The 65971-nt window shown below is 52.6% G+C and overlaps 21 protein-coding genes across 21 annotated transcripts in view; 11 read left to right on the forward strand and 10 right to left on the reverse strand.

The window, feature by feature from the left end:
- Window positions 1–1254: 1254 nt before the first annotated feature.
- KVR01_013834 (uncharacterized protein) lies at window positions 1255–2923 on the forward strand (the record flags this gene model as incomplete). Its single annotated transcript, XM_044794994.1, has 4 exons — window positions 1255–1546; window positions 1613–2149; window positions 2252–2489; window positions 2545–2923. The coding sequence occupies 4 exons, from the start codon at window positions 1255–1257 to the stop codon at window positions 2921–2923; spliced, it is 1446 nt and encodes a 481-aa protein (XP_044637178.1).
- A 2531-nt stretch (window positions 2924–5454) lies between these two features.
- KVR01_013821 (uncharacterized protein) lies at window positions 5455–7102 on the forward strand (the record flags this gene model as incomplete). The annotated part of the gene is made up of 3 exons (XM_044791898.1): window positions 5455–5685; window positions 5766–6483; window positions 6540–7102. 3 exons carry the CDS (start codon window positions 5455–5457, stop codon window positions 7100–7102), a joined length of 1512 nt encoding a protein of 503 aa, XP_044637165.1.
- Window positions 7103–7250: 148 nt separating this feature from the next.
- Window positions 7251–8174, reverse strand: KVR01_013824 (uncharacterized protein; the record flags this gene model as incomplete). The annotated part of the gene is made up of 2 exons (XM_044782166.1): window positions 7251–7317; window positions 7393–8174. The coding sequence occupies 2 exons, from the start codon at window positions 8172–8174 to the stop codon at window positions 7251–7253; spliced, it is 849 nt and encodes a 282-aa protein (XP_044637168.1).
- Window positions 8175–9769: 1595 nt separating this feature from the next.
- KVR01_013832 (uncharacterized protein) lies at window positions 9770–10817 on the reverse strand (the record flags this gene model as incomplete). Its single annotated transcript, XM_044791908.1, has 2 exons — window positions 9770–10395; window positions 10460–10817. The coding sequence occupies 2 exons, from the start codon at window positions 10815–10817 to the stop codon at window positions 9770–9772; spliced, it is 984 nt and encodes a 327-aa protein (XP_044637176.1).
- Window positions 10818–11201: 384 nt separating this feature from the next.
- KVR01_013840 (uncharacterized protein) lies at window positions 11202–13411 on the reverse strand. The gene has a single exon (XM_044783416.1). The coding sequence runs from the start codon at window positions 13157–13159 to the stop codon at window positions 11396–11398; it is 1764 nt and encodes a 587-aa protein (XP_044637184.1). The 5' UTR covers window positions 13160–13411; the 3' UTR covers window positions 11202–11395.
- A 2305-nt stretch (window positions 13412–15716) lies between these two features.
- Window positions 15717–17051, forward strand: KVR01_013833 (uncharacterized protein; the record flags this gene model as incomplete). The annotated part of the gene is made up of 4 exons (XM_044793300.1): window positions 15717–15807; window positions 15867–15950; window positions 16007–16536; window positions 16797–17051. The coding sequence occupies 4 exons, from the start codon at window positions 15717–15719 to the stop codon at window positions 17049–17051; spliced, it is 960 nt and encodes a 319-aa protein (XP_044637177.1).
- Window positions 17052–20435: 3384 nt separating this feature from the next.
- KVR01_013829 (uncharacterized protein) lies at window positions 20436–21757 on the forward strand (the record flags this gene model as incomplete). Its single annotated transcript, XM_044787134.1, has 3 exons — window positions 20436–20688; window positions 20769–21008; window positions 21111–21757. Exons 1-3 carry the CDS (start codon window positions 20631–20633, stop codon window positions 21755–21757), a joined length of 945 nt encoding a protein of 314 aa, XP_044637173.1. The 5' UTR covers window positions 20436–20630.
- A 1651-nt stretch (window positions 21758–23408) lies between these two features.
- KVR01_013847 (uncharacterized protein) lies at window positions 23409–24458 on the forward strand (the record flags this gene model as incomplete). Its single annotated transcript, XM_044793649.1, has 3 exons — window positions 23409–23434; window positions 23485–23931; window positions 24026–24458. 3 exons carry the CDS (start codon window positions 23409–23411, stop codon window positions 24456–24458), a joined length of 906 nt encoding a protein of 301 aa, XP_044637191.1.
- Window positions 24459–25765: 1307 nt separating this feature from the next.
- On the forward strand, window positions 25766–26893 carry KVR01_013842 (uncharacterized protein; the record flags this gene model as incomplete). Its single annotated transcript, XM_044789074.1, has 4 exons — window positions 25766–25905; window positions 25964–26215; window positions 26267–26489; window positions 26537–26893. 4 exons carry the CDS (start codon window positions 25766–25768, stop codon window positions 26891–26893), a joined length of 972 nt encoding a protein of 323 aa, XP_044637186.1.
- Window positions 26894–27175: 282 nt separating this feature from the next.
- KVR01_013845 (uncharacterized protein) lies at window positions 27176–28073 on the forward strand (the record flags this gene model as incomplete). The annotated part of the gene is made up of 1 exon (XM_044786289.1): window positions 27176–28073. The coding sequence occupies exon 1, from the start codon at window positions 27294–27296 to the stop codon at window positions 28071–28073; it is 780 nt and encodes a 259-aa protein (XP_044637189.1). The 5' UTR covers window positions 27176–27293.
- Window positions 28074–28258: 185 nt separating this feature from the next.
- KVR01_013846 (uncharacterized protein) lies at window positions 28259–29618 on the reverse strand (the record flags this gene model as incomplete). The annotated part of the gene is made up of 2 exons (XM_044785267.1): window positions 28259–29150; window positions 29203–29618. The coding sequence occupies 2 exons, from the start codon at window positions 29616–29618 to the stop codon at window positions 28259–28261; spliced, it is 1308 nt and encodes a 435-aa protein (XP_044637190.1).
- Window positions 29619–31552: 1934 nt separating this feature from the next.
- On the forward strand, window positions 31553–33924 carry KVR01_013825 (uncharacterized protein; the record flags this gene model as incomplete). Its single annotated transcript, XM_044783146.1, has 4 exons — window positions 31553–31652; window positions 32161–33239; window positions 33307–33377; window positions 33438–33924. The coding sequence occupies 4 exons, from the start codon at window positions 31553–31555 to the stop codon at window positions 33922–33924; spliced, it is 1737 nt and encodes a 578-aa protein (XP_044637169.1).
- A 660-nt stretch (window positions 33925–34584) lies between these two features.
- On the reverse strand, window positions 34585–36263 carry KVR01_013838 (uncharacterized protein). The gene has a single exon (XM_044789916.1). It carries the CDS (start codon window positions 35900–35902, stop codon window positions 35117–35119), a length of 786 nt encoding a protein of 261 aa, XP_044637182.1. The 5' UTR covers window positions 35903–36263; the 3' UTR covers window positions 34585–35116.
- A 624-nt stretch (window positions 36264–36887) lies between these two features.
- On the reverse strand, window positions 36888–37778 carry KVR01_013839 (uncharacterized protein; the record flags this gene model as incomplete). The annotated part of the gene is made up of 2 exons (XM_044782706.1): window positions 36888–36961; window positions 37019–37778. 2 exons carry the CDS (start codon window positions 37776–37778, stop codon window positions 36888–36890), a joined length of 834 nt encoding a protein of 277 aa, XP_044637183.1.
- A 3664-nt stretch (window positions 37779–41442) lies between these two features.
- Window positions 41443–43085, forward strand: KVR01_013850 (Rag GTPase GTR1; the record flags this gene model as incomplete). The annotated part of the gene is made up of 2 exons (XM_044783035.1): window positions 41443–41801; window positions 42044–43085. 2 exons carry the CDS (start codon window positions 41443–41445, stop codon window positions 43083–43085), a joined length of 1401 nt encoding a protein of 466 aa, XP_044637194.1.
- A 1183-nt stretch (window positions 43086–44268) lies between these two features.
- Window positions 44269–45685, reverse strand: KVR01_013823 (protein phosphatase regulator SHP1; the record flags this gene model as incomplete). Its single annotated transcript, XM_044781278.1, has 3 exons — window positions 44269–45037; window positions 45116–45549; window positions 45623–45685. The coding sequence occupies 3 exons, from the start codon at window positions 45683–45685 to the stop codon at window positions 44269–44271; spliced, it is 1266 nt and encodes a 421-aa protein (XP_044637167.1).
- A 444-nt stretch (window positions 45686–46129) lies between these two features.
- KVR01_013851 (uncharacterized protein) lies at window positions 46130–47795 on the forward strand. Its single transcript, XM_044781709.1, has 3 exons — window positions 46130–46475; window positions 46624–47102; window positions 47175–47795. Exons 2-3 carry the CDS (start codon window positions 46830–46832, stop codon window positions 47280–47282), a joined length of 381 nt encoding a protein of 126 aa, XP_044637195.1. The 5' UTR covers window positions 46130–46475; window positions 46624–46829; the 3' UTR covers window positions 47283–47795.
- Window positions 47796–48162: 367 nt separating this feature from the next.
- On the forward strand, window positions 48163–50019 carry KVR01_013828 (membrane insertase OXA1). The gene is made up of 3 exons (XM_044790931.1): window positions 48163–48277; window positions 48343–49212; window positions 49284–50019. Exons 1-3 carry the CDS (start codon window positions 48221–48223, stop codon window positions 49806–49808), a joined length of 1452 nt encoding a protein of 483 aa, XP_044637172.1. The 5' UTR covers window positions 48163–48220; the 3' UTR covers window positions 49809–50019.
- A 3765-nt stretch (window positions 50020–53784) lies between these two features.
- On the reverse strand, window positions 53785–57460 carry KVR01_013841 (uncharacterized protein). The gene is made up of 5 exons (XM_044793658.1): window positions 55725–57460; window positions 55383–55655; window positions 55105–55321; window positions 54365–55038; window positions 53785–54268 (listed from the first exon to the last, which is right to left on the reverse strand). The coding sequence occupies exons 1-5, from the start codon at window positions 56127–56129 to the stop codon at window positions 54185–54187; spliced, it is 1653 nt and encodes a 550-aa protein (XP_044637185.1). The 5' UTR covers window positions 56130–57460; the 3' UTR covers window positions 53785–54184.
- A 4155-nt stretch (window positions 57461–61615) lies between these two features.
- On the reverse strand, window positions 61616–63708 carry KVR01_013827 (uncharacterized protein; the record flags this gene model as incomplete). Its single annotated transcript, XM_044792560.1, has 5 exons — window positions 61616–61825; window positions 61962–62499; window positions 62553–62908; window positions 63104–63208; window positions 63274–63708. 5 exons carry the CDS (start codon window positions 63706–63708, stop codon window positions 61616–61618), a joined length of 1644 nt encoding a protein of 547 aa, XP_044637171.1.
- Window positions 63709–64971: 1263 nt separating this feature from the next.
- Window positions 64972–65971, reverse strand: part of KVR01_013844 (uncharacterized protein) — a gene marked incomplete at both ends in the record, with an annotated part of 1358 nt that continues 358 nt past the window's right edge. The window contains 2 exons of the mRNA XM_044783659.1: window positions 64972–65533; window positions 65659–65969. Of these exons, the coding sequence (XP_044637188.1) occupies window positions 64972–65533; window positions 65659–65969 (873 nt within the window). The remainder of the gene's footprint in view (window positions 65534–65658; window positions 65970–65971) is intronic.

The following is a 65971-nucleotide window of genomic DNA, read 5'->3' on the forward strand; positions in this document are numbered from 1 at the left end:
TGACCTGCTTACAGTGTCTGACTACCTTGACCCCTTGTTCATGCACGTGCTTCTCTTGAGGGGGACCTTGGTTGTGTCGCCCGATAATTACTTAAATATTTACCATTGCAGACAAAGGCAATCAAGTTGAGAGAGAGACCAGTCAGTGCTGCACAATGTTTCTTTAAGCAGCTTTCCTCCGTGAAGCTTGATGGGCATGAAAGTAGGTGCGGCGGTTCGTTTCTAATCCCTAAGTACAGCGCACAAGCATCCCGAAGTTTTCCTTGCAAGTACATGGAGTTAGTTAGCAGTACCTCTCCTCCTCATTTGGCCGCCGTCTACAGATCTACAAGAATCCTGGAAAGTACCCACTGTTTGCTCGAAAGTACTTTTAGCAGAGAGGCTGGGTGGCAACTACCTCACAGCTAACCCTGGCCAATCAAGTTCTCAAGGACAGGGAAAACTCTGGGATGCTTGCGCGCTGTATATAAAACATATTATGTGGCACCTTCCCATAGTGGCAAACGCTCAATACCCAGCATTTTCAAAAGAAAAAGCATAATGCCAGTAACATTATAGAGAGAATACAATAGATGGCCAAGAAAATTCATTTAAGGTATGTTATTTAGAGTTCGGGGAGTCCAAGCCTTGGCCGCCTTGTTGGTGTCAGGTAGCCCATACCTAAGCGTCGTTATCAGCCTGGGCAATTGTCTTGGAAGTGGAGAAGTCGTTCATCCCGAGTGTGGCCTTGGCAAACAGACAAGAAAAGGAAAAATCGAGAACATCACGCCCAGAGAAAGCAAGGTGGTGGTCATTACCAGTTATCTGGCAGGATCCCCAGGACCGCACTGTTGGGAACAAGGCCAAGAACGCGATTGAAGGGCACGAGGTCTGGAAGCTACTTGGCGGTGTGCTCAGGGAGAACTCGTTTCGGAAGCTGAAATAGGTGGCGATATCTCGCCCAGCCTTGGAAGACATGCTCAAGCTTGACGAGGGCCATTGGCTTCACTTGGCTGCCTATCGTCCACTCGATCTCAAGCGATGCATCTTATCAACCTCTTAGACAGTTGGCGCCCAGCTTCCTACCGGGATTTTGACTGTGGAGGGGGGGATATCGGTCAACACCGGTGAAGGTGCGCCACCTTAATTCAGATAATAAGACAAGAACCGGAACAGATCACAAGTTCATGGATGAGACGTTTACTCTTGTCCGCACTGATCACTTCCGAATTGATTTCATTGTTTCGTTCAATTCTACAGCTTTGCAGCCGAGAAATGGGCAAGGAAATTGAGACTGGGGAGACTCGTGAGACCTGGCGGACAGACTCGTCACGCTCAGTCGACGTCCAAGATGTCCCAACAACCCCAATAGTCGAGCCCAAGAATGCTTGGTGGCACCCAGTCAAGGAGCCTGGGTCGGCCGCTCAGATTGTCATCGCTGCAATAGTAGCCATCGGCATTGGCCTTGCTGTTTCCAGCACCGTCGACGTCGACACCATTCCAAGGGCTTGTCCTGAGATCCTTGAGATTCCAGGGACAACTTGGCTCAGAGCATTGAGGGCTACTGGTAAGTATATACCTCCGCCCAGAAACAAGACCGTTTCCATCAATCATACTGATAGCCGCTGCGTAGTGCTGCCTCTGATTATCACCTCTCTCATCCTAGCGATCCAGTCGCTCCGTGATCTGGGAAGCGGAAATGGCGCACTCATTGCGAAATGGACTCTGGGTTATTACCTTATCACCACGATTATTGCTATTGTGTTCTCGATCTTGACTGTTGCCCTTGGCTGGCGCCGTCTAATGGTTAACGTGGGAGGCGAAGCAAGCGGAGAAGCCGATTCTGGTCTCGATACCGACGATGCCCCCAGCGAGCCTCATGAAGCTGTAGTCCTACTATTCGAGACACTGATACCTCAAAACATCTTCAAGGCCTTGGCTGACGACGTCTTGCTGAGTGTGATGGTGATCAGTATCATCGTGGGCTGCCTCCTGAAGCGCGACAGTCCCATCCTGAGGGTTGTCAAAGAGATCGAGGAGATGGTTATCAAGATCATAACCTTCCTTATCAAGCTCGCCCCGATCGGTGTCTTCTTCCTCATCCTACCCAACATGTTCCGTCTGGATATTTCAGAGATTGGCCAGAACCTTGGCGTGTTGATCGGAGCCGGTTAGTATTATACCTTTCCACGTTTCATGTGACCGACCGAGTCTTGAAATAGTTCAAGAAACATGCCCCTATGATCATCAGCAGCTGACTTACATATGACAGCACTGTCGGGAATGTTCATTCACATGTTCATTACCTTATCAATCATCTATGCTGTTCTAGTAAAGGAGAACCCTTATACCTTTTTCCTGCGCATTTCGCCAGCCTGGATGACTGCTTGGGGTTCTGCGAGCTCGGCTGCTACACTGCCAGTAACCATGAAGACGACGATTGCGCAAGGTGTTCCGATGATTGTGACCAAGTTCACAGTACCAGTTGGATGTCTCGTCAACATGGATGGGTGAGTGAGGCCCCGTGGGTTATTTTCAAGTCATTCCTGAACTAATCTCGCACAGAACTGCCATTTATTTCCCTGTTGTGGTAACATTTATGGCTGCTACCCAAGGGAAGACCCTCGACGGAGCACAGTATGTGATCGTCATGTTGCTCTCGACGCTGGCAACCATCGGGGCTGCGCCAATTCCCAGCTCCTCACTCGTTCTCACGGTTATGATCTGCGAGGCCATAAATATTGAGATCTCAGAGATGTTTGCCGTCGTGATAGCCATCGACTGGTTTTTGGATCGTTTCAGGACGGCAGTCAACGTTTGTGGGGATTGTTATGCGGCCAAAGTGGTCGCAAAGATGACTGGTATAAAAGACAGCGATGACGACTATGACGGGGAGGTGGTTGAAGGTGTTGCAGTGAGAGGGGATGGGGACCAGCAAGCATGAGAAATCTTGGGTGACCAATATTCCGGATCCGACTCGAGAGCCTCCACGATTTGGTACTTCAGCGGTATCACACGTATACAAATACGCGGTTCCGGTTTTATTTAATCCATATATATGCTCCAGAATATGGAGTCACTTCATAATAGCTCAAAGACCCAGCAATAAACCCTGGAATGAAACCACACTGCCAATAGTACCTAAGTAGTAGCCTCGCACAATACAGCTCCTTTCGACACTAATCTAGACTATAGTAACTCGAGCTGCCCTTACCCATCCAGCTTAAAACGAGGCTGGAGGTAGTGGTTTCGTTTCCAATCCGCATACATATAAAACTACTATGTAGCGCCTTCATACAGTAGTAAACGCTTAAGACCCAGCATTTTTGCTTTAGAAATACATAATGCTAAGAAAAGTGCAGACAGAACTACCGTATGAAAGAACTGTACAACATTAGAATATAAATAGATTAAGAATTAAACCACGTAATCAGTCTGATTCCTCTTCATTGAACATTTGCGGTTCCCGGACAAATCCCCAAGGAAACCCGCCTGTTCCACTTGAAGTAGCAGGCCAAAGTTCCCTCCTCACACTGTTGCCAATCTGAACTCCACCAAATTTGCGCTCCCTCGCTAGGAAGAGAGAGCAACTGGCGAGTCAATTTCTTAGTTACATAAGTCAGTGGACCGGTCTGCGCACATCCCCACCAACGCACACACATTTCCCACCAAAACGGTTGATTTTCACCATACTTTATTTAATTCTATAAAAGTACTATATAAATAAATTTAATACTATTAAAAACTAGATTTTTCATTTATATTAGAAAAAAATTTAGATTATTAATAAGTGTTATTATAAATTAGAAATAAATTATTAAAGTTTAATATTTTTTATATTAACTTAATAACTAATAATTAATATAGAAATTAGTTAAAATATTAAACTTTAATTTTTAACTTAATTAAATTAAATAATAATATAAGTTTTATTATAAAAATATATATTATTATAATATTTATATATATTTTTAAAGTTTTTATTTATAGAAATTTATTAGAATTAATTATTAAAGATTTTAAAAACGTGGAGTAAAATAAGTGAAATTCACTCCACTTTTTAAATCTTTAATAATTAATTCTATTAATTTTCTATAAATAGAAACTCTTTAATTTTAATTTTAATATTTTTAATAGATATTATTTATATAATAAATAATAAATATTTTTAAAACTTACTTTTTATAATAATTTAAAGTTTTTAAAAATACTTTTATATTAAGTAAGGAAACTTTAAAAAAGGAATTTCTAACTTTAAATAATTCTTTTAAAAATATTTACTTATTCTTTCTTTTAAAAAAGTATTTATATATATAAATAATAAATAAAGATTTTAATAAAGTAATTTATTTATTTTAAATATTTAAATAGATTGATTTATTAATAAAAATATAAATTCTATATATTTTAATTTATTATTATAAAGAATATTATTTATATTAAAAAAAACTATATTACTATATAGATTTTAAATATATTTATAATATATATTTAATTTAAAATTATAAAACTTACATAGAATTAATAATAATATATTATATAGTTAAAGAAAAATGTGCGTTAGTGGGGATGTGCGCAGACCGGTCCACTGACTTATACTACAGTGTGTTCAATGTGGTACAACTATTCAACCAATCCTTGTCACCCAAAACGAACTAGATTGTTGCATGGAACGACTGGCTCAACGCTGGGCCGGGGCCCTGGGTCCAGCATGCTGAAAATATGGATGGAACGATCCCAATTACCAGTGGGCAGTCGATCAGGATCCTTTGTATAAGTGTTAGTGTGGTTTCGGTTCCAATCCCCAAACATAAAACGTATGTGGCGTGAGTCTTAGCATTTAGGTCATTTCGGATGCTTCCGAGCCAGACTGTCGGGTTTTCCGTAGCGCTGTACCAGTTGACACCAGTGCAGTCTAGGGGCATCAGGTGCTGCATCCTCCTACCACACCGTTGCAACATGGCACCAGGAAGGAATCCACTCAAGAGGAGCTTGTGTTCTAATGCGGCGAAAGGAAGGGACAATATGAGGATCATTAAGCGGGGTCGTCCTCTTTGGCCATAGCAAACAGAAATCGATCTCCTCATATTAGAAGTTAAAGCCCCAAGTCCAAATATCTATGTATCTATCTATTTATCGCTTCAAACACACACGTGGTGATCAGCACATCCTACCTTGCCATGGCGAAGACACACTCGGAGACGTCTCATTTGGAGACAGCGATACCGCAGGAGCACAATGGAGTCCATGTGCCGGAGGATGAACCAACAGGTGGTTATCAAGTCGGCTGGCGGACTCTGATGGCCATTATGGCCTTGTCCATGGCAAACGCGTGTGCCGCAATTTCGAATACCGTCAGTACACTTCATTTTCAACAGACTATGCTAAACCTTATGAGCACGTAAGACTGCTAAATTTGGATATTCTCTGACTGAGCTCGGTGGCCAGACTAATACAATTATACGCTTCCAAGTCATGAGCCTCGGCGATGCGAAAGATGCCTCCTGGATAGCCAACGCCAACTTCCTGGTAACTCTGGCATTTGGACCAGTGCTTGGGTCTCTGGGAGACCGATTTGGAAAGAGATGGATCATCATCGTCGCCGCCATATTTGGTGTTGTGGGGTCATGTATCTCGGGATCAGCCCAGAAGACTACGACTATCATCGGCGGCAATGTTCTGACGGGTCTTGCGAATGCTGGATGTGTACGTTGAATGCTTATGACGATGAAGTTCCGCGGGTCTGAATACAAGACGACAGAGCTAACGATGGCATCCATCCATAGATCATGGGGACCCCCTCCGCCCAAGAAGTCACGCCGAACAGACTCCGCCCGTGGACTATGGGCTTCGGGCAGTTTCTTGCCAGCGTGGCTGTCATCGGAGGAACAGTAGGCGCTGGCGCCTTCGTCAAGTTCCATACTTGGCGATGGTCATACTACCTCAACGCGATATTCTATGGGATCACTTTTCTGCTTGTCACTCTCTTCTACCACCCGCCACCTCCCGGTTTGCGTCGCCAAGGGGCCCGGCTGCAAGAACTCCTTGCGAAAGTCGACTATATTGGCATACTCGTCTTCACTGCCTCCCTTGCATCCATTATAATTGGTGTGACCTGGGGAGGAACGACGTATGCCTGGGACTCGCCTCAGGTCCTCGCAACCCTGATCGCAGGTTGTGGTGGGCTATGCTTGTTTGGTGCCTACGAATGGCTGGTCGTAACCGAGGGTATCCTGGACCACCGGCTCTTCCAGTCCCGCAACTTTGCTATTTTGATCTTCGTTTGTGTCATTGACGGCATGCTTCTCCTCGGTGTGAACGTTTTGTTCGCACAAGAAATTCCGACTCTTTTCACGACTGATCCAGTACGTATCAGCCTGGTACTAACGCCTTATCTGGCGACATCGGCTTTTGGTTGCATTCCTGCTGGGGCCGTGATGGCCCGTACCAAGTCATACAGAACCATGCTTGTAGCTGCCCTGCTATGGTGTGCCTTGTTCACTGGTAAGCCCCCAAGGCACGTATAGGAGCAGTCGCAACAGCTGACACAATATTATTAGGCCTCATGGCAATGCTTAACCCTTCACGGCTGAGCTGGGCCTACGCCTTCTCGGCAATGTTTGGAATCGGCACCGCTGTAACTACAGTCATCCCCATCGTAGCGCTTGCCCTTTCAGTGCCCTCCTTTCTCCTAGGAACCGCAGGCACCTTCAGTGTCTCATGTCGTGCACTGGGAGGAATCATCGGCATCACCATCTTCACGGCGATTTATAACAACAAGATGGCAGACCGTCTACCGGGAGACGTGGGTGCGGTCTTGGGACGCGCCGGAAAAATTGACCTTTTGCCGGACACATTGTCGGCTCTGCAAGCTGGAGATCCCAGCGCCTTGGAACATGTACCGGGGCTGTCAGCGTCGCTCATTCCCAGCATTCTTGGCGCTCTGACAGACGCAAACGTTTACAGCTGGAAATACGTGTGGATCGCCATTGCTGTGATCGTCGCTGCGAACGCTGTAGCTGCTTGTTTTCTGGAAAGTGTGTCCGTGAGAATGAACAACCATATCGAGTCAGCTTTGGAGGAGTCGGAGGCCAGAGAAAAGCAGAAGGGAGCGGTCCACTGAATAATTTGACAGTTGTGTCTTCGACTTGAGACAAACGTTCAGTTCCGACGCAGCCTGCAAACACCGAGGCATCATGTTCAGTTTGTTGGAATTTATCTTAATTTTATCTGCTAGTGCAACGGAAACAATTAATTCGCAAAACTAATTCTCATATTTTCTTTCCCACTGCTTGGGATTGCTCTTGAACATCCCTTGTACAATCAACGAATCTCCCCCTTAGAGGAGCCGCCTCATCTGTACATAGCCATACACACGTCCATGCCGGTAGCTCGCCTTCGAAATGAGGTCGCCGCTTGCTGATCTCTGCCATATGTTCGATCACATATGGTGCCTCCACCTTCGTCTTCTCGGGATATGCTGTCTGGTGCAAGTCCGTCTCGATCTCGCCAGGGTGTATGCTGAAAATTGAAATTCCGCTTTTCCGACCCTCCATTGCAGATAGCTGGTCCAGTTCAACCTGCAGGGTCCCGGCAAATTTCGTGACGCCTGTCTTCGCACAATTGTATGCAGTCGTCCACGGAAGATTCAGGTCAGGTGCTGCAGCCCGACTGCTCGTGTAGATAATCGTGCCTGAGTTCCGCTCCCTCATTTCCGGTAACGCGAGTCTCGTAAGCTCTACCGGTGCGCGTAAGTTCAGCTCCAGAATATCCCACCATTCGCCCGGGTCCGTGAGGTGGAAAGGCTGGAAGGCGTTGGATCCGGCGTTACAGATTAGAATGTCAACGGGGCCTAGCTTTAACCGAAATTCATTGAGCAGGCGTTGTTGGTCTTTGCGGTCGAGTATGTCTGCGACGATGCCAACTACTTTCCCAGTAGCTTCTGACTCCTTGTCTCCCCGTCCCCTAATCGACTGTATTTCTGCAACAGTGGCCTCAACCTGGCTTGTAGTGCGCCCGGTCACGCAAACGTTGGCCCCAGCCTGTGCCAATGCAATGGCAATGTAGCGACCGATGCCACGACCAGACCCAGTTACGAGTGCATTCTGGCCCTTCAGGGACCCGCCAAGAACCATGGGATCGATTGCTCTGTAGATGCCGGTTCGGAGCGTGAACGGTGAGGGTGGTGGCGCCATGATGGGTGCTGTCAGCGTTGCCAGTATCAAAATCCGAACGTTCCTTTTTAAAAATTTGAAAGTGAGTCTGCTAGCACGACCTGATGAGAGTCAGATGCTGAACAGCGAACTCAAGGGTCTGGACAGCTGGGCATCTGCCGCTGTCCGGAGCCGATATTCACCTGGCTCATAGGCTAACCATCCGAGCGCTATGGCGCCGCCATGCCGTTCCATGTGTGGTCTACTTCGGACAATCCGCGCGGGGGCGGAGTTCCGGCCGGAATACCCGCCAAGAAATGTGCTACTTGGCTTTACCGGACTCCTTCTCCTCGAGCTGGACATCACCTCATGCGATGTGGCTTAAATCTCGCGTTATTAGTACCGTATTGACGTGTTTACCACTTTTTTGAGTCCCATCTGCAGAAGCTGAGAATCAAATATGGAGTTCGAGATCTACATCCCTGAGAACCTGAAGTTTTCGGACTACATTGCAGTACTTCAAACAGCTAGGACGTGGGCAGACGGGTACGATAAAAAAGTAAGCAATGTCCTGTCCCTCTCACACACGCTCTCCGCTAACAAAAGAGTCAGGACATTAAAAGGTTAACTGCCGCACTGGCAGACTCTGTCATTATTGACTACTCTCTCATAGTCCCAAGCTGGGGGGAGAAAAGATACTCGGGGCCCGAATTTGCCAATGAATGGCTGTCACCCGAGCACCTCGGGCTGAAGCCTTTGGTAACCCAGCACATGCTTGGACTTCCTTACTTCAAAAATGTGTCAGAAGAGGAGATTGTGGTCGAGTGGCAACAGCTGGTTTCTCATGGTCGCCGGGATAGTGACGTGAACCACGCTGCTCAAGAAGGCGTCTCGGAGACAAGTGACCACCGCAGCTATGTGGAGCATCGTTTCATCAAGGTTGGTGGAAAATGGAAGATCGCAAGAATTACTCCAAAGCTAATTTACAACACTGGAAACTTCATGAAAATACGTCGACCGGAAGGGGCGCCGTAAAAGCCAAGACCTGTTAGCTATCATCTACCGGTTGTCAACATACGATTGAGGACTACTAGTACAAAACTCAATTCAGATTCTACAATTCGAGCATGAAGTTCCAGACCAGCCTGGGTGGTGCTGTCGTGGTCGGGTGTTCCGGTACCTGTCTGCTCTACAGTCCCGACGAGTTGCCCGTCATATATCTTGTGCTCTACCACATATCCCTCCAGTACCCTAACAGTAAACGTTGATAGAGGCCATATTTTAAACCCCGGTTTTGTAAAGAAATACGCGTTTGGTAGCGTCTGGTGTTATATTCCAACGACTTTACCTGCTAGCCTACCGGAACTCGGCAAGACGACTACTTTCATGTCTGATGGTTTAAAAAATTTCAAGCTGTAGTAAACAACCTACGCAACGCTGAAGCCAAGTAAGCGTATTTACAAAGGTGTGTCAACAATCTAACTAAGGTACCGGGGCCGCAAAGGGAGCTCAAGGGTGTGAATAATATCAGTGGAATGGAAGTTTGAAATGGATTGATATCTACGGACTGAACTGTAGCCATTTGGATGTCCAGAAAGCACCATGCGCGCAACCCATTCGCGTTGCGAAGACCACATTTACGCAGAAGGTTCGTTGTAAGACTGCGAGAACGGGGCCGGGATCCCAAAGTTCGGACCCCCATTACTGTTCGCAGTCAAAGGCTGCACCATCGTATACCTCGAATCATCACACGCGCCAGCCGAATTGCTAGTTGCATGATACACGAGCCACGTCTGCTTGGTGTCCGGGCTCTGGAAGAACCCATTACTCGCGGGGCCGTAGTTTCCATTGGCACTCGAGAAGACACACCCACTGTTCTTGCTCCAAGCGCTGGCGAGGTACGGCGCGGTGGTCCCATCCCACGTGAGCAGTCCTATGCAGTAGTTGGCCGTCCAGCAGTAGGACGCGGCATAAGCGATGTGGGTCTTGCCGTTGAAGTACAGTGCGGCGGGGGCCTCGTTGACGGGCGTGCCGTTGCGCTCAAAGGCGAGAGTCGGCTGGGAAATGACATAGATCGAGCCCGTGAGCGACGTGTAGCTGTCCGAGAGCTTCTGGATGCATATGGACTGATACTGAACCCCGTGGAAGCACGAGAACATGAGCCAGTTGCCATAGTTGTTGAAGCGAAGGACAGAGCCGTCGATAGACCACTCGTTTGTCAGCTGACCAGCGTAGCTGTATGTGTCCCAAGGTGTAGCACCACCTTCTCCTGTGTCAGCATCGGCCGGGGAGATGCAAGATATAGGTTAAGAGCTAGGCAAGCTTACCCTTGAGAACATGAAGTCTCTGTCCGTCGAGGTTCGCACTGGTACCTGCAGTGTAGTAGATATACCAAGCTCCACCTAGGTAGTGAACCTCAGGAGCCCACACATTGCAGCAACGCGATGTCGTGGACGTTGAATATACGACCTTCTTGGTGGCCGACTTGAGACCATCTATACTGGTTGCTCGGGAGATCTGAACATCGTTCCAAGACGTGGTGAGTAAATAGTAGTAACCGCCGGTGTAGACTAGGAAGGGGTCAGAGCCGCCTGGGTTACGGATTGGGTTGGTATAGGCATCAGAAAAGCTGAACAGGCAGACAAAGAGACTCAAGAGAGCTGTAATCTTTTCAAAGAAATGCATCTTGTCCCGGTCCCTTGACAATCGAGCCCAATAAACCAGCTGCTACACAAGTGTTTGTCGGTTCGTCACACGCGTTGTATTTATACGCCCGAAGCGGAACTTGTCAACATCGCCAAGACGGCAATGCAGAAAAGCATACCCAGCAGCGGGTTGAGCACCTCATGGAAGGCTGCAAGCTTATTCGAGCGCATCAATGGCGATTCATTCATGAGGGGCCTGGCCCTGTTCGCAAAGACCCCACAGCTGCTTCCTAGCGCGACCATCACACCGGCTTCTGGGGTATATTCCGGGGAGAGGACCAGGGCTTTAAAGACGTGATTTGTGGAATTCACCTGTCATTTCCAGAAGGAGAAATACGGGACATCATAGGCCTCGTGTCTTGGCTAGCAGGTGACAGCATCTTGTTTCTTCAATTGTTAACAAAATAGCACAGGGGTGGTCAGAAGGTTCACATTTATATTGTAACTCTGAAAACCAATTAGGAAAAGCAGTAGAAGCCAACTCTGAAGCCTCGAGCCACTGGGTCCGCTTTTGCATGCATGATGTCTTGGGCTGCAGGGTCCCTCTCTTCTCGCGCCCTAATCAGCGTTCTGGATATCAAATTTGACCAGCAGTGATGACTTTGTCTCCCGTCCCTTCAGATCGAGCAGGCGGATAAAGCTCCAGCCGGGCGTAGCATAGAGCAGCCGCACCGTGGTAAGCGCAAGGATCGGATTGACAGAAAACGAGTCCTCGCTCTTGATCAGGATCCTCAGGAAGGCCAGCTCGCTGTCTTCGTACTCCCACTCGAGCGTCTCATCCCATACTGGCTCGGTCGTGGGGGGATTTTCCCCACGATGCAGGAACCCCGTGAGCTTGTGCTGCTTGTATGACGCAGTCCTCTTCTTGTTCGCCGTAGTGTCATCATTCTTGGAATCAAGAGGGTGGATGAGTGACGCAGTCACGTACGGCTTGATGTCGTCGGCCTCCTTGCCCTTTGCCAGTGGCAGGTCGGTGGCTCCGGCGACGTGGACACGGAGACGCCTCTTCTGCCCGGTGGTGACGCTGCCGTCGCCGCCGCTTCGGAGAGCCGCGGGCTTGAGCACAAATCCGTCGGTGCCTGAGAACAGCGCCTCGTTCAGCTGCATGCTGATGCCAAAAGTCTGCCAATTCAGCGCGCATATCTGAGCACCATTACCCCAGAAAGGTACAGGCTTGAGGTTCTTGGACGAAATCCGAGTCCCCTTGGGAAACACTCGCATGAGGTGGTGCGCGTTGTGCTTGGCGATGTTCTGGTTGAACTCGGGCATGAGCTTCAGTAGCCCGGTCTCGGAGACGTTGATGAGATGGTGATGTGGGCCGTTGTTCATCTGCGGCTGCTCGAACCACGAGTTGTCGACAGGCTTGACCGACTGGGCGTAGACGCCGAGCTCGGCAAGCTCTGGTATGATGACACCTGCGCCGGTGGTCTTCTTCTTCTCCTTGTACTTCTTGCGGGCCTCCTTGCTCTCATCATCGGACGATTCGTCACTGGTGCTGGATTCAGAGTCCTTCTCCCCTTCCAGATGGAACTCGACAATGACGACAATCTTGGAGCCGAGCTCCTCCAGGGTCACGTGGTCACCGCCCTCTTGCTCCTGGTGGCCCTTCTCTCGGATGGCCTTGCTCAGCAGGCGATGGCCCCAGACCTCTTTCATAATGTCGACCAGCCGCTTCTGGCCGTGGGCATCGCAGTGGTTCTCAAGGGAGATCATGATTGGCGCTGCGCGGTAGCCCTGCTCGTTGACGGCCTCCTTGGCCTCCTGGTCGACGACATCCCGGATGGTCTCGCAGACCTGGCGGAAAGGGATGTGAGACACAAGGGTGTAGCCGTGGGTGACCTTTGGCTCGTCCTTGTCCTCGTCTCCATCCCAGGCATCGATCTCGACACACCGGGCGCCTGCCTTCAGTGCAGTCTCGTAGGCCGAGGCGGACGAGGTGCCAAACAGCTGGTGTGCCAAGAGATACGTGTTGTGGCTTGAGCTGATAAAGTACTCGGGCAGCGGGTGCGACCTGTCGGTGACCTGCGGTGGAACGTTGATGTGCGGCTTCTTGACCAGCGCGTGCAGAGCCGCACTCTGTACCTCGTCTGTGTCACCCTTGAGGTCGTGCTTGCTGAGCACGCCCTGCTCAAGCAAGAATGACTTGAGCGCACCGCTGACTCGTAGCTGGTGCTGAGTCACCTCTGTCTGGCGAGCGCTGTGGCCGCCACCGGCGATCGTGGTGTTGTCGACTTCCTCGCCGTTCTCGTCATCCTCTGGAGAGGTGCCCTTCCTGGCGAAGGGGTTCAGGCTGGCCAGGGTCGAGGTTATGGCTTCAGCCATGATGCAGGATGCAGGATGCAGGATTGCAGACTGCGCTGGAGGGTTTGCAGGCGAGAATGAGATCGGGACCGCGGTTGAGTCTGACAGCTACGTGTCCCTGGTGATGAGAGAGAAGAGGGAGTGAATAACAACTCAGAGTCCCGTCTTTTGGCCCCGCCACGAGTCTGGCAGCGTTGGACTCGGCTAAGGGCTGCCGTCCAGTCTTAGCTGAGACGCCCACATCAATACCTGCCCCGGGGCGCCTTCCCAGGCTTCCTTGGGCGTGGTGGAGAGAGGGGTCGAGCACAGCCCAGGCCCTAGGTGGGCCAACAGCCAATTGTAAGCTGGGACAAGGGCCCTGGGAGGGAACCATGGGGCCTTTTGGGGGCCGTTGAGATTACATCATCCTCACCGCTCAGGCTATCCCCGATTGACACACCGGTACGGTACACTGCTGCTCTTTCCTGTTGATGTACTTAAGTACCTAGGTACTTACCTATCACAGCTCCCAAATACACAAGACTGCATGTGCAAATATTCTCCAAGAAACTCTGGGACAATCTGACCTGTCGATATCTTTTTGGCAACGTTGTAAAGCAGCGACGCTGAAAACTGTCTGGCCTCTTCACCGACACAAACTTCCCCAGGTTATCATTCTAAGCCCCCTTCATTGACATCTTCATCGCAATTTACCTACGTCAACGTTTGGACGAGTCTGTTTGCTACTGCCCAACAAGATACGCCGCTCATAGGAATTCCTCAGACCACTATTAACACATCCGTGGAGCTCACATCATCTTTGAAGCTATCCATGGACCAGAGCAATGTCCACTAACTGTGATGGTTTTGTGTTCCTTACCCAGTAATAGAACAATATATCTAAGGATTTACTGTTCTGTGCTGCTTGGGCTCACTCTGCACCCTGTCTTCATTCTCTTTCGGCCTTGTTCAGGTTGTCCTAGACGCATGCTGAATGAGATACTTACGATATCGCCTACTAGGGGCACCGGTGTGCAACGGGACCGCGACTGCTAGGTCCCACACTCTGCCGCCCGGCCAAAACAACCAATTTGAAGGGATCGGTTATTCCTAGAAGTATATAAGTACCGTACCGTGACTACGTAGAGCCAAACACAACTGCAGTATGATGTAATTAATTTACAGCCTTGTGATTGGAAGTGTTGCATATTAATTTGAAAAATCTCAGCAGCGGTCGATTGTTCATCGAGAATCGCGTACTCCCTCATGGACAACTGCTAGGGAACCATCCAACGAAGATATGGGTAGTACTAGAAGTGGGAGTCCACAGGTTCCACGGGAGTTGAAAGCTTACATAGGTACCTACTTAGGCACTCAAGTAGCTTCCAAGGTTGTTGATACCGAAGAGACCCAGGCCGCTCGCTTAAGTGAGTACTGAAAAAAGTAAGAATTACTCCAGACATGGATATCTTCGAGAGGATCAATCCACTATCCAGCTACACTTGTACCTAGGTACATAGGTAAAGGCGCGAGGCTGGACCAATAGGTCTCAATCAGCATCAATCACAGACCCACACGAACCAACCGTCGTGAGCGCTTATAAATACCCGAGTCAACAGTAAACAATCCCCTCCTCGCTTCTCTCTACCATTGTAAGGAAAATCTATGAACCTGAATATGGCGTATCACCCGTATGCCTTCCACGGAGGCGTGGCCTATCCGATTCAGGCGCAGGCTTAGAGCCTCTCAGCCGGGAATGGGAGCCTGTATTATGTACCATCTCAAGTGCTAATAAGGTTTTTCAACACATCTATTTGGTCCTGTCTGGGTTTTTATTACCTCGAAGGCTTATGGTGGCCACTTGATCTGCTTCCGTAGAAGCATCCTTGGGCATGGAGAATGGGAGGGAGGGGAAGCACCTTCATAAAATAGGCAAAGCCCAGTAGACATCTTCAGGTATGGATCTCCCCTTGAGCTTTGTTAATTCTCGAACCTTGACTGGTTTACAGGTAGGTGGGTGCCTTTGGGCGCCGCCATCAACAACTTTATTGGCGTTAGCCCCGGAAGCGAGGCTATCCGCGCGGAGATCGTCATCCCAGTCGCACGCGTGATGCGCGAACTGGCAAGCGGACCAACCCATTACAGCGTTAGTCATGATTTTATTTTACCTTGTCAGGGGAATGGTAATTCAGTTCGCTTGTCCACGGCTGTGGAAGCGGCAGAGGTGAGCGATTCCAAGGCAAAGACTTCAAATAATGCCGTGATCAACACATTGTACAGCAGTGGAAACGGCAGAACACGGTCCCCGGATATCGTGGGTTCCGGTGGCAAATGACCGAACAATCCGTGTTCATTCAATCAATTACGAATAGAATCGAGGTTAATTTTATTATGTCTGAGAAGTGATTGGCACGCCTCGACAATGAGCGGCTCATTGCTTGAGCTGACGTCTAACTGTGCCTGGGGTCCTTTTCTAAGCGTCGTGTCGATATATCCATTTCAAATACTGACTTGAGGACGACGAGTTTGCCACAAACCATTTTCCTCTCGTAACTTGCTGAATTTGTGACCTATCCATCGCACATCACCAATCATCAATATGCAGGGCAAGAAGATTCTCGTGGCCTTGTCGGCAACCTCAGCAGTCTCTGCCCAACGGCCGGCTGACGTCCCCATGTGCGACTATTACAGTATGCAACACTCTGCACCTACACTTTGGGATCTGTAGCAGGGCTAATGGCAGCATCAGCGAAAGCGATTTTGAAAGAGAACACCGCCGAGAACCAGTTGACACTGCTGACAGTCCTTGTCAACACTGTGGTGATTGGTAACTGTGAGTAAGAAGACGTGGCTGAGCTGGAGTTGATACTCTGACACCCCTTTCAACAGATACGATGCCGAATGTTGGCATCGCTGTTCCTGGTATCCTTGCCCCAGGCAAATTCGAAGGGGTGGATGTCAATCTATTGCCATATTTCGATGGGTCCATGGCCTCGTCGAATCGCGGCGGATCTTCCGGTGTAGCTGTCAACAACCTGGACGGTGGTGGCGCCGAGCCGCTCAAGATGAACTTGCCAGCCAACTCCGAAACCTCGAACCAATACTTCCTTCTCACTCATCTATACGCATTCTTCGGCTCTCTCCTAGGCTGTACGACTTACGGCATGCCAGGCTTCCCCGCGTACGACGGCATTGCATCCCAGTACAAGGTGCACAAGTTCATGGACCTGAATCACTATGAGGTCTCATACTTCATCCAGCAGGTTGGACTTGCTGCGTCGTCCTTCGGTGTGACTAATGACGATATCACCGCCGTGGCTGATGCGCTTGACAAACTATTCAACCATAGATGTCTGCCCCCAGCTACCGCTATCAAGGAGCAGGGCCCGCAGTTGCACTCCATCTGCATTGAGGAGACAGTAGGTGTTTTCTTTGCTTTGACTTTTCTTGTTTGACCTCGCGCAATGAGTGATTAGGGTGTTCCCTAAGCGCGAATCATACCACCCGTGGACTAACTTAGACCACCACAACAACGGTCATGATCTGTCAAGTCTTGTGTCTCTTTGGCCGCTGTCGCTTCTTCAGAGAACAGTACAAGTTGAAGAGCTTGTTTACCCAAGCCTGCCGGGTTCTTTCACAATATGATCATATCACGATGATGCTGACTTGGCTTCTACAGTGTCCTCTGGCAGAGGGAGCGGTCTGCGACAAGTACGAGCCCGCTACGCCCCCAGCATCGCCGCCGGCGGGGGGCTCGAATGCAACTGCAACAAATGGTACGGGTAATCCCGCCAGCCCAAGTGCGACAGATACTTCAGGTGGCGCCTCACCATCGGCCCCAGTTCAAGTCGGTGGAGCCACTCTAGATGCAGCTGTCAACATCCTTCTTTTTGCAGTTGCACCCGCTTTCTGCGCAGGACTGATGATACTATAATCAACGGGTCTGAAACAGGTGGAAAACCACCATAACTACCTAGGTAGCCTTGTGCGAGGATAATTTTTTCGGTTGTTGTTGCACAGGTAGCGCAGCAAGAAGTGGCATGTCTGGTCCCCGCCCTTCTGGGTTGCTGTGTAAGATGTGTGGCTGCCAGGCTGTGCAGGAAGACCCCTTGTCTTGAAAACGATGAATAATATAGCAGGTGTAGAACTCAATTGAAATCCTCAACTCTCTTCTGACAGATGGATTTTGCTGATCCATAATGTGGCCAAGTCATCTTGTATGGAAGAGCATAAAAGAGCATATTATGGGAAAACAGGTTTGATGTAGTCACTTAAGAATCAATAAGATCTGATCTGATTGTAGGTAAGCTTGTGATATGGTAGCAACTGTGCTATTGCGTGCACGTGACATGCGCGGAACCACACAGAAATTTGCTGTCTCCGGGACAGTCTTCCAGGCCGACACACCCCCCACATTCCGATCTCAAAGCAGTCAGGGTGGCTCATTTGCCCTCAGGCTGGCTATTTACAAGTATGAGGACTAAAATTGATGGGCAAAGCATTTTGTTACACATGTGAATGCCGTTTTCGCGTGGCAGTTGCTATATATATACCAAGATTTTCCTGGAATTCAACAACAACACCTGGTCTGGTGGTCTAGTGGTATGATTCGCGCTTAGGGAACACCCTAATCACTCATTGCGCGAGGTCCCGGGTTCAATCCCCGGCCAGACCCTTTTGCTACTCTTACTCTTGTGTTTTGATACTCCCAAGATACTTGGATAGACTCCTGGCTGGTGTACGGAATATCCTATTTTTACACTTGTTTAGAAGCCACAATAGCATGTCTAGCTATTGAGCGAGCATGCCAAGGACGTGTTTGTTGTACTGGAAGAGTCTGGACACCTGGATTGTCATGTGTGTTAGGTCCGTATTATTCCCGGGCTCACCAGCCGCGCCGACCAGCCGCACCCACGTCCATTAGGTACCCATACATAATCCACCCGTAAAGAGGCTTACTTCTTAGATTTTGTTATTCAAATTAATGGACTGCATCTGTTTATGTGGCTTGGAGCCTGTCTCTTGAATTTCTATCATTGACTGATTTTCATTGTCATTGCTCTTGTGCTTGTTGACTGGTTATCCAGCTTATAGCAAGCTACCCTGAACTATAGTATGCCTGCAGTTTGCGAGGCTGGGGACACCGCTTTCTGTCATGTGTCACCAGCAGTCTTGTTGTCTTGCATTCTTCATTGTTAACCAGATAGTAGCAATACTGAATGTGTCTTTTTTCCAACGGTGCCTCAATGGATTTTCCCGTACGGCAGCGGAGCTATGGGGGCGTGTTTGTGGTACCGGCGACCACAAAGACAGTGAATGTGAGGGTGTACTGGCCTTGGACGTCTGGACCGCGTCCATAAATCGAAAGCGTCACTGCTATCGGACCCAAGGGCTGTGTTGCAGGCACATTCCCAATAAGTCTTTGAGCTCTGAATGGCGGGGGCTGATCGAGACGGATCCAGTCGACCTGCGGATTCGTTGAGGATGAGCCGACGACATCCCCGGGTGAGTACCTGTAGTAAGGATCAAATCCGATACCGAAGGGTTGCCCCTGTGTCACGGTTGCAGTCGGGAAGGATGTTGGAATTGTCCTTGAGGCTGTTGACGTGGTCGTCGTTGAGGTGCCAGGAGCGTCAGTAGGCAAGATTATTGCGCTAGTCGTGGTCGTGGGAGGCGAGGCAGCTGTCGTGGGTGAAGTCGGTAGGACAGAATTGCCTGAGCTTGCGGGCCCTGCTGGGGAAGTTGGAATGGAATTTGCAGTACTGACGCTGGTCCCTGCAGGCTGACAAATATCGAGGACCAAACAGAATTCTTGCTGAACAACTGTTCCAGCGATGGACAATTGCACCGTCAGGCTTATCGTGACAAGGCCTTCTGGGTAGTTGCTGGGCACGAGACCGGTGATTGCCCTCTCCTTGCAATCCAACGAGACCCAGTTCACTGCGGGGCTAGTTGTTACTTTGGCATTGTTTCCGAGGGTCTCCCCGAAGTTTGCGAGGCTGATGAAAAATGGCTGCCCCGAAGTCGCTTTGACAACAATTTCCGTTCCTGCTGTTGTGACAATGTGAGATTCTGAGACAGTATTGGCACCGATATTCTCAAGATGAGTAGAATAGCTGCTCGGCCCGTCAATCTCTTGATCGGGGATCGTTTTCCACAAGGCTGGGATGCTGTCTGCACTTTGCTGACGCTCAAGAACTCGAGATGTAGCTAAAGAACGAAGAGACAGCAGTCCTAACAATGCAAGGAATAAACGAAAATGGACTGCCATGGCGTTTCAATATTCTTCGGTTGATGAATAGGAAGAGCACGATGATAGAAGAATTTAATCCAGCGAGTCCGACCGACGAGTGACTTTGCGAGAGGGTTGATGAAAATGTCAGCCATCAATACAGGTTGAGTTCCATAAGAACTGAAGTAGGAAGACGAATGAATATTGGCGAGATATCTTGGACCCCATATGATATGATAAACTAAATAGTCATGTCATGATGATGCTGCAAATGTCCCTCAATGAGAAATGAAGTTATGAGATGTCTCGAATCGGCGATTACTTCGTGGTTAAAGTCTCATATTCTCTGCCCTAATTCGCAACTGCAGACTCGGCTTAACTAGCGGGTTCCACCTTAACCCGCCAGTTCCCCAGGATAGCAGTACACTGGCAGACTGGGAGACGTGTTAGCAGTATTGTTGTACAGACCTGATTCTAAATGCGTCACATAAATCACTTTAAATTCCATCATCAATCATTTGATACGTGCTGATTCAGGAAAATAAACATTCATGATACACAACAAGACTTAGAGGAACTCAAACAAACATACTATAATCACGTTTAAATACCAAGTTATAATGTATTAATTTCTCTTACGTGGTTTCGCTTCTATTCCGTATACACCCGGGAACATATATGGCGCGTTCAGACGGCGGTAAATACTCAAGACCCAGCATTTGAAAAAAACATACAGTGTCGATAACAGTGGTGAAAATACGATAGGTGCATTTTCAGGCTTGGGACGACTGGCCTGTTGATGGCCTGTCATCTCGCCGCCCTGTTCTGGCACGACTCGTAGTGGATACAGAAGTCTTGTCAGCAGGTACCTGAAGGGCTATTAATACCGCTGACTTCAAATATATTTGTTCTATGTGGACTTCTTACCTAGGTGCGAGAAAATGCAACCAACCCTGGCTCACACCTCTTAACATTACGATATCGGGTCGCGATCCCCGCCGGGGTGAGGAGAAAGCGGGAGTTGGTGAGAGGGGCCCGTTTAGTCGGGTCACACTCACCCGCGTCTCCTCTCCATAATAAATCCAGCCAAAACCTGGGCCTCGGTAGTGAGCGCTACACGACGCAGACACTGCAGGAACCAAGACTCTCAAGGTTTGCTGTAGCGCAGATTCGATTCTCGGCACCTTCGTAATATCCCCACCACACTGAGATTTCTCTTTAACATTGCTACGTTTCATCCCCTTGAGCTGCAACAACCTCAGACTTCCCCAGGTTGCGACCATGTCGAACTCGTTCAGCGTGGCCGGCAAGACAGCCATCGTCACTGGGGCAGGGTCTGGTAAGTAGCGACCCCTCTCTGTCTGTGGAGGACTTTGCTGTGATGACTTCATGTTGTTGACATCTTGTGATATCTTGCAGGGATAAATTTTTCGTTTGCAGCACTTCTGCTCTCCCGGGGCTGCAATGTCGTCTTGGCCGACCTTGCCCTGCGGCCAGAAGCCGAGGCCCTCGTAGCTCAACACAGCGACGCCGGAAGCACGCCCCGAGCCGTGTTTGTGAGAACCGACGTCACATCTTGGCCTGCGCTGACAAACATGTTCACTGCCACTTTTGCAGAGTTCGGGGACGTCGACATCGTCTGCCCCGGAGCTGGTGTGTGTAAGCATCACTTTTCACCTGTTACGGATCCCCGTCTTTCATGCTTTGGAATTCCAGGATGCAACACTTTAGGGTCCGTAGGAGGACTAACGTCATCACTAGATGAGCCTCACTGGTCCAACTTCTGGCACCCGCCAGGCTCTCCCGAGGCCAAAGACGCCATTGACGGAGAGCCGGGCCACTACGCCCTCCTGGACATCAATCTGAACCATCCGATTCGCGTGACGCAGCTCGCTTTATCTCACTGGCTGCATCCGCCACCAGGAAAAGTCGCGGTTTCCCCGTCCAATCCGAAGAGGATTGTGCATATTTCGTCCGTGGCTGGATACGTGCCCAACCTCAACGCCCCCATCTATGGAGCATCCAAGTTTGCTATCACTGGGTTCGTCAGGAGCCTTGCAGCCCTAGACGACAAGCATGGAGTTCGAGTGAACGCTGTTGCTCCAGGGGTCGTCCGTACGCCATTATGGCTGGAACACCCAGAAAAAATGGCTTATCTTGAGACAGAGGACGGATGGGTCACCCCGGATGAGGTTGCGGCGGCGATGCTCCAATGCGTGGAAAACAGCGAGCTAGTCGGTGGCACTATCTTTGAGGTCGGGAAGGACAACACACGCTGCGTACAAACTTTCAATGATCCAGGCCCGGACCGGGATCCAAAGAATGGCCTGATCACGAGGAATTCGAAAAATGGGTTCGACATGGTGTGGGCATGGCTCAAGGACAAGACCATCTGGGGACCGCATTAAGGTTTTCTCAGTTTTTGATTCGTGCGCTTATTGCAGCCTTTGCAATGTGCTGCTATCTTCCTGCTAGTGCTATTACCTGGGATGGCGGGCGAAGGATTCAATAAACGAAAACAGATCGGGAAACGACTTCGTCCTGTACTAGATATCACACATTGAAGCGAGAGAATGTCCCCAATCACAAAGTCTTGGCAAGTTTCCAAGGTTTCGAGGCAGTTTCCGAGCATAGCTCTTCCGACAGGTTTCCAGAACTCGCACCTCGCACCTCTTCCATTTGCCGTATTTCCGTCTAAATAAGGCATTCGGCGACAGCTATGCAATATTATTGCCGATCTTCAGGGGCAAGATTCCAGACTATCAGCGATGATGCCCAGCCAATAGTTTCTGGATGAAGATGTGGTCAACTGGGTAGGCTACGAGAGGGCGCCACTCCTTCACGATGGGTTGTCGCTACCACAAATCTCATACTTATAAACACACATACGGTTGGCTCTAAGAATAAGAGGCTAATTAAATCAAAGCCCAGGAATCTTTGCCTATTGACAATGTTGTCATTAGATTAAAAATGGCTGGTGGACTTTGGGGCCAACAACCAAGTAAACTCGGCGAAGATAATTCAGACAAAACAGGTAGTAGTATGAGGCCACAGTCAGATACCATCCATCTGCTGCCGTTGGTTTCATGTCTAGTCTCCGCATCATATCCCGAACAACTGCAGATCAGTCCTTTCATTATTGATAGACATTCCCAAGGGTTGGCTCGGGTACCTTATCCGGACTGCAAGTTCCATCCTTCGAACATCACACCAATGGCAGCACTCGGAATAGCACTCGGTCCTTTCGGATCGACTGCCTCTTGTGCATGTAGCCTGGTCGCAGATGTGTGCTAAAGAATATTTGTGCAGACTGACCTGCCGGTCTGCTTTTCCACGCACATGATGCATCATCCTAGTCTGGCTCACGCGTCAGAGCCTCGGCTCGGTCAGACCTTGAACAAGGAATCGTGGAAGACTAAGTTCATGATGCATACGCGCAGTCCTCTGTAGGAGTAAGCGAAATGAAACAAAGCAAAAAGGGCCAGAATAGTTGCATAAACCTTACCGCATCAGGTGTTTCCTTCAGCAACGGCTTTCCCAGACTAGGAGTGTCGCTTAAGAGCTCCAGGTTCCACAGCGCTCTGCATTGCTTACGATGTTTGCGGTTCGTTATTATGCAGTTTGCTATGCACATCGACCCCCACGAAGCACGAAAACAAGAGGATACTGCTCTTTCTAATGCTTATTCAACACGCGGGCCTCGCCTCGCAAGGTACATCCTCCGGCCTGATCACCTCGCAGCGATGCCAGGTCCAAGGGTTCCGATAGGCTTCCAGTTTTCCGGGATCTAATAATTTGAATCGGGTAACATTGAATCGGAATGGATTACCGATGCCCATTTCTCATAACAACCCTGGGAACCTTGGAAATGGTGTGGTTCAATCTTTGGGGTGTACTTAAGTACGGGTCAACGTTGACGTGCCAAATATCTTGCATGTTTCTATGAATGTCTCTCTTCCTTAATCATATCGAATGCCTCCTAGAGTTTTGTGATCAAATTTGCTGCGGCAGGTGCTCTCTATCTGAGCTGTGTCCGTTCGCGTGCATACCAATTCCATCATGGCTTTGGTACTTGCTTCGCTATGGTGAGCGATTCCACCAACGACTGGTCATTATAAAGACTTACTTTCGACAGGCTCTGGGGACAGTACGAAAGCCATGTCGAAGCCTCATTAGATAAGGCCTACAAGCCACTGCCGCTCCCGGAAAACCCGCAGTATAGCACCCAAGATGTCAGCATTGTGGTTGCCACCATTGATACCCCGGGAACCCTCCCCCAATCTCTGTGCGAATGGCTTCGCAACGATCCACACGAGATAATAATTGTCACAATCCAGCGAGATCTCCAGCTTGTCCAATCCCTTGTATCGCAAGTTCCACACGCAGCTACAATTACTCGGGTTGTCACCTGTGGCATCACAAACAAGAGAGAGCAACTCGCCAAGGGTATCAGAATGGCAAGGGGTCAGATTATAGCTCTCGTGGACGATGACGCGTTTTGGCCCGCTACTACGGTGCTGCCGTTCCTACTTGCTGGTCTGGAGGCAGATCCAAGCGTAGGAGGAGTCCAGGGAAGACAGAGGTTCGTCGTTCAGGGTTATTGATACCTTCCAGCATGATTAATGACAATAAACTTGAACATTTTCACCACAGCTAACGTGAGTCGTGCCCATCAGTGCCTACATTCCAGAGAGCAGACGCAAAAGCGATGAAATAACCCCCTGGGAGGTGGCTGCGATCCGCTGCCTGGAAGTTCAGAACCGAGTCCAAGCATCCCGGTTTGCAGCAGATGGGGGCTGCTTTTGTCTGGTTGGCCGCACGATGCTCCTTCGCTCAAGTCTGCTCAATGAGGAATTCCTCCATGCGATGTGTAATGACTATTGGGCAGGCAACAAACTCAGCACAGGGGACGACTGCTTCATTTCTCGCTGGATGATGAACAAGGGTTGGAAGTTCTGCATCCAGAATGCAGATGAGGCCGAAATTCTAACATTGATACCTAGTGACAGCAAGATGCTGTTACAAAATGTGCGATGGAAAAGGAGCTCGTTCCAGTCGTGCTTAAAAATTCTGTTTTATTGTCCTGGCCTTTCTCGTTTCAGGCGGTGAGTTGGCTTACAGTCTCGCTCTGTTTTTGACGTCGAATGGCTACTCTGGGGTCTGCTAGCCAGACTAATTCCATTTGGTTTTGCAGAACCTATCCTTACACGGGTCGAAAACTTGTCGAACGGCTTTTGACCCCGCCCATCACTTGGATTCATATCGCCGCCTGGGTCGTGAGCTTCCGGGAAACCCCACTAGTCGCCGGCATTTTGTTGCTGTGGTACATCCGAGGATGGATCAAAAGCTACGGGTCCCTCGTGCAGAAGTACCCATTTTGCGCAACGAAGATCTGGGGTGCGCTTCTCTTCGATCATTGCTACCCGGTTTTAGACCTTTATTGCTGGTGCACGGTGAATCATGAGGCCTGGCTGACCCGCCGAGAAACCGGGTGAATCAACGCAATAAGCGTTTGGGGTAGCTTGTACCAGCGCAAATTTGGATGTCCTTTGTGACTGGAATTATTTGAGAATGACTCCTCAGAATGGCAGGTTATTTGTGGCAGTTGAGGGAAGTCGGTTTATGTACTTATTAACTGGTTTCGTTTCTAATCCCCATGCATATGAAAGGCATGTGGCACCTTCATACAGTGGTAAACGCTCAAGACCTTGCATGTAATTACCTAGGTATTAAACACAATATACTACGTATCGCCCCTCGACCCACCACGGTCATCTCAAGCATTTCCTGAAACCCTGACTGCCAAAGTGAGTTATTCGCTCACTGTTCTTAGTCTGTAATCGGTAATATTTCTGTCTGATTGCCTTCGTTTATGTCGAGTGGATGCCGGATGTTATGATTTGGCTCCAAGCCGCATATCGAGTGACGCCGTGTAAACAATTTCGCAAGGTAATGATTGTACTAAGTCAACTGGTCTTTTCGTATCTAACCCATTTTACGTCGCTGTATCACTGGCATTTTCTAGGATAATTAATAGCTGCCATCGGTCGCGAGTCATACTGGACTGACGGACCGATACGTCTAGCTTGACTAAGTTGCTGGTGGAGTCGAGCCGGTCTCGTGAGGTGATGAGAAGCCCCTGATAGCCGGCATCACGATGTCAGTCATCCACCGAAGGTCCACAATAGATAACCACAAGCTGCGTCCCAGATATTTTGCATGCTGCGAATCAATATCCATGAAAATATGTTGAGATTTCCAGTAGATGTTGGAAGAGGCATGACTCGTTCATGAGAACTAGTGCTGTATATTTACTTTTCGTCCCTGGTCTTCGCTGGCAACGATACCTGTCTCGGTCTCGCTCAGCGCCCAAAACGGATTCTTTCGACGTTTCTTCATCAGACGGCCGAGAGATCATGGTTGCGGATTCTACTAACATGGCTACGCCCGATCAAGCCGCGGGCTATCCGAGTGATGGGAAGAGGCACGTGGAAACGACCGTCTTGTATTTCAGCGGTGACCCCAAAGTACAGCTCGAGCCAACGATCATCGGAGGGTAACGACTCTTCCCTAATAACACGCAGTCTGCGCAGCCACTGATAGGAGTCGAACAGTCCAAAACCACCCAACTTGACGCCTAAAATTCCTTCGCCCGTTTTCATTACGGATGTCACGGGAGATGAAGACAGGTACTCGCTCGAGGCCCAAGGCTTCCAATTTGTCAAGCACAAGACCAAGTTCGAAAAGGACCTTCCGGAACTGAAGAGCCGATACAAGGCAGCGGAGGAACTGGATGAGATTACGGCTGGTTATTACGAGGAGATGAAAGAAATCCTGGCGCAAACATTAGCCAGTAACAAGAAATAGTGAGTTCCCATTGCTTTAACTAGAGCTCCAGATCACTGACATTGTCACAGCCCAAAGCCATCCAGCATACACATATTAACCCACATCATCCGAGCCGGTCCTAAAGATGGCGAAGGCGACCGAGGGCCAGCAGGACCTCTGTATGGAGTCCATGTCGATCAGTCTGCATGGGCTGCGGAAGGAGTGGCGGAGAGATGGCTAGGAGACCAAGCAGCAGATCTCCTCAAAAAGCCGCGTTTCCAGATCATCAACGTGAGCAAACCCTTGAGAAGAGCAACCTGTAACCCGAGGCACATATTTGGCTGACAAAAAATGACCAGATGTGGCGACCTTGCAAACCAATTACCCGAGACCCTTTTGCTGTCTCCGACGCCACGTCAATCCCGGATGAGCACATTATTAAGGTGCCACTGATTTTCCCTGACCACACGGCTGAGGCACTGGAGGTTTGCCCTTCACCGGATCCACAGAAGCCGCACCGTTACTACTACAAGTTCAACCAGCACCCGGATGATGTGCTGTTTTTCATTCAGGTCGATTCCAGCAAGCAGCCAGGCGTGCCAAGACGTTGCCCGCACGTTGCGTTCAAGGACCCGAACTTGGATGAGTCCAAGGGCGAACCAAGAGTCAGCATTGAGACAAGAGCAATGGTCTTCTATGACCAAGACGAGGCATGATCACTGACATACTCTGGAATGTGTGGCCAGCAAATGGGAAATAGCCAAATTCGTGCAGTGTAGGCAAGCGCGTCAAATATTTGCAGGATTTTCGAAGCGATTATTTCCACTTTCTGCCGTATACAGCTAGCCCTTGTCCATTTATGCGCAAGGTCAATAATAAGTGGTTCCCAATGTCACCAGTAAGCACATCAGGCATCACGTCTATCACTCTCGGCGTGAGCAGGGGATCGTCGAAGAGATACCCCGCCTTCATTCCTGGTTTCTGACAACCTGGCATTATTTTGCTCCAAGTCTTGCTGTCGATGTTCGTCGAGAAACCGCTGTATGAGGACGACTAGAGTTTTGCAATTATACAACGACAATCCTGGCAGAATCAGAAAGCAAAAGGCTCACCAAAATGCCTGTCGATAACGCCCAATACGAGAAGGTGGTGGGGACATACGACAGTATACTCGGAACTGCTGTTCGCCGCTGTGACACAGTGAACATACTCCATTCCGTGGGCTCGGTTGAAGGCAAGAACGTTCTCGATCTTGCAACGGGCACTGGCTATTTCGCGCGAGCTTTATCCAAGAAGGGCGCCAAGGATGTCGTTGGGGTCGATATCAGCGAGGGCATGCTCGATATAGCTCGCAAGTTGACCGAAAGTGACGCTTCCGTACCAGAGGGCATTTTGGACTTCGAATTAGCGGATGTTTTCAAGCCGCTCAATCTTCTCAACTGCCCTGAGGCGAGCCGTGACGTGATCACGGGTGCTTGGTGCCTTAACTATGCCGGCAACCAGGTCATGATGGATCAAGCTTTGCAGAACATTGCCAAGTACCTCAAGCCGGGAGGGAGGTTCGTGGGTCTCATCCCAAGCACTTTTTCCTCGTGGCTTAAGGATGATGAGAGATTTTTTGACTTCTCAATCAAGAGGCTCGAATCGGTCGAGGGCGGGCACATGTGCAGGCTCACCTTGCATGCCAAGGAGCAGCCTGTCTCTTTTAATGCGTATGTGCTGGAGCATTCTCTTTTTGAAAAGGGTGCGAAATCCGCTGGGCTGGTGAATATCACTTTCGCAGACCCTAGCGTTCTCCCGGAATTTGAAGGAGCTGAAGACGGAGAGTACTGGAACAGCTTCTTGGCCCGTCCCCTATTCACTGTCATGACAGCGACAAAGCCTGGGCTGAACTGAGCTGAGCATGGTCACCTATATAATTCTTAGGTCTTCAAACGCATCTGCACCTCCAGTTGTCTTTCAGAATACTGATATACAGTTTCATCATTTTCACCACCCTGGGCATTTAACCAGATTGTGAGATGAGCCAGTCTTGCAGTCTGTTATGTTACAGCATCTTGCTTGACGTACTAACTACTGATCTAGCGCCGATAATTTGAACTATAATCAGGATCCCCAGCCAGTTCTCTTAATCTATCAGTCCCACCTCCCCCGGGGGACAGGAAATTAGGGTATCCCACGAACTGGGGGCTCCGTTGGGGTCCAGCCCTAAAGAAGCGCGATGTCTCCTGCCCAGGTCCGTAAGACATGCTGGTATCCAGATCTGGCCTACTAGAAAATGTTTCCTGCCGCCCAAGATCATACATCTCCTCCTTCCCGACCCTGTCGAATGTCTTGGGTCGCGCGGTCTCGTACATATTGTCGAGGTCGTGGAGCATGCGATCGTCGCTTATGCCTTGCAGCATGTCCTTTGTGTATCGTCGTCTGCGCTGCCACATGTATACTGCCCAGATGGCCACGGCCATGGCACCTAACCCGCCTGCCACAGAGACGCCGATCATAGCAGGCACTGGGAACCCACCGTTTTCCCCCTTGGAGTCGTCCTGATCCTCTGCGCCAGCAGCTTGAGCCGTGTTGATGTCGGCGTTACTCGGCGCGGCGGCTGTCACTGTCTCCGTTGGCAACGGTATTGGGGCAAGGCTCGCGAAACTGCTGGCTGTCTCGAGGTCCCCGGTTGGCGATGCTTCTCCTGATATGGTCTGAGTTCCCGAAAGACTTGGTGGGTCTGCAGCCGAAGAACTCAGGGAACCTGTTTCTGTAGGCTGCGAAGATGTTGATGAGGCGACCGCACCAGGAACGATGTCACTGCTCTGCCAGACGATCTGGAACATTGGCGCGAGGAGCGTCACAGCTATGGCAGTCTGCCTTGGGAGGATTACGTTGTCTCTAGAGCCACAGTCGGTTGTTGGTACTTCCAGTAATGTTGTAGTCTGTATACAGGTCTGTCCACCAAGATTGTCGCAGCCATATCCGCTGATAGAAGTCAGTATCCCATGCTACTGTCAAAGGGGTCGCCCTTACTTACTTGGGACAGCAGCCCACGGCAGTCTCACTTGCAGACAAAGTGTATTGCAACGACCAGTCTTTCGGGCCTAGCAGGCCTCCAGTGGCAGAACACGCGCTGGTATGACCTGCAGGACATACTATTCCAGGCGAGTAGAAGCCCCATCCAGGAGAATCTGTCAAAGGGCCAGAAACACCGGCGGTTGCTGTCGGCCAGCAAGCGGTGTCAACAGCACCAGTCCCTGCTCCACAAACTTCTGCTAGGCGGCCAAGTAACGCATCTCCACTAACCTGGGCAACGGCCGTAGTACACTCTGGTGGCTGAGTGAAGGTCGCGGTGAGAGGGCCCAGAATTGTACGGTCCTGACCAGTAATTGGCCCCAGCGTAGAGGAGCCACCCAGAAGGCTCCCAAGTCCATCTATGAGGCCAGGAGACATTGTATTGAAGATTATGCACGATCCTGTGTACCAAGAATGGTCCGGGAATGCACTGCATTCCAACTGAAAGAATTATGAACAAAGCGTTCTCAATATTTCTGGAATGTCAAGTTCGAGGACAGGAGCGTGGGCAATCGAAGGGAGGAAAACAGAAGGCCTCCCTCTTTCTCCGTTCCCTTCTCTTCCTTCCCACTCCTCTGCAACCTTAAAGGCGAAGGACAAAAGAGCCCCTGATCTCGCCAACACGTCGATCACAGCAATCTTGTTCTCGAGTGACGTCGTGATTTGTTCCACCCGTCAATTGTCCACCACGGCGCTGTTTCAAACCGAATCACAGAGTTCTTCTTCCGGGGGTCCAGCAAGCAAAGATCGACGGGATTGACAGTGCCGATCGTCGACCAGCCGGCTGGTTTTCCAACGTGATTGGCCCGTTCCGCGGAAGCATCTCAGCCCCTGAAAATCCCAAGTGACATGGCTCTTTGGGGTTTAAGCGTCAGGCTCGGTATTGGCCTCCAGGGTTTCTCTGGTCAAACATTGCGCTGTTTCAATCACAGATCAGCTGCCCAGCTTGTGAGGGCGCAACCGCTGTCGGACCCTGAGCCCGAGGTGTGGCGAGGACGATGGGCAAAAGGTTCACGGCTGGCGATTGGCTGTCTCATCCTCTATGGACTGCCAGCTGCAACATGTATTGAGGTACAACCTTCTCAATTCATCGAAAATTCGCGGTCAGCAAAATATGCACGCCAAGTTTAACAATTTCCAGGAAATGTCGAGGAGCTTTATGCGTTGGTGCTGCTTTTGATATCACTTAGCATGATCGTCTCAGAGCCTGATTGCACAATGACTTTGTGCTTCAAAAGAAAGAAGCAGAATCTCCGGGGGCTTGGTTGCTTTTTTGCGATATGGTTCAACACAGAACGACTCCACCGTATCAACGCATCGGTTTTCTGATTCTCGCCATGTCTTGTGGGTCACGGCGTCGGCTACCCGGCATGCATGCAGAAAGAAGCATCGGTTGAGGTGAGGGGTCTGCAACGTGCCATCGACCGGGTGTCGCCTCCGTGGAGAAGCACCATCAGCAGCTGTCGAGTGGAACATAAACGCCAGTGCAAAGAGGCAGCTCTGCTCGGTTCTTCCATCATGGTTACGGGCAAGATTTGGAGAAGTTCGGGTCTTTCAGCGCGGGGCCCCGGTGGAAGCAACTGTGCAGTGCAACCTGAGTTGCATGGAGACCGGCAGCCTGCGTTGGACATCACGATCTCGGCAAAGCTAGTTATTGAATGGCATGACCTGCTCTCGCCATGAAGGTCGAGAATGCGGGGAAGCGCAGATCCCATGGAAAGGCGTTGCATGGTCATTGTTGCGGCCTAGGAGATTGCACCGCCAGGTTCACGCCGGTCTACAGGTGTGGGTTGATGTGAACCGTTCTAGAATGCTCAAGATTTTCAATTGTGATGACAGCTCTAAGACCGCCAGAGCCAAGATAATACCTAGGTAGCTATCGTCGTCTCAATTGTTTGATGGCAAAGAGCAATACATACAATATGAAACGCTTTCTACCAAGGAGCGGGACTTGTGTGGCCGTGGCTCTGTTGTCATGGCACGGCCGTGCACAGGTGGACTACTCGCAATTTGTAAATCCCCTCATCGGAGGCAGCGGGCCTCGTGAAGGTCAAGCCTGTGAGCACAGCGCTACATGATCCTAATACGCTTGCCTCAGCTAACTTGCGCTCTTACAAGATGGTGGTGGCGATATTTTTGTCGGTGCTGCTGTCCCTTTCGGCGTCGTCAAAGTCGGCATCGATACGTGGGAAGGCTTTGGTAAGGAGTCGGTCACCAATGGTGGATGGACACCAAAGGGCAATGTCACGGCCGTCACAATGCTTCATGAGAGTGGAACAGGTGGGGCCCCAAAATATGGGATCATCCCACAGATGCCGTTAACAACTGTTGACTCTCCTGTTAATGTCCTCGACAACCGAACTTACTTCCAACGCAGGGTGGTTGAGGACACAGCACGTGTGGGGTACTATAGCACCGAGCTATTGAATGGAGTCCAGATAGAACTTGGCGCCTCAAGACACGCTGGTTTTATGCAACACTCTTTCCCCGAAGGACAGAAACATATCCTGGTTGATCTCTCTCACTACCTGCCTTACGAAGCTGGAGGCTACACTAGCCAGGTGTATCTTGCTGGCCATATCGATATCACTGGATCTGAGTATCGTGGCTTTGCAACATACGGCGCCGGCTGGAACGAAGGTGCACCGTACACTGTCCACTTCTGTGGCTCGTTCGAGTCGACTCCTTCTCAGATTAACACCTTTAGGGGGAGGAATACGGATCCGATGGTCAGGTATTATCGATCTCTCACAAAATTCACAGCGGTGTCGGCTCTAGTTTTCTGATCATCAAGTTCGTCACAGATACCACACATACAGTGGCGAGGCTATACCCCAAGCTGTGTTCAGCAACAGCACTGCTCAATTTTCTGCTACAAATGGGGGCTCTGATTATCTAGGAGCAATTAATGACCGCATAGGGGCAATCTTTACATTCGAGGATGGCGTGGCCAGCACAGTGAAATCTCGTGTCGGTGTTTCCTTCACCTCGGTCGAGCAAGCATGCAACTATAGAGACAGTGAAATCCCGACCTGGTCACTTAACGACGTTGTGGACGCCGCGGTCAAGGAATGGAATGAGGACGTGTTCAGTAGGATCCAGGTCGACACAGATCAAGAGACCTCGAACATCACCAACGTTCGACTACTGTACTCATCCCTTTATTTTATGCATCTCATGCCCAGCGATAGCACAGGCGATAATCCACTGTGGCAGTCCGAGGAGCCGTACTGGGATGACTTCTACACAATGTGGGATATCTTTCGCTGCACGGTCAGCCTTTATCACTTGATCCAGCCCGCAAGATACACCAGCATGATTCGGGCCTTGATTGACATCTGGCGGTTTGAGGGATTCTTGCCCGATGGCAGGAGCGGGAACTATAACGGCCTGACGCAAGGTGGGAGCAACGCCGACAACGTGCTTGCGGATGCATACGTCAAGGGTTTGGGAAGAAATACCGATGATCCATCGATGACAATCAACTGGACAGCAGGGTATCTAGCAATGGTCAAGGACGCCGAGGTACAGCCATACAATACGTTCAGCCCCTTGGATCAGACTGGCAGTGTCAAAGAAGGCCGTGGATCACTTTACGACTGGATCCCACTAGGCTACGTCTCTAACAACAGCACGAGATCCGTGTCGAAGACGGTTGAGTATGCGTTGAATGATTACGCACTAAGCGTGGTGGCTGCCGGCGAAGGCACGCAATCTGAAGTCGACAAGTATCTGAAACGCTCTGCGGGGTGGCAGAATCTCTGGAACCATGACATTGTCCACGCAGGTTTCACAGGCTTCTTGGCCCCTAAGGATGATCAAGGGAAGTGGGTTTCTCCAGAGACATACAACCCAGCCGTGTGCGGTGGATGCGAATGGGACTCTATCAGCTACGAGGCTACTCCTTTTGAGTACAGTTTTGTAGTCCCGCACGACGTCCAGACACTCATCGAGTCAATGGGAGGGGCGTCAGAATTCGAGCGCAGGCTTGACTACATTGTAAGCTTTATTGGTCTCGCAGTCCTTTGGTGGGCACACCGGCTAATGTTGTCGCGCAACCAAACAGTTCATGCCGAATACCTCCGAACAAGACCTGCAAGAAAATGGTGCTGGGATTACCACTATCATGAACATCGGGTATGTGTTGAGACGACTTGGAATGTGTCCTGTCCTTGGTTTCGTTAACAGAAATATCAGCAACGAGCCTGATTTTGCAACTCCATATCTCTACAACTATTTGAATAAGCAGCACAAATCAGTCAACGAATCCCGAGCCCTGGCAAATCAGTTCTTCCATGACGAGCTGTACGGTGTGCCTGGGAACTCAGATGCAGGCGCGCTCAACTCGTGGCTCATCTGGCAGATGCTTGGACTGTATCCTATTGTCACCCAGCCTGTTTATCTGTTGGAGTCTCCTTGGTTCACTGATATCAACATGACGATCAACGCCAATAAGACGCTCCGGATCACAAGTAATGGTGACAACATATCTCTGGGGCAGAGCGGGTACTTCGTTGAGTCCGTGGCGATCAACGGGGAGGTCTGGGATCGCAATTGGTTCAACCACGAGGACATCATGATCGAAGGCGGCACAATTGAGTTCACCGTCGGGAACGCCGGGCAGGTTTGGGAGACTGGGGGTGTGCCTCCGAGCCCGGGACGCACAAGTGCTGATAGGGCTTGACCCCGAGGTCATTATGAATCTGGATCGTCAACGCCTCGGATGACTTGTCACTGACGAGAAGGGGTGCGCGGCCTGCAAACCTGTGCTCGATTTGGTCGGTGTGCGGACGCCACATCGCAATCATAATCAGCCATTTCCTTGATAGTGCATCCGGCCGCATTTTACTTCACCGGTGCAGCTCATGCTTGGGAATCAACAAAACGCCTTCCCGAGGCTCAAAGGCTGAGCTGGCTCCAACCACTGGTTGACTGATCTACGTGTGTGTTCAGCTGCTCGCTCTAAAATGTCCGCGTTGCCTTCACTGTCTAGTCCAAGTAGAAGGCCAGGGGAGCATTCCGAATGGCCGCCCCCCATCTCCTCATCTGACATCATCGTAGCGGCAAGGCGTTTTGTGTGTAGTTACCTAGGTATGGAGAAGATCGCCGTACCTAGGTAGTCACGAAATCCCCCCGAATGATTGTGTAAAGGTTGCCTAGGTAGCATAGCCTTGGATTCCAGCTCGGGATTGAGAGGCAGCCCATGCCATCGGTCGATTCTAAATCAGTGTGCTTGGAGCCGAAAGAGTTACCAAAGGACCGCCTATGAATAGAATCGAGCACGCGCTCCGCAATGGAGATACGCACCGCGTCTCCTGACGGCTAATTAATACTCCAAATCTCGGTTTATGTTTCAGTGCATGCATGCAGTGCTATTTTGCGATCAGGTTTCGGTAACAAACGACCAAACACTACTGGATGGCCCACAGCGGTGACACGGTGACACAAGTCATATTGTCCCGTCTGTCTGACCGGAAAGCGGTCGCTTGAGCAAGCGAAGGTTGGCTGACACGCAGCACGCACGATTTCTGAAGTGATGTTGCATGATTATCCGATAATGGTGCAGAGTTAGCTCCATGCAGGTTAAATAGTGCCAATTCCGGCGCCCAGACCGCTACGGAAATGTTGAGACGGACCTTGGGAGAGCTGCTCCTAGATATCGAGATGTGACTAGCTGTTCAAATCTGAACCTTGGAATGCAGCCTTCGGATTGTGTACGGAAGAGCAATTGTGGGCGGCCACGTGGAGAATGAATGTTTCCATCAAGGCAGGCCCGTCTGTTGGATTGAGATACTGTAGAATCTCCGTACATTACACTCGCTCTGTCATATTAAGGAATGGACCGCGTATCCAGATTCGTGACACCTCTCCGGGTCTCAGGGCCCTCGCCGAGACTTCAGCACTTTGAGAATGACCTCGGTGACTTCCTCAGGCACGCTCATGAACGCATTGTGCCCCCCATTGCACCGGAAAACCCGGACATCAACCCCCTCACCTCTCAGCTTCTCAATAGCCATCTCCTGGAACTGGGGCAGCATGGCGGTGTCGCCCTCGCAGACCAGGTAGCTTGTGGGGATCGTCCTGAAGGCCGCCATGCCGGGCGCACAGTTGACGGGGGCGAACTGGGCCTCCACCTGGTGGGCCACGAGCATCCCCACCGCCTTCTTGGTCTCCTCGGGTGACAGGTCGTTGTAGAAGAAATACTCTGGGTTGTCCATCTGCAGCGTACCGTCGGGCTGCGGGTGAAACATCGGAGGCAACACGCCGCCGAATATGCTCGCCATGGACTGGCCCTCGCTGGGGGGACATGTGGTCACGTAGAGGAGGTCCACGACCCCGCCCTTGACTGTGTCACCATCACTATCCACAGGGAAGGCCAGCTCGCCCAGGGCGGCGGTTGACACGGCGCCGCCGTAAGAGTGGGCGACGACGGTGAGGCGGGTGCCCTTTGCAGCCTCAGACGCCGCGAGGTCCCGGATGAGCCGGACGTCGTCCTCAAAGGTCTTGTTGGGGGGCACGGCGTTGTTGTTTGTTGGGAGAGTGGGGCAGACAGTCCGGATGCCTCTCGACTCGAGGCTGTCGATCAGTTTGCGATAGTGACTCGGGACGTGCCAGGCGCCGGTGACCAAGAGCACGGCATCATTTGCTCGTTTGCGATCCATTTCTTACGCGGCACAATGGGTGGGAACATGGGTTAGAGGGGGGGACAAGGCAAAACGTCCATGTGAAATCAGATGTCTGGCTATCTACCCTCTATTAATATTGTGCGCCAAAGTTGTACGGTCTGGAGAGGGGCCAAACCCAGGGGTCGAAAAAGTCTTTTTCTCCCATGTACCGCACATTAAAGTGCATGCTGGACAACCCCGCCTACAACCCCCCTGCCAATAGATGGAGTGATACACAGCAGAAAGCTGGGGTCGTGATTGGGAGGCGGGAGTGATTCATGTGGAAATCTGCTTTGCGACGGTAAGCACTGGCTGTCGAGATCCTGTCTCGATTGCCGACAGGAATGGCCAGTGGTACATGTACACCTGCAAGGGCTCTTGTTGCATGATATAAGACAAGAAAGTGAAAAGTGACCTTGACAAGAGCCAACGCCTGACCTGTCGGAGTCTCACTAGCTCCTGCAGGAGCGGCCCGCGATCACACCCAGCCATGGGGCCTCTAGGGATCCAGAAGCCCTCCCCCCCCTCACGAAGGGCGGCGATCAGAGCTTACTAGATTGTAGAAACTCAGTCCGTGTCCGCGAGTCGTCCGTGCCGTACAGATACGAGTGTTGGTTCTAACGGCCAACATTCGACCAACATTCAACCAACAGCACTGGCATTGGCGAACCAACAAGTTTGAGCATGACCAACATGAACACAAGGGACCGCCAACGAATCTGATTTGTGATCACACCCAAATATATTGAAAACTGCCTATCCCACAAGACCGTGACTTGCTAATTGTCGGCGTGGCCTCACCGTTTCGAACATGCTGAATCGCAGTCTCTACTGTGAATTTTTCTTCCTTTTTATGCACGCTTGCAGCCATGTTCTGCGGTACATTTTGCCATTGTCGAAGTCATCCAAACTGACCGCCGCAGCGGAAGTGGTATGATGATTTGGTCGGGTCAAGCGAGTCGAGTGGGGCCCTGATAGGAGATTAGACGAGTGCGAGTAGGCGAACCAAAGGAGAACTAAGCATCAAACTCAAACCGACTTGTAAACCTACGCTGACTATTTGTGAATGTTAGCATGCCATCTAAGAAGTCGCCGGGCTTGGGGATGACATACGTTTGAGACTGTAACTCGTGGACGCGTTCGGCGAAATTCTTGGTGCACCCGAGACACTCGAGGATGCGCTCTGCGTACTCGAGACAATCGGGCTGGTACAAGCAGGTCCTGCAGGGATTTGAGCAGCAGGGTCATTGACGGAAACATCCGGACCCGGGGAAGGAAACTTAGTATCAACTCCCTCTGTGTTCTTGCAGCCGTTGATGTTGGCGACGAAAATACCGGGCCTATCAGCAAAGGAAGTCGGTTGTGTTCCCGCTTGCCCACCTGATATAGTTACCACGGCACAGTTCATGTACATCTCCCGGTTTCCTATCTTGTTGAACCACGTCCAGGCGAACACGGCCTGATTTGACGAGGTGGTGTCAGAGGGCAGCGTGAAGGAAAATGAGCTGGATGCTGCGCCGCTGACTGGGCAGCCGCCTTCCCAAGAATGAATGACGTGAAATGTTGCTCCAGCATCTGTTGATATGGCAGCCTGGCAGGAACCTCCGTCGTGCGTAGACCCTCCTTCGAGTGTCATGTTGTAGGTCTGTCCGGCTATCCAGTTGGCGACCGGCATTCCCTCTGGTGTCCCCAGAAGCTTGAGACTACCCTTGCACGGATAGTCTGATCCATCTTGTTTCAAAGGGTTTGTGAGAGAGTAGTCAGCGTCGTTTCCGGAATATGGGTTGCCTCTCCACCGTAGGGCCGGGGGATAGGAGAGGATCATGTGGGGGAAAGCTGTGCCAAAGAGGCATGCGAACAATAACAACAGCATAATTGCAAAGATCACGAAGCGCGAAAGACAAGGATTCTCGCCTTTCGTGTAAATCTGGGTTCGCCACTGTATGTCTGAAAAGTTTTAACTAGAGGAACGGGACATAGTCGGTTGCACCTGGGCAGCGCCCTGGCGAGGTTATAAAACCCAAAGTGAACACGGTCACAGCTGAAAGTGACAAACAGAAACTCGCAAAGCACATCATTCCCGTCATCCAATATTAAATTTCGTGTGAATAATTGATCACGTACGAAGTTGCCGTTGCCCGTCATACGACATCGGGAGACACCCGTCTCAGTGCCACTTGCTGCCATTGGGGACGGTCAAACAGACCCTTTCATTCCGCTGCGAATGTATCCAGATACAGGAAACCGAAGTGTGCGACGTTTTCCAGCCTAAATTAAATCCAAGAAGAAGTCAGATACTGTCTTACGGAGGTGGGAATTGTAGCGAGCCCATGAGCACTCGTGGACTGATCTACCTAAATGTGCTGGCTCCATAAGATGCTAAGGATGAAACCGCACAGCGAAAGAGTCAGTGCAGCTTTTGGAATCATGTGTACGATAGAGCCTGCGCTGCAAATTGCGCTTCTGAAAGACTCGCGAAGCTACGGGCGAAGGCGCTGGGCGTCCAAGCCTACTCGCGCCCAGTCGCCGACGACCTGACATGCCAGCAGAAGGTATGTCAAGAGGCGAACGTAAGAGTCAATTTCCCGAGATAGAAATCAAAAGATTCTGAGTGGATGTAATCACGCTCTTCCACGTACCTCTTACACTGTCGTCGGCATTGCGTCTTTGTTTTCGTTCTCTCCCAGTTTTAAATAGAGATCGAGGATTCGCACCCACCAAAACGGATGATACACCCATACCAGGGAACTCGGAGATCAAAGTGCTTAGTTGAGCATTAAGCCACAAGTAATTATCTCATGAGTTTATCCTACAAGATATTTTCCTATAGGAGGTTATCCAAAAGGAGGTTATCCCATAAGAGGTTATCCTGTGAGAGGTTATCCCTTGGGGCTTGGGTATACCCTCCGTTTTGGTGGGTGTAAATATCCAATCTCTACAACTTGGGATGTATACGGATTAAGACCGAAACGACTTGCTTAGGTATATAGAGTCAGGCAGCTCCTTCTGAAATTCATTCTGGCAAGTGAAGCAACAACTGCATTACGGACAATTGGATTCGTTGCACCCCAAACACAATTTTGTTTTCTCGACATATGCATTGCTCGTTCGCTTCCAAATATCGGCATTATTCCATGTTTAATGTCATCTCTCTCATCCGAAATCCCATCCCATCCCATAGCTCTGAGTTGTCTTGTTCTATTAATTGATCCCCTTCAGGTGCTGTCATCAAATCTGACACGCTCGCTTACACTAATCATCCACAATGGCAGATATCCAAGCTTGCTTGCGAACATTGTTGAATGAGGGAAATCTGATGCTCTGTTGTGTAGGGTTATTTAAACGTGAGTATAGTGTGCTACCCGGATTCTGAGATTATTTTCCACAATACCAGTACTTGGGAATAGGTGTCTCTAGCTTCCGCTCACAGTTCACTCAAGCTTCATATTGAAACCGGAACTGAGGACTATACATCGACCGAACCAACCGCGGCTCAGTAATCCTGCAGGCTTTGAGTATACCTGCGCCTGCGCCTTCCTATTCACAGCATCACACGATCCCAATTCACCCTCAGACAATAAGTTCATAATCATAGCTAGATGCAAGAGCTCCCGGGTCAACACCACCTACCTAGGTAGTAAAGGCGATGTTGGTAGTCGGCACGACCGGCGGTCAAAGCATCAATTGATGCAATCAAACTGGCTGGGGTTGAATTGCATGACAGTGTACCTACCGTACTGGTAAATAGGGGGGATCCGCAAGCATTGCGGCCCTCTGCAAGCGTTGCGTATACCGCAAGACTTGCGCCTATTGCAAGAGTAATCCCCTTCCGTAAGAGTTAGAGAATTAAGGTGTAGAAGTTATGTGAGAAGATTTTGGTGATCTAAGAGTTGTTTTACCTGCCTAGGTGTGGAGGATGGCCGAGAAGGATTCTTCTTTTGGAGTGATTTTGAGGGTTTTTTTTTGTTCTTTAAGTTGTTTTGTCTTCGCCTTTGCCTTCACCTTTGCCTTTATCTTTGTCTTTGTCTTCGTCTCCCTCTTCTTTGTGACTGCCTCTTTGTGACTGCCTTACCTATCTGGTACGTACTTCTCTCCTTAAAAAATTGATTACGTGACTTTTACACCTTAATCCTCTAAGTCTTACGGAAGGGCAACCCTTGTGGTTACCGTAAGTCTTGCGCTGAGGATATGTCTTAAAAATGAGGTAAGCCTTGTGGGCCCCCGCAACTCTTGCGGGCTGCCTGCAGGCACCGGTACGGTAAGTAGGTAGTTAGCGCCCGCCCTACTTGCCACGGGTCAGTTACTATATTACCCAGGCGACTTGACACACGCCTTATAACGCCGACTAATTAATCAAACCAGCTGAATAAATGCGAGGGAGAGCGCACCTGGGCGTTTTCGCGGTCAAGGAGCGACAGTCCAAGGCAGACAACTTAACATATGAGTGTAACAAGGCCCTCGAGCAGCTCCTCAGTATGTGAGCCGACAGAGGTTATGACTTTGTTAAGCAGTGAACCTGAAACTAATAATTCTGGGCTTCCTGTATGCTCGAGGTCACTATAAGTCTGAAGCAACCACAACCTGGCCCGGCTGTTACAAGAGACGCCTTCGCCGCTTCGTTTCTTTTCTGTCAGACATTCTACAGCCTGAGGGACATTCTGCTCTGATAATACAACCGGGTCATGTTTTGCTGCTTCTCATGTGAAGGCTAGTCACCGTTGGTGTCACCAGGGAGAAGGCAATTTTCAGGAAGAGTAGCATTGGTGCTATAGAGAGCCAAGCCTTCGGGGCATCATACCTAGGTATTGCCATTGAGAATGTAGGGACGGCAATTGCGCGCGGCTGGCTGAGGAGGGAAAGTATCTCTACAACTCGCTTACGAATGAGCAACATGCTCAGGAATCGGCCGAGGCGCACCTGTAGACGTCACTGGTGCTCACCACCCTATGGAAGAGGTGATGGAAGACCGAATGCTGGAGCAAGGCAGATGCAATGGAAATGGAGCCCTGGAATCGTTTGTTTAGGCCAAACGCTGTTCCTGGTCATTCTTAATGCAGAGAAGTTCTCGTCTAGTTTTACCTTCTGTATTCGAATGAAATAAATCTGGTCGAACTGCTCAATTGTCCTGATGTCGAGCAAGAATACATCGCTTTAACTACCTGTCCCAGTGTCACATTGACGACGATCCTGCTCTCATTAGCATTTGACTTGTTCTCTAAAGCAGAGCTGAACTAGATAAAACCCCTCGTAAAGTATAGAGCCCATTCAAAGCAGGTGAAGATGCATAAACCAGAGTCCAGTTGCATCAATGGGGAGATGTGATGATGAAGAAGGCAGCTGTATGGATGTGCCTAGGTACTTAAGTACCTACTTAAGTAGGTATCCAGGTAGGTGAGGAGGCTAGCTTAGCTGCTGCCTTTGCCACACAAGGTACAACCCCCTTGTACCTTTTGTCACCAACTTGAACTACTTCCTGCGCCACAGCCGTCCCGCGCACGGTTCACCTTCTGGCACGCACCACCACCACCACCGCCACAATGCCTTCACGTCGAAGGCTAGAGTGGGAGTTTCCCACCTTGGTAGAGGGCGTCAACCCTCTTACCAGCCGCCTAAACACCTCGCCGTCGCCGTCGCCGTCGCCGCCGCCGCCCTCGCCCTCACCCTCGACCCCCGCGCCGTCCGTCGCCTCCTACGAGTCCGAGGAGGACATTTTCCCTTTTGAAATGGACTCCCCCGCTCCCGCCGTCGCCGCCGCGGCGTCGCTGTCTCCGCCGTCGGAGCAGCTCAAGAAGGCGAAGAAGAGGAAGGTCTTGCTGATGGGCAAGAGTGGCTCTGGAAAGAGCAGCATGAGAAGTATCATCTTCTCAAACTTCCTGGCTGTCGACACCAGGCGCCTGTAAGTATTCAAGACTCTCAATCTCGCTCTGCCCTCACTCTATTTTTACCGTCTCCTTGCCTCATTTCACCTTGGCAACCACTGTTCTCACTCAAGTTCGCGCCTGCGACCGTACCTTGCACAAAACTCACACAATTCTTGCCCATAATGCCGCTTGTTTTGTGTTTTGCAATCTCAATTTGAGATCGCTTCGCGTGCCCCTCACTTGCGATGAGTCACTGCTGACTGGTCGACTCGTACAGCGGCGCGACGATTGACGTCGACCTGTCGCACGTCAAGTTCCTCGGCAACCTGACCCTGAACCTGTGGGACTGTGGAGGCCAAGAGGCCTTCATGGAGAACTACATCAACCAGCAGCGCGCGCACGTCTTCAGCCATGTCGGCGTGCTCATCTACGTCTTCGACATCGAGAGTCGTGATGTCGATCGGGACCTCGCTACTTACGTGTCCATCGTCTCCGCACTCGCCCAGTACTCCCCGGCTGCGAAGGTCTTCGTCCTGGTCCACAAGATGGACCTCATCATGCCGAACATGAAGGAGTCGGTCTTCAACGAGCGCGTCCGTCTCGTCCGTAGCAAGACCTCTGAGGCCCTGCAGAACATTGCCGGCCTGGTCGGTCCTGCCCGGCTGGACATCCAGCCCTTCGCCACGTCCATCTGGGACCAGTCTCTCTACAAGGCTTGGTCCTCTATCATCCACGACCTCGTCCCCAACCTTTCCTTAATCGAGCAGGAGCTGGGCGCCCTGGGCAAGGCTATCGAGGCCGAGGAGATCCTCCTGTACGAGCGCACCTCGTTTCTCGTCGTCTCTTCCTGGCAGTCCGAGGAGGGCGCGCGCAACCCGCACAAGGACCGCGAGGAGCGGCTCTCCAACTTCATGAAGACTTTCAAGAACCGGCTCGCCTCGTGGACCGGCACCTCGCGCAACTCAGACCAGTTCAAGGAGATGGAGATCAGGCTCGGCACCCTCTTCCACTTCGTCATCATGACCTTCACCACCAACACCTACATCCAGCTTGTACTCCCGCCTGGCGAGGCGCGCCTCAATGCCGCGAAGCTCAACGCTCGGATCGCGTCATCGTACTTCGAGCGGCTCGACGCGCCACCGGCCAAGGATGCTAAGGGCTCCGCCGTTGGTTCTGCTAAGGGCAGTGACACTAAGGGAGTCTCTGCAGGCATGGCCGGTCTGGAAATCAGCGGTGACGAGCAAGCACACGCCCAGGACGACGACCGCGACTTCGGCGCGCAGCAGCCCAGCGGCCCATCTACCGCCCCTGCTGCCTGAGAGCACAGCTTACCTACGTCACTCACCCTCCTTCTACAGTCTCCATCATCACGAGCACTGTACTGTACATCGCACCCACCCACCCCCTTACGATCTGACGACGATCCCGAACGACCACCATTAGGTCGAAAATCGGGTCACATTTCTTCTCATTGCATGGCGTGGCATTTTCTCAGTTGGCCGGAAATCCTAACGATACCCCAGTGTTTTTGCCTTTTCATTGAGCACCCAACACGAAATCGGCGTTGACGGGTTCCCACGTTTCAGTAATCTGCACAGATCCAAACCACCTCTCTTCGGCTCAGCCTCTCCTCCTACTTTGCGAAGGACGCCACCACGGATACGCGTCGTTTCGCCTCTGCGGCGTCGCAACAGAACCGACTATGACACAGTGACAAAGGACTTTGCAGGCTTTGTTTTCACCGGGCTGCGCATTTGAGATCTTCTTTCTTCACTTGACCCTCTGCATCACCTCACCTAGTACTCGAGATCGGCCGACTTTGCATTGGACGAGGGGAACGGAGGCATGGTAGACAGAGCATTGTACTTGTACTTGTATGGGATGCTTTATGGGCCCTGTCCTCCAGGCTTTCACGCTGAGGACGGACGGGTGGGCAAACAGGACCACGGGGCCGCTTGACTACCTAGTTAGTTACTAGGTTTTAATTGATTGAATCGTGCGTTGGCTCTTCACCTTTGTGCTCATTACTAATGAGCAAATGTGACACCTGAATTTGACCTTAACTTTGACTCGCGTTCACCTGTTGCGGCAGCGTTGAGGGAGACCAAACTCCAGGGAAGCAACGGCCAGGGCTACATGTGCCCAAAGTAAGCATTAACCGGTCTCGTGTGATGGGATCCCTCTACCACAGTAAATGGTGCGGCTCAAGGTCTACGTAGCTAAGGCCACTGAATGCTTCAACGGCAGGTTTTGTGTTGGCGGTTTATGAAATGGGGAACAAGATCGGGACCAAAGCCAAAGCATTAAGAGCGAGTCCAGTGTCGAGAGGCCGCACACATGACAAGCTCAAGACTTGCATCTCTCTTCCTAGTCTCCCGTGTCTATGAGACAAAACCAATGAGCCGTGCCAATGTTTTCACGCCATAACGCCGGCATTGCTCATCATGCTGCCTGTTCCGCTGCTTTTTTCGTCCTCATTCGACCCCACACTGCCTCTGCTACCTAAGCCCACTTGACCACGGCAATACCACCCCGCTTGAAAGCGTCAACCTCTCCCAACAGCTGGCTGTGGTCTGTGTACTCCTTGGTCGGGAAAGTCGACTGGACGGTGAAAGCGCGAACGCGGGTCTCAGCCGACGCGCTGCGGGCGAACTGGTAGAGGTCGCCGACCGTGTGGGTCAGGTTGAAGCGGGCGGGCAGCCTTGAGCCGTCGGGCATCTGGAATCGAATGGCAACGCTGGGCTGGTTGGGATCAACATCTGCCAGCGCGGCAGGCGAGCCAGCAGGGGCGCTGATCGCAGGAGCAGCGGGGGTCAGCACCGAGGCTGGTGCTGCGTTGCCATCGCCGGGGACCGGGCTCCCCAGCCGGCGTCCTTGTCCTCCGAAGGGCTTGTAGATGCGCGGCAGCTGGTGCCAGTCCTCCTCGTGCTGCTGGAGGCGGACGTCACATCGCTGGCCATGCTCTACCTCCATCAGATGAAGAGGTGCGCGGCCCGTTCGGATCATCTGCAGGTCCATGGCATGCTCGGGGTCGTCATAGCGGCGCAGAGGTCCATCTTCGATAGAGAAGCCGTCGCGCCAGAGATGAAGAGTGCGTGTCACCACAGGGAGTTCCTCGGCGCTTCGCGAAGGAGCATGCGCGCCAGCTGGGTCTGGGATGGTTCGGGACTCGGTGCCCTCGCCACCCACCGTGGTTCCAGCTCCTCGGAAGTTGGACGACTGGGATGGGCCGGGGACGTCCTCGTCACTGCTGGGGGCACGCTTGGCGTTTCTGCATATTGGTTGTCAGTATTTATGCTTAAGTTCGAGAAGATGAGGAGCCCGCATAGTGAAGGTGTGCGGGACGTACGCTTTTGCCTTTGCGAGAATGTCCTTGATGACATTCTGAGGGTCTGCGGGGTTCCGTCCAGGGTCTTGAACAGCGAGGCCCGACTTCTCACCGCCAGCAAACAGATCTCTAGGTCCTCTGCGGTCAGCTGTGTCGTCCTCCTCTTCGTCGTCGTCGTCGTCATCGTGGTCGTGGCCACCTCCTCCACCACCAAGCGAGCTCAAGGTGGCGAGACCCTTCTTCTTGGCGGGTTTCTTTGAGGCGGAGCTGGAGGAGGCAAGGGCGGATTGAGGGGCAGGTCGGCCGTCGAGAGTTCTGGGGCCGCTGTACGCGGGTTCTGGCGCAGGCTGAGAAGGCCGGCTTGAACTAGGAGCAGACTCGTCCTCATCGTCGGCGAAGTAGGAACTGACGGCGGCGGAAATGTTCCAACTGCTGGCCTCAAGGTACTGCGCAGCCTGTTCAAGGATCAAGGTCAGTCTCGGAGTGATTCGTCATCGCCAGTCAAGGGCACCACCGTTCTGCACGCACACGATCGGCACTGGAGCCGGTCAGCTCGCAGAACTGCATGACAATCTCGTCGTGGTCTGCCATGTTGCTGATTGTTGTGGATGGCCAGGAGTAATAGCCGGCTCCGGTGCTGGCACAGGGTCGTTGGTCCGGGCGAAGTGTCGAGGACGCTTCCTTTCCAACTCTGTGCTTGCCTGAGCAACGGCTTGGGCGTAGACACTCTGATGAGAAGGTTGGTTGGGAAGTATGGAAGATTGTGAAGGGCAAAGTGAGAGTGGCAATCAAGCTGCCGCCGACAAAGTACCTAGAGAAAGTTCCAGAGCTTGGTTGATGCTGTAGAGACCCTGTGGCTGGCCCGCAGGCAGCTGGACTTCTGCGAGCACCACCCCGCCATCAACCCCAAACGTTCGTCCGTGGCGGCAAGCGCCCCACTATGACGAAGCTCATAGTCTGCCTAACAATAAGTGGCCGAGCAGCTTGCAAAGTACCAAGTACTCAGGCACCTGAGTGCTGCGGGAGGGCGTGTTTATCTCTTTCAGCTTCCCTGAACCAGGACTTTCAGAAATGTCTTTTTCTTCTTTCTCCCTGCTCTTGCCTTTTCCTATCCCAGAGGGCAGACCAGACAAGCCCCCCTTGTGTGCCTCGGTACCTGGGCATATCTGCCGGTACCTCTATTTGCAAGACACTTCGGAGATACTCTCTTGCATCCTGTGCATGCTGATGGTTTGAAGCAACACAACAGCTTGCATGTAGACAATGCCACGCTGTTTGGTGTGACAAATTGCCAGATGCTTCATCGGCTCGTAGAAAACAATATCTAACCCGTCATGCAACTCCGTTACCCGCTCTATCCCATCGTGTCAACTAGCAACAGGTACGTATCGGCACAAAGCGTTACATGGCTGGGAGCTAGGGCCAGGCTTGCCAGGTCCCCATCGGAGCTCACTGGCTCTCAGGCGGCCAGGCGGGCGTCACACGCCCCAGTCCCCCCAGAACGCCTGGCTGCTGACCCGCTGCCCCAGTCCAAGGTCGGCCGCCGACACAGAGAGCGTGTGAAGCATCGACACCAACGACACCGCTTGCCCTCCAGGACCTCGAATTCGAGATCAGCCTCGCCCACACGGCACACTAGCGAAAACACAAGCCTGCCTCATCTCGGCCGTCCTCGCTACAGCACTGGCCACGTTCGACCTGTCGGCGCTCGCCTGTTCTCGAAATCCCCCTCACAATGGCGTCAGAAGAACCCTCGAACCCAATGGCCGAGTCCGGCGTCACCATCCGCTCCGACAGCGAGCAGTACTCAGCAGGCGAGGATATCTCCACGTCACCGCCGTCGACAAATTCCCCCCCGCTGGTCCTGTACCAGCCGCCGACCCTTTTTGGTATCATTCGCGGCGCCGCGATCAACCTCTTCCTGCCGTTCATCAACGGCATGATGCTCGGCTTCGGCGAGCTCTTTGCACACGAGGCAGCTTTCAGGTTAGGATGGAGCGGCACAAGGGTACGTCTCTGAGCTTGGAAAGGTCTCCTCCGCTCTGGAATGCCGTGGCTAACAGTATGTCCGTTTGTCAAGGTCTTCCCACTGTCAAGGAGGCAACAACACCCTGCCGGTCCCGGCATTGAGGTCCGCGACAGGCCAAACACCCAGCCTGGTCTCGACGACCTCACCAGCCTCGAGTGACTAGCAGACCACCAGGACAGCTTCAACCCGAGACACTAGCAGGCAAGATGACTAGGTTCGGAGCGTGGATTTTGCGAGCTGGGGCCGGGCACCCGCCTGGGGTGTGGGCAGCTCTTGGGCATACGAGGACGGCGACACGCTGGCCTGGCAGTGACGGCAGTGCAAGCGGCGGCGGCAAGACCTAGACGAAGCATGTGAAGAAGCAGAGGTGGCCATGCCAGTGATATCTATCGTACGAGGAGTGTCTCGAGGATCTCGATTCTTTGTACATACGCTTCAAGCTGTCACGCGTGGTGGAGGATATACCTGATGGCATGTGGCGAGTTGCCTTGGTCCAGCTTTGCATATCCAACAGGTCTAGAGGTCTACATATAGAGGCGATTGATCATCCCGGGGGGAAACAGCGGGTCACCAATTGCTCATTGAAACCAAGCCAAGAATCTTGCGCAGGTGCTTGAACTAAGCCTTCGCCCCCGAGGCACTATGCCTTGCGTTATGCTAACATCAAATCGCACTGTTCTTGCTGCTGCAGGCAGCTCAGAGGTATGGTCGTCTGGAGCCCCCGGCCACTTACTGCGTTGTACTTCATGTGACGGTGGGTACCTGATCATGACGCAAGAAATATTTGGGTTGAAAATAGAAAGAAACAAGAACACAAACAGGATTTCCCCATGTTCTCGCTCATCTGCCAGAGTACAGATACTCAAGTAAGGTCTTTTGGGGCGAGTTGAGACCAGGAACGAGTACTCAGGTACCTAGGTACCTATCCAGACCGTCCAGTGGTCGACCCCGACACGGGAACCACTGCTGTTGCCGGCCGGGAACCCGATGTGCCGGCCTGGGCCCGGGACAGTCCAAAATTTAACGAACATCATCGTTTCGCGATTCCCGTGCGCGACACTTGCTCAGCAGAGTTCGACAGAGCTCCAGAGATCGCCATGATTCCAAGTAGGGGTATCGCGCGGCTCAGCCCGGGTCTCTCGTTCCAGAATCAGGTGCGTGCGGGCCAGCATTCCGTGTGCCAGACGGCGTGGGCGTGGAGCTGACGAGCGTTGCGCAGATATTCTCGAGGGCTCCAGGTCGCTCATTACCGCGACAGGCCATCTCAGTCGCCAGCACACGGCAGTTTGGGACGACTCTCAAGGCCAATGGCAGGCTACTGCATGGCGCCTACCCGGCCAGCATCTCCTCCGGGAGCAGAATAGGCGCTGCCACCATCCTCTCCTCCCAGTCCATCCTCTTCTCGTCGACACGACAGGCCCGCTTCGCCTCCACTGGCTCTGGCTCTGCCCCTTCACCGGCAGAGTCGGCCGCCTCCTCGACTCCTTCCGACTTTCCCTCCGACTTCTCCTCTCTCGGGGATCTCGATCTCGGCGCATCTCTCCTCAACACCCCCGAAACCATCGGCTACCTTCACAACCTCGGCCTCGACTATGGCTGGGGCCCGACAGCCTTCAGCCAATGGATCGTCGAGCACCTTCACATATGGGGCGGTCTTCCCTGGTGGGCATCCATCGTCGGCTTCGCAGCAATCGTGCGTCTCCTCCTGGCACAGCCCTCCTTGGTTGCCCAGCAGGAGAGCGTAAAGATGAACAAGTTGCGCAAGGACCCGCTGTTCAACTCGCTCCAGGAAAAGTTCACGCTGGCAATAGCAGGCGGGGTCACCATGACCCAGGCCGAGATGATGCAGCTACGCATGCAGATGAACATGATACGCGAGCGCCATGGCGTAAAGACCTGGAAGACGTTCGTGCCCATGCTGCAGATGCCCATCGCCTTCGGCATGTTCAGGCTGTGCACCGGTATGGTTAACCTGCCTGTGCCGGGCCTCGAAACTGCGGGAGCACTCTGGTTCACAGACTTGACGGCCCCTGACCCCTATATGATACTGCCGCTTGTCAGCTCCGTCATGATGTATCTCAGCATTCAGGTACGTCCCGAGTTCTCTTGTCCCCCTGGTTGGGTTGAAATTGTCAATCTAACACAGATGGCCCATAATAGCGCGGAATCCCATACATGAGCGCCCAACAAGCAGGCTTTATGAAGATCGTGCCGTTCGTTCTTGGCCCTGTCAGTTTCATCATCACTTACAAGATGGGCGCCGCCGTGCAGTTGTACTTCGCCGTCACCGCCATCTTCCAATATCTCCAGACAACTTTGTTCCACGTCGGCTGGATCCGCAAGGCCGCTGGACTTCCGCCCCTAGAGGAGTTGAAGCATAACGCGAGCGGCGGCCCGGTCCCCGGCGCTGGCTCCCCTGGATCGATGCAGTACCAGGCTCCCCGTACTATCAACACTACTGCCACAGAGGCCCCTACAGGAACGGACAATCCCGTTAAGGCGTTCAAGGAGGCGTGGGGTGGCATCAAGGAAAAGATAAATAAGCGGAACGAGAACAACGCGCAGAAGAGCACGCAGAAGACCGCTGTCGATTACGAGAAGAAGAGACTCCAGCAGGAGCACGAGCAGTTCCTCAGGAGGCGTGAGGCGGCTAGGAAGGAGGCTATGAGACACGAGAGGAAGTAGGCGTTTGCAGAAGTGAATTCAGACTCAAGACAGCACAAGCTTGGGAGCCTTACGCATAGCCCCGAGAGGTGATGGCGGGTAGGATCGCCACCAGATCTTGACACCTGCCGCTATAAGATCAGAGGAAGAAATCTCGGCAGCAGACCGGAGCGACGGCAACACTGCCTACATATGTAGAAAACCATACTCCAAAATCTATTGTACAACATCACACGGACATGCCCAAGAGATAATTACGAGACATCGATGCGAGTTCGGGGCCAACGGCCAAGTTTTCCCGCTCGTACAGCAATCAAAGGTCGAGGTCTGCTTGTTCGTCCTTGGTCTGTGTATGAAAAGACCGTCAAGCTATCTGAGAGGGCAATTTGGTATACTCTGCGTTGGTTTGTACACTGCCTTCATCAAGAGATTGACCTTCGCCTATATATCACACACCGAGGTTGAGCAGGTCCGTCGGGCTGTGGCCTGGCTACGGGGGACGCCGTGGTCCAGTCGCATCGTCACGCTCTCGAATTGCCTTTCGAGTACTGCCATGTCGCCGGAGGACTTGTACAGGTCCCATGGGAGCAGTCGGCCCATACGGCTATGGGCCGGTTCTCAGGGTGCCTTGGTGGGATCGGAATCTTGGGGACGATCACCAGCACCGCGCCTCGTTTGCTTCTGCTCGGCTTCCAGATCTTGTGGCCATCCGTCGAGGAAGGCCGCGGTATCAAAGATGTGACTAGCTGTTGGTGCGAACCTCAGGATGTCGCCTGTCCAGCCCAGTCGCTCGTTTCGCTACGGGCAGTCGGTCGGCACTGAGACAAAGCTGCCTCGCATCGACCAGACGGTGTTCTCGTGAAGATGGTTGATGGAAGCTCGGGAACAAGTGAAAGTGCCCTGCGACGAAGGTCTGAGGAGATGACGACTGTTTTGAAATCGGACCGGGACAGTTGGTCGTACCTAGGTATCCCGTGATTTCCGCATATCTGCATTCAAGGTGTTCATTCATGGACTGAAGGTACCAAGACATAAGAACATGGCATACTTGAATCTGTACCACGAGAGTCTCCACTCATAGCCCTTCTATTTGCCCTCAAAATGGAAACATTCTCAGCCTCGCTGTTCTCAAGAGCCTAGTTCCGAGTTCAACGTGCTCAAGAAACCCACCATGCCTTTGAATGACGAGTGTGTTGCCGTTATTTCCCGGGTTATCGACCATTATCTTCAGCTAGCCGACGAGGTTGTGACCGAAATTCAGCGCCTTCTCTCCTTTTGGTGTAGTGATGAGTTCTTTGGACCCAGCCTCCATGATCTGCGTTACCGGGGCCACATCTGGGGCAATGAGTTTCTGCAGAAGAGAAGCCAGTATCTTCAACCTAGCCCTTCGAAGGCGAAACGGAGGTAGCTATGGACCAGGGGAGATCATACACAGTCGTATCAAATACCTCGCACTTGTAAATATCCACCCCGAGGTTGGGTAGAGCAACTGGGGCCTTCAGATCACTCCCACGACATGTCAGTAGCCCTCAACACCTCACCGTTGCACTCCAGCTGGCGAGAAAGATCAGTTGGTCGCCACAGATATTGGAGCCTCTGGGTCCCCCGAGCCTCTCTGCATACTAGCCTCTAGCGATATAAGCCCTAATCACACTCCTACTATCGGTCATGCACTCAAACACATTATACGTCTGGTGGTGTAGACGGTGATTGTAGGACTGCCAAGCTGGAACGATATCATCGTCGCTAGCCACCTTTTTGTTGAGCTTATTTCGTTCTGAACCCGTATGCATCCCAAAAGGCGTAGGGTCCCTTCACACAGTTAAAAAGTATTCTAGGTAGTGCCCAGACCGAGGGTTGAGCCCGAATCTTCTCATGTCGACCTCCCAGACCGTAGACAGCGGTCGTTTGAATCGTCCCTGGGTAACTTCTTTTGACAGCCATGTATGAAAGATCTGCCGCCTGCCAAATGGTTCATTGACTTGTCAGCGAAGAGAATTCGTATCCTATCATCCATCTTTCGATATTAGGCTTCTAGCGTTCGTTCCGGGCCCACATAGCCATACGTACCTCTCAGGTAGTAGCACAAGTGCCGAGATGTGCTCATCTCTGGTGGTATCCCTAGGGGGGGGGGTTGTGTATTCTTTTTGTAAGTCGTTTTATGAATGGCACCGAATCCAAGACTTTTGGTCATGGTGTTCAATGCTTCAAGCCTTTGTTTCCATCTGTGCGGCCACTGGATATTAATCTCAGCTTGTTTCATGGATTGTAATCTGTGCGTTGCTCTCCTTCTGATGTCCATGTAGGCTCGTTACTGATTTCTCATAAGGACTTGTTGCAATTATGGCAACAAAGCCTCAGGATCCCCAGGCACACCCACCCGTCAAGCATATTGAGATTGGTCAGGACAATGTGGTTCTTGAATTGGGCCACGATGGTCTGCACATGTGGGTATCCGGCAAACGCTGAGGAAGTTCAAAAGGGTAAGACGTAGAACTGCATCCCTTTCACCACATGAGGACGAGAGGAGCCTGCTAGCATAAGACACACGTTTTCCTCGTCTGCAACCTGCTCTTATTGCTGCGTCTGCCGATGCTTATTAGATTAAACTGCATGGTTAGGTCAGTAAATAGATATTAATTATACCTAGGTAGTTCGCCGTTTCTCTTTCCATGTTCATCCCTCTCCGTTTCATTCTATCATATGGCCACCGCAACCCCCCTAGGAAACGCAATCCCAATACAAGGCATCATCCAACACTTTGGCTTCCACAACGCCCAGGGCCGATGGCAGGGCGCCTAGAAGCCAGATGCACCGCCTGCCTTCTGGGGCGCGGTGCAGTCGCTGGGCCAGCTCATCGGGCCCGGAGATGCTGGTTCTCCCCATCTCAGACAGGATGGGTCAAAGCATCAGTTTTTGCGTCCTTTGGGCCAATCCTGGCTGGCTCGCTGTTCATCGAGACCTTTTCGCGCGGCGACTGGCGGGACTAGACCAGAGCATGCTAGATCCTGGTCCCCGGGTATGGTGATAGCTCCATTCAGCCCAAGGCACGCTTGCCCTTTATATTTCCGAGTGGTCGCCTGCGAATATCCGCCGGGGCCACTGTCCTCGTCTATGGATTCTGGACCTGTTTGGCAATTTCATCCAGGAGTCGAACCTGTTGGATTTCCGGGTGCCCATTTTGGCGCGGTGGGCTTTTCTGGGGATCATGCTGCCGGTATTCCTCTGGCTTCCTGACACGCCGGGTGAGTGGCGCCCAATCCTGTCCTCGTTCTTTTTCCCCTCTCTTTTCTTCCCTCTCTTTTTTTTCCCCTGTGCCAACTGAGAGCCACAGTTTCCATCCGCTGATATATCACAAAGCGTATGTACTTTCCCCGCCCGAAGCCGCCTCGACGACAAGGGCAAAGCCACCCCTTCACCGCGTGCACGGTGGCGTGTAGGCATACGACGTCGACGCCGAGCATGCCATCATCCAGAACACCATCCTGGACGCACGAGCAGCAGAGGGCATATGAGACGGACACAGAGGCCCTCGGCGGCGGGGTCCTGCGCTCGTACCTGCCTGGCTGGACTGCTTCAGGGGCCCCGACCTGCGGAGGACGCTGGGCTTGACCGTTGCCACCTGCGCCCAGCAGCTGACGGGGTCTCGCTTTTGTGAGTGATATGCCGGCTTGTTCTTCAAGCAGAGCGGGGTTTGAAAATGCTTTTGTGATCACCACTATTATGGGTCAGTCGGCTGTCTGTCTGGACAAGGTTCAAGAGGCCCTGGAAAATGCCCATAAGGGGAGGGCCTTGGACCCAGAGAGGTTTGCTTTCGCAAGCCTGCCGTTCTCATCAATCGTACGTCGGGGGCGCCTTATGAGCAGACTCACCGAGAGTCGACCCCGGCCGAGCTCGAGAGAAGACCAAGTGCTTGGGTGCCGAACAAGGCAACACTTGACTCCTGCCTGAGGAGATCACTTGTGACACAGACTAATCCATCGATTGTACTCCCACTCGTGTTCCATTGAATTGAATTTGTCCAAGCCCACTGTCGGGCCGCCCATGTGCGCAAAACGCGCGCTCTTTAAGCCAACGCATGCATCTGAAGCGTTGGCCACGCATCTGCGCTACGTACTGTACTACAAAAGTGATTTCTCTGAATAAAAACCCAACACAATATCCCACACAGAAACAAAAACCCAAAATGAACCCCGCTGACATTAGGCGAATCTTTTTTTTTCGTACAGGTCGTTTCCATTTTACCCTTCCCTTGCCCAACTCCCGTCTCGAGGAAAAGGGGAAAAAACCATTGGGGTATATTCGATAAGACTCGATCCATGCTTGGTCATCGACCTCTCTCTCTCTCTCTCTCTCTCTTCTCTCTAGATTGGAAACAAACAGGCGGTGGCGCACCACTAGAACACCGTGCCGTCGCTGTCAATGAGGATTGGCGGCTCCTTCGTGTTCGGCCGGTTGATCTCGGCAATTTCACGGCCACCCTGTCACGCGAGATGTCAGTACAAAGGTCTACTTATGGCAGAAGAAGCTCATTATTGTCCAGTGAGCTAGGATTGTTTTGGGGGAGATGATCTCACCTTCCAGCTTCCAGCTTCCAGCATCTGGGGTAATGTCAACTCGTTGCCCGCAAGCTCGGACTTGAGCGACTGGTTGACTTCTACGCATAACCGGTCCAGGAGGCCGACTGTGACACCGCGCCACTCCACCACGAGGTCATCGCTGGGCTCGAACATGGGGGCGACCTCGATGCCGGGGTCACCAGTCCTGACGCAGTAGTCCTTGTAGTTCTGCAGGCCCCTCTCCATGTCGTCGGGCTTGAGCGTCAGGACGCCCAGGTCGACGAACAGGCCGCCGTTCCTGTACTCGGGCAGGCCGGTGAGGAGCTCCTGGCCGGCAAAGTGGATCTTCATGAGCTGCTGCATGGGCTGCATCAGCGAGTAGGTGAGCCACTGCGTCAGCTTATGGAACGGCAGGATGGACTCCCAGGCTGCTGCGGACCCGGAGCGGCCGCCGCCGGAGGACGTGTTGGGGAACGGGCTGAAGCTCGGGCCGCCGCTGGTCGGCGACGTGGCCGTGGCGGGCTGGGGCATGGAGGAGCATGGCCAGGCGTCGCCTAGCGAGATACCATTGATGGCCGTGCGCGATTGGGGCCAGATGGGCGCTAATCCTGACATGAGGACGTTCCAGAGCGTCGGTAGCGGCACGATGGGCATCGACGAGGCTTGTGTGGAGGGGTGGGTTAGGAGGTAGTCTGAGGGCCCGGGTTAGCGCGCGTCCATGTGAAAGAAGCCATGTGACAAGGCTCATTCGTGCTCACCAAGCATGTTGCCAGGGCGGCCGTTCTCGCCAAAGAACTCCTTGTTGGAGTCGAGTGCGTCTGCGAGCCTGATGAGGAGCTCAGTGCGCCCCTCGAGGCCTGCCATCTCGTTGCCGGGTTTCGACTGCAGGCCCTTGGCCACCTGTTCGAGAGTCAGGCTGCGCAGCCCATCCTTGTCGACTTGGTATTTGCTTGTCTTGTCGCCCGAGAACATTCCCTGCGAAGCGTGTTAGAATCCATGGGAGTCGTCAAGTCCTAGGATCAGGATAGCAGCCTACCGTCTTGAACATCTCCAGGCTTGCGATTGCAAGGCCCTCGGATCTCCTGTAGATGCGCCCATTCTCGGTGCTCTTGTAGCTCCACTGTGTGCCTGCACCGGCATCCAGCAGAACACTAACCAGGAACAAATCGATCAGGCGCCGGCACTTCTCAGTGCTGTCCACGTTCTCCCATGTTGAGAGCAGGTGTGCGATCCGATCCCGGCCGCCCACACAGAAGTGCTGGTGCCTGCCGTGCGCGGGGATGGATGTGAATGGCGCGTCGTAGTCTCTCTGTTGAGCCTTGTCAGCCGCGTGAACAATTACTACGTGTGGTGTGGTGTGGTGTGGCTGCATGCATACCCTGATGATGCTAGAAACGAAGCTCACCACCTCGGGGAACTTTCGCATGTCCACATCGAAATGTTTGAGCTCATTCTTGACAGCCTTGGTGGTTATGACCCTGGACCTCTCCCTCACTGCGGCCAGGTTCCTGAGGTAGCCAGCAGGGTCGAGCTCCGGGTCTGGGGGCTTCGGGAGGTCGATCTTGGGGACCTGTGGGGAAAAGGGCGACAGCGGCGTGTTTGGCGCCGAGGTGTTGTTTGTGCCGGCAGAGCTGCGATTCAGGGCCCGCGAGCTGAAGGTGCCCGCTGGGGACTTGATGCTGGAGCTCCCTGAATCGAGGCTGACTTGGGATTGCACGGTTGTGAGGGATGGCTTGGATGTGATGCCCCTGGCGGACTTGTCTTTTCTGGAGAAGATACCCATGTTGGCGGGATCGGCGGTATGGCACGAGTACCGTATTAGCACGGTCCGGTGCTGTTTTGGAATGGCCCAGAGATGCGCAAGGCACAAGGACAGGGTCCACCTGAGGAACGGGGGGACTTCGGAAGGCGGGGCGGGCTAGGGACGCGAGCAGGTGGGTCCCTGTGGTGATGATCAGGAGCTCGAGGAGGGGTCGAGAGCTCGCGAAACGGCCCGAGGTAGTGCTGACGGGCTTATTGAGCCTGAGTGCAGCGAGCAGCAGCAGCAAGCAGCGACTGGGCTGCCCTAAGCCGGGGTTGGTTGGGTGGGTCGCCTCAAATCCTCCTGGTGCGCGACCAGCCAACAGTTGCACAGCTTCAGGGGGAGCTCGGCTGTTTCCTGGACGCTTCTCGAGGTCGAACTTCGGCAGCTGTGACGTCGGTCTTGGGATCCTCGGGGGTCCAGACAGCGAGGCAAAACTCTGCTTCAAGCTCCCTCTCACGGTGCGGGAGGAGGCTGCGGTTGGACGGGACCGGAAAGACAAAGCCAATTGGGGACAATTGACTCGACAGCGAGGAGGATGGCCAGATTTCGTCTCGTCTTTTCTCGTTGGAATCGTAGTGGCGTGAAAAAGCCAATCCAGTTTAGTCGAACCAAATCAGGAAAACCTCCGATGCTTCTGCGCGTGAGAAGGGTGAGTGGTCAACAAGGCCACAGAGGCTGTTGTTGATGGCGAGCGGGAGGTGGTCGAAGGCAATTCGAAAGATGAAGGAACAAGGACCGTAGAAGCAAGGAGGTCCCAAAGGGCACGGGGAAAATAAAATCAGTCGGATAGTGCGAGCCGACGTCAGTCGAGAGGAGACCGAGATGAGATTAGATGAGAGCCGGTGGTTTCCCGCAGCGACGTTACTGTCTGTGGACGGAGATACAGTTTGATTAGCTGTGATGACCACCTCAGAGTCTGATGAGGCACAGTTGTCCCCGGAGAACCCGACGTCATAAGATGCGAGACAGGGCAAGGCAGAAGGCAGAACAGGCGCACGGGAAGAATATTAAGCCCGTGTGTTGTTGCACAAGTGGATGACGGGCGGAGGGATGGGGTGGACCAGACGGTTTGGGAGAAGCAAGGCTGGGCGCAAAGGTGAAGAGAAGAAAGGGAGGATGAGGTGTGAATGGGACGATAGGGTATGAATGGGACGCACAGGGTCGACCAGTATCGCGTGTGCACACGTTCGTTCACGTACCGTACCAAGCACAAGCAGATGGGAGGAGACGAACAAAAAGATGCCGAGTCCCAATGAAAGGAAGGGTCTACGGCGATGCGCGAAGGTAGGGCCAGGTCCGGCAGCTCGAGGTTTATATGAAATGGGACAAGACGAACACATCGGCCAGAAGCACACCAGAGCACGGGCACAGGCACAGGCACAGGCACAAGGGACGGGGCACCTAGTCTGCATTGAGTACGTACCTACACACTCGAGTAGCCATGTACTGCTGCATGCTGTCCTACTACTACATAGTACTCGGCGGGCTACTGTGGCACCCGCACGGGACAAAAGATTACACACGAGTAACAAAACAGTACGGAGTACCTTGGTCGACGGAGGACTGTGCAGGGGAGACAGGTGAGGACAGAGAGGGAGAGGGAATCTCACTGGCAGAGGGAACCACTCAGAGGGCCGGCGATCAAGACAAGGATGGGGATGGGATTGTACGCACATGGATGGCCCGCCCAGGCACGGAACGGAGGGTGTCCCGTCAAGGCTTCTGGCCTGCCTGGGCTGCCTGGCTGGGCATGCTTTGGTCTCTTTGGGCGGCTGAACCCGCAGTATGAAGATCGCATCCAGTGCCTGAGTCAAATCCCTCATCGCTTGTGGCCCACCGACACGCGGTTCTGGGGCAGAAGAGGGGGGGCCGGCCTGGGCTGGTGGGCTTGTCCAATGTGTAAATCCGGGACAGGCATGTGTTGTGAGCTGTGATAGGATGTAGTGTACTGACTGTGCTGTCCTCCGTGCCTAGGTATATGCCAGTATGCCAGTATGCCTGGATACTACTCAAGTACCTAGGTAGGTAGGTATTGTGTAATGAATGCACACGCCTGCATCATGTACGGAGTGATCAACTTTGGATGGACCAGCCCGAAGCTGTCACGAGTGATGGGTGACCCGACCTGGCCGGCCCCATGTGCTGTTTGTTGCCCCCGCCCCAGCCCGGCGAGCTGTTGTCCCCGTCAGGCCAACCGAAACCCGAGGGATCGATCGTGCGCACTCCGTACATGATATGGGCGGTGGTGCAGATAGATACTGCACAGCAGCATCAGCCGAGGTATCGGGCCAAGCCCCCATCTGCGGGTGTGCTGGTGGTGATTTTCGAGATTTGGGATTTGGGATTTGGGATTTGTGGGGGCCAGAATGTCGCCGTGATCCGGGGGTGTCTTGTCCGTCTGTCTGCTGTCGTCGCAGCAGCAGAAGCAACAACGACAACCTGGCTGTCAGGGCTGTCAGGGCTGGGGCCACCCAGAGCAACGGGAACCGTCGAATGTCGCTTGCTGGTTTCAGCAGCTGCAGGGTGTGGGACCTTGAGGAAAGAGCTGGAGCCTCAAAGTGACGGGTGCTGAGGTGAGGTGAGGTGGTGAGAGGCGTCCCGCCGAGCTTCTGCCTCCCTAGGTACGACTAAGAAATGTCTGGCTGGTGTCTGGCTGTTGTCTGGTCCGTCTGAACTTCCATGTTCTGGGCCCCGCCAGTGTCTGTCAACTCGTGCCAGGCTGCCAGTCCCGTCAAGCCCTGTCCCTCTTGGCTGGGCAGTCTGTGCCTTTTCTTCTCGATTTGTACAAGCTGCTGGCTGCCAACTCCTGCCGTCTGGCTATTAGGTTAGCCACCAGAGATGGGACGAAAAACTAGCACCTCGCTTCGATCCCTCGTCCCGGTCCAGATTCGTCCATGGAGCCGACGGCGTGATTTGCTCGCGTGTCGAACCCCCGGGGCGACTAATAGCATGAACGGAGTAGGATGGGTCCTGGTGAGTCCTGAGTCCTGACTTGACGGCAGTTGATACCGTTCTGTCTGTCACTCAGTCTCCCCCTTTGTCCCCTGCTGGTTGGTCTCTTTCCGCCTGCAGCTCCTCACATGCAGTTTCCCCACGTAGACTGTCAGACCGCGTCGTGCCTTCCCACCATGTCACAGGCTGCAGCCCCACCTCATGCCAATTGCCAGGACCATCTGCGGCAAACAGAGGAGTTTCTGTAGGTACCTGGCAAGCCTGGGTAGATTATTTTACGAGACAGCCGAGGGGGGCAGACAGGACGATCACCACGAGGCTTGCAGGTGCAGATCAGAAGCTCGTAAAGGGTATGCGGGCCGCGTTCTGGATTGCTCCAATCTCAATCTTGTTGACCAGTCCGAGTAGACTCCGTAACGTAACCGTCGGGTCAACCCCTTGCAGAACGGTCCGGAACCTCGTCTCTACCAGCTCTGCCAGCTCTGCCTTTTTGCCCTTTTTGCCCTTCGCCCCCAGGCCCCCTCTCTTCTTCAGCAACCAGACGCCTGACAGACATGGCACTATTTACCCCGTAATAATAACAAGTCCGCGATACCAACCAACTCTGGCCATGGTCTCGCTGCAACCGTTCCAGTGGCTTGACGCCCAAATCTAAGGCAGTTGCAGTTAGTTGCAGTCACAATTGTCCGTCGCATGCTTGTCATCCGCCCGACCAACACCAAAAAGAGCCGCGGCAAGCAAAAAGAAAATTAGACAACACCACAGCCGTGCAGCGTGCGCCGGGAGGATTGCAAGGACAGACCACCCGCCAGTTCCACCAGGCCCTGAACCCTAGCAGGGGTCTAATGCAGCAATCTGCAAGGCACCGAGCTATCCCTGCCACGCCTCCCTGACGGGCCTGTCTGCCTGTCCACGCCTGTCGAATCATCGACGGCTTCCTGACACGCAGGACACGCAGTGGTTGCTCTTCCCGGCCGGTGGGTTCGCCGCCTGCACCGCCGAGGGAACGAGACCGAAATCCCCACAACCGTTGCATGCAGAGGCCGCGTCCAAATGATGCTTCTCCAGTGTCTCCAGACCCTGCAGGGGAGCCGATACACCTGACCGGTGCGTGAATGGGAATGCATGCTATCGCAGGCGTGACTGACTGGTAGGTAACTGACACGCTGACACATTTGCCCAGGACCACACCACAACCACTGGTGGTAGAGCCACAGGCAGAAACTACATAGGCGCAGCGAACGGACTGTCCAGCATGTACGGAGTATATCACCAGTCCCCACGTCGCGCAGATCCAGACCAAAACCTGCCCCCGTCACTTCACCCGTCGTCCATCTCGAGACAACCACAGATACACGGATGACTGCGCACGACGGCTCGTCTGCTTCAGACTCGTGCCTGCAATCTCTACGGCCGTTGTCTGTGTGTGCCAGCCCCAAAAGTTCGGTACCGATACAAGCATCTACCTGTGGCATCATTTAAACTTTGACTCCGCGGGCGGTCCCACTGCAAATGGATCTTGGAAACGTTGCGACCTTGAAGATTCTTTGGACCGAAATTGCAAATAACTTGGGACATGACCCGGGATCCCTCTCTCGGGATCCCTCTCCCAATTCCCCGCCGCCCGATCTGGAGCTCTCCTGGCGCCCTCGTACCGTGCTCCGGAACGACTTCCTGTACTGTATCACGCTGAGCACGACTCGTCCCGTCAGCTTCCCCGGTCGGAGAGAAAACGGGAAACAGACTTGCCCACTTTGCAAGAGGTGGCAGACTTCTGCTTGCTTGGCTGTCGCAATCCGGCCAACCTGCCGGCGTGATGCTGTGCTGAATCGCCTTCTGAATCGCCTGATTAGGCCGAGTCCACACACTCGACAACCAGGTGGGGCGGTCCGACGCAGGTAATATACACCATGTAGGGTAGGTACTACAGTAGATGCCAGCTGGACGTCCCGGTCCAATCACCGCGGCGCCCGGCCTCTCGGGATAGCGACCGACCGCAAGTTGCTCCCTCGCTCGAGAAGACCGCAGGATCCGGCCCTGCATTGGGCTGCCTGCACATATCGTCGACAGTAAGCACCATCGGGATCGCAGGATTGCAGACAAGACGCTTGCCGCGGGTGATTGGCAAGCCTCACAAGGTCCGTTCCGAACAAGCGGATCTGGGAATCTGTGACAGCCTGGTTCTTCTCCACTGGGCGTGCTGACCGGGCTGGTCCGCTGCCTGCCAACCTGTCAGACGGTAAATTCCATCATCTCACACGCGGAGAGGCGCTTACAAGACCCAGGCTGGCATACATAAACAGGCATAATTTGTGTTGATCACCAGGTACGTGCTGACGTTATATATGATATGCGTGAGCCCAAGGCCGCGAGGGCCTATCATCCATGGACTCCATGCGTCAACAACCTCGCTGGCGCGCCATTGCTACACTGCAGTGTGACCAACCACAAAAAAAAAAGACAAAAGAGACTCGCTCGCGACAAGTACCTGTCAGATTGCGGGCAACATTGCCTCACGATTTCTCGGCGTTTGTCAGCACCGACTCCAGCGTTAAATTCGTGTCACCGTCAAATATGCTCAACCTCTGCGCAGCCTCACGTGCCTCTGACAAGATCAGCTCTTCGGTCTTGCTCGAACGTGGTGTGAACCGTGCTTTGAACGGCAGTGGGCGTATATTCTCGCTGTCATTATACGCAAAAGCACTCAACTGGACTGGGTTTCCCTTCATGTTTGGAATTAAAGTCAGCCACAGGCACTTCTCCCTAACCGCAGCCGACCGCAAATAGTCGCGACATCCGCACACGTGTGTCCTGACCGACCATCACAACTCAACACTGTCCCAAAGGGCAAGTACTCACCTTCTCGTCGAGTCCTGGCTCGACCTTGAACGCCCAGACCAACCTGGCCACCACCATCGACACGCTCTGATCTGCCAACGGCTGCCCGCTGCATTGCCTCCTCCCCCACCCGAAGGCGTTGTGGCCCCTGCTGTTAGGGTACTCAAAGGCGAGCCCTCCGGGAAGGTTGCCTAGGTACCTCTCGGGCCTCACCGTGTCGGGTTCGGGAAAATCACCCGGGTTCCGGTGGATCGCCCACGTGTTGCAGGTCAGCTGTGTGCCCTTGGGGATCAGGTAGCCCCGGTACGTGTCGTCGCAGACCGGCGCGTGGGGTATCCCGCCGAGGATGGTCACCGTCCGCCAGCGCATGATCTCACGGGCTAGAGCGTTCGTGTATGGTAGACGGCCGGCGTCCAGGTCCTCCCAAGTGGGTGACCTGCCTCCCAGCACAGTGTCTATCTCGTCCTGGGCTTTGGTCTGAACTTCTGGGAAGAGGCAGAGGGCGAGGATGGCGGAGGTCAAAGTTCCGCTTGTGGTGTCGACGCCGGCGCCAAGCAGACTTTTCTACGTCAATGTGCCATTTTACACGGGGTACGGGTATTATACACTTACTTCGTTGTCAAAGCGGACACCTCCTCATCACTCAATCCAAGAGTGGGCTGCTTCTCCAGGACATCTTTCGCAAAGCTCGGGTTTGGGTTGTTTGCGGCCGCCTCCTTGTTGAGAGCATAGAAGTACTGGGCCAGGTGTGACGAGATTGTCCTCACGATAGTAGGGAAGGCGTAAAGCCAGGGTGGTAGTTGCGCCAGCCAGGGCAGCGTCTCGACTATCAGCCAACCCGGGATGACATAGTTCACGACAGCCATTGTCTCCAGGGCCTTCTGGCAGACGTAGTCATTCTTCTTTGCGATGCGTCTGCCCCACCCGATTATCGAGACGACCGAGACAGAATACCGCTCGATGGACATCTGTAGGATGTGGAGTCAGCCAACGAGCATTCGAAGCACCAATACAGCAGTTGCATGCAACCAGAGGAAGTAAGGGCCACAACAAGGTCACAGCCTGTCTCGAATCCGAACCCGATCAAATTCTTCGTGTCACAGGCTACATATTGGAGTGTTCTCTTCTCGAAAGGGATAAGTTATTATCCAGAGGACGCTTACGACATAGTCATCTGGATCGGTCAAGAAGTCGAGCGTCAAAATCTTAGACTCGTCACCCTGGAAGTGCCGATGGTCTCGCACCACATGGCTACCGACGATAGCATGCTAACGCTCAAGTCAGAGACAACACAAAAAAATACATTTCCAGATGGAACGCATTGTGGATTTACCGTGAGCTTCCTATGCAGCCTCCACTTGTCCCCATACACAAGCGTGGCCTGGTTCGTCGTCGCCGACCCCGTCAGCTCCCCCATGGCCACGAACCTGGGGCGCGACGAATAGACATCCGCGCGCTTCTCCAGCAGGTCCGACGCGGTCCATGCGTCGTTGAGGACGATGACCGGCCGGCTCCCCAGCCAGATCGTGATCATGGGGTTCGCATACTGCCGGCTCCATTCTTCAAACCTTACCCACGGCTGCCAGTGGGGGATGCGGAAGTGGTTGCCGAGGACGGGCAGCGGGAAGGGCCCCGGTGGGAGTTTCCGGCGCAGGAGGAGCACCCGAATGTAGTCATAGGTGATGATGCAGGTGAGGGCTAGCGCGGCGATGGTCAGGACTCGGAGTGAGACCTGTGCCGGCCCGGCCGTGTCGAATGTCAGTAGCATCTTGGTCTTTGTCTTCTTCTCCTGGTCTGATTCGGGGGGGTGAGCGCTAATGGGTGAGAAGAAGCAATATCGGATTGGTTGTTTTCGTTACACGGCATTGAATCACGATGGAGGTTCCCAAGTCCCCTCGTATTTATATACGTAAGGGTGGTGGGTGGTCAACTACTCATCAAGGGTGTTGAAGAGGGATGCCGGGACGCCCAGGGGCCCACCCCCGTTGCCTCTTGGCACGCCTTCAAGTTGCCAGTCAAGCTCGTTGAGAGCTCTGCCCAGGCGAGATTACATGCTGTCATCGCAGAAGTATAGAAAACCTGGTGGGCGGCACGGTGGTGGGGGACGCCAGTATATCCCAACTCGCACTCAGGGTGCGGGGTGCAGATAATGGGTCCGAAGTGTGCATCGTCGCAGTCGTGCTTATGCAGGGTGAGACGTTGATGCAAGCTTCTTGTTCCTCGACCCTTGCCGCCACTGCTCGGCACATGGCCGTTGAGGTTCCTGGGTCATCCTCTATCTCATGATTTCCGGGTGTTGATATCTCGAGTGAGATGTCAGGAAATTTTCTTTGCCTTGTGCTGTGCTATGTGGCGTCGATGTCATCTGTAGTACGGACTCCGTACTACGGAGTAAGTGTCGAAGAGCGTGGTCATAGTTAAGGTGTTTGGTAGCGACTTTATAGTAAGCCTTGGCAATGATAACGCTTCCAACAACGCTCCTCTATCAACAGAACAAATCATTCCAAGTGAGTCGCGATTTTTTCTCACATTTTCGAAGTCTCTAGGTTGAGACTGGCCGAAGATTTTCAACAATAGCTTTGTAAAGCTACGATACTTTTAGGCCTCGGATCTTGCGGGATCTTTTCTCACCCTGTCACTTTTCGTAATGTCCTACCACATGCGTCTGCTATTCTGCTTTTGAGATGCCGTTGTTGGGGAAAACGTTGACCGGGAAATATCACCATATCCACTTTACTTAACCCTGGATGCCAAATGTGGTATTGTCTGGTGCGGCCAGAATGCTTCTTCTAAATCGCATTTGTTGCTATATGAGGAGTTATATACGATAGATATAATGTGACAGTCATAATCTCATCATTGATTGGCTTCTTACTCTCACAAAGAGTATGGTAAATGTGTCTTGGACACAAGAAGCCCTGGATAGCTGCATCATTTCGACACATCATGGCCCTGACATAAACCATGTCTCCATGTCCCAAACATAGGAAAAGACCAATGTCACGTCCGGCTCAACCACGAACAGCACCGCTCACCTCAAAGGCCCCTCATCCGCCCTCTGCTCAACAGGCGTGATGATGCTGGAGTTATGGCTCAGCCTATCCCTCCCCGCGGGCTCACGCGAGGGCGGCCAGGGCGGCAGCTCCATCTCGCTCCTCGAGCGCGGCGTCGTCGCCGTCTCGGGCCTGCGGAGGTTGACCTCCTCGTCGGCCGGCGCCCGCGTCTCGTTCACCGTCTGCAGCGACTTGTCCAGCTTGGCCAGCTGCGCGCTCAGCCACGACTGCCTGGTCTGCAGCGGCGGAGGGGCCTTGCGCGACGGGCGGGACCCGATCGTCGGCAGGGGGATGTGCGGGTGCTGCGGGTGGCCCACCGGGCCGGCGGCGCCGTCCTCGGGCGTGCCTGTGGTCTGTCTCGTCGAGGCTGCGAAGATGCGGTTGAAGAGCGGCTTCAGGGTCATGACTGAGGCGCAGACTATGGCGGTGTTGACCTCGATCAGGGACCAGTAGATCGTGTCCACGCCTGTGTAGCTGTAGTCGGGCCCGACCGGGATGGTCGCGAGCAGGACGAGGCGTATTATGGAAACAATACAGATGCTATGATTAATTGTTAGTCGCAGAAGAGAGACCAGCAAAGTATTCGGGGTAGAGTGACGGACAAGAAACCAAATGAGAACACTATAGTGAGCACTACCTTCTGGTCCTTGGGCGCTCGAATGGACCAGACGACGGGCAGAGGTAGCAGGAAGATGAGAAAATCTGTCCCTATCTGCAGCCCTACCAGAGAATAGTAAACCTCGTTTGAATGGCAATATGTAGCTTGTACACTGGGGTCCCAGAATGCTTTCAGAGGTATGCAGGCCGTAAAGTCGAGGATCAGATTGATGGTGCCAGTAACGGTGACGATGACCATAAACCCCAAGAGAACCTTTCTCGTCCAATCATAAGTTAAGGTCCGCAAGTATAGTAGCACCACGCTGATTTTCGAGAGATTAAGGCTACATGTGTAGAAAACGATAGTGAACCATGATGCCT

This window comes from Diaporthe batatas, assembly GCF_019321695.1.
Source record: "Diaporthe batatas strain CRI 302-4 chromosome Unknown Contig00034, whole genome shotgun sequence".
NCBI lineage: Eukaryota > Fungi > Ascomycota > Sordariomycetes > Diaporthales > Diaporthaceae > Diaporthe > Diaporthe batatas.

Excerpts from the sequence above, each read along its gene's own strand:
- KVR01_013841 (XM_044793658.1), bottom strand. The coding sequence starts at position 56,129 with ATGGGTATCTTCTCCAGAAAAGACAAGTCCGCCAGGGGCATCACATCC. Across the intron at positions 55,656-55,724 it reads TCGTTTCTAGCATCATCAGG|AGAGACTACGACGCGCCATT; the intron begins GTATGCATGCAG and ends AAGGCTCAACAG. Across the intron at positions 55,039-55,104 it reads CCGCCCTGGCAACATGCTTG|ACTACCTCCTAACCCACCCC; the intron begins GTGAGCACGAAT and ends CCGGGCCCTCAG.
- KVR01_013828 (XM_044790931.1), top strand. The coding sequence starts at position 48,221 with ATGATTCCAAGTAGGGGTATCGCGCGGCTCAGCCCGGGTCTCTCGTTC. Across the intron at positions 48,278-48,342 it reads GTCTCTCGTTCCAGAATCAG|ATATTCTCGAGGGCTCCAGG; the intron begins GTGCGTGCGGGC and ends AGCGTTGCGCAG. Across the intron at positions 49,213-49,283 it reads TGATGTATCTCAGCATTCAG|CGCGGAATCCCATACATGAG; the intron begins GTACGTCCCGAG and ends GGCCCATAATAG.
- KVR01_013838 (XM_044789916.1), bottom strand. The coding sequence starts at position 35,902 with ATGGATCGCAAACGAGCAAATGATGCCGTGCTCTTGGTCACCGGCGCC.
- KVR01_013840 (XM_044783416.1), bottom strand. The coding sequence starts at position 13,159 with ATGGCTGAAGCCATAACCTCGACCCTGGCCAGCCTGAACCCCTTCGCC.
- KVR01_013851 (XM_044781709.1), top strand. The coding sequence starts at position 46,830 with ATGGCGTCAGAAGAACCCTCGAACCCAATGGCCGAGTCCGGCGTCACC. Across the intron at positions 47,103-47,174 it reads TAGGATGGAGCGGCACAAGG|GTCTTCCCACTGTCAAGGAG; the intron begins GTACGTCTCTGA and ends CCGTTTGTCAAG.